Source organism: Rhodnius prolixus, unplaced genomic scaffold (genome assembly GCF_049639745.1).
Source record: "Rhodnius prolixus isolate KJV_2025 unplaced genomic scaffold, Rpr scaffold_7, whole genome shotgun sequence".
NCBI classification, from domain to species: Eukaryota; Metazoa; Arthropoda; class Insecta; order Hemiptera; family Reduviidae; genus Rhodnius; species Rhodnius prolixus.
In genome coordinates this window covers 7,804-79,892 of record NW_027411582.1, presented here as the reverse complement: position 1 = coordinate 79,892, position 72,089 = coordinate 7,804, and the positions used below count along the sequence as shown (strand labels likewise).

General features: G+C 34.0%; 3 protein-coding genes across 6 annotated transcripts; 1 reads left to right on the top strand and 2 right to left on the bottom strand.

The window, feature by feature from the left end:
* Positions 1-3,042: 3,042 nt before the first annotated feature.
* Positions 3,043-3,789, bottom strand: LOC141446534 (conserved oligomeric Golgi complex subunit 1-like). Its single transcript, XM_074113082.1, has 3 exons — positions 3,640-3,789; positions 3,388-3,533; positions 3,043-3,282 (listed from the first exon to the last, which is right to left on the bottom strand). The coding sequence occupies exons 1-3, from the start codon at positions 3,753-3,755 to the stop codon at positions 3,053-3,055; spliced, it is 492 nt and encodes a 163-aa protein (XP_073969183.1). The 5' UTR covers positions 3,756-3,789; the 3' UTR covers positions 3,043-3,052.
* A 23,753-nt stretch (positions 3,790-27,542) lies between these two features.
* On the top strand, positions 27,543-50,681 carry LOC141446608 (uncharacterized). The gene is made up of 2 exons (XM_074113153.1): positions 27,543-32,156; positions 49,426-50,681. Exon 1 carries the CDS (start codon positions 27,684-27,686, stop codon positions 29,715-29,717), a length of 2,034 nt encoding a protein of 677 aa, XP_073969254.1. The 5' UTR covers positions 27,543-27,683; the 3' UTR covers positions 29,718-32,156; positions 49,426-50,681.
* Positions 43,004-45,233, bottom strand: LOC141446609 (uncharacterized). 4 transcript variants are annotated; one of them, XM_074113158.1, is made up of 6 exons: positions 44,712-45,233; positions 44,470-44,628; positions 44,356-44,386; positions 43,938-44,184; positions 43,331-43,804; positions 43,004-43,242 (listed from the first exon to the last, which is right to left on the bottom strand). In XM_074113158.1, the coding sequence occupies exons 4-5, from the start codon at positions 44,160-44,162 to the stop codon at positions 43,673-43,675; spliced, it is 357 nt and encodes a 118-aa protein (XP_073969259.1). In that variant the 5' UTR covers positions 44,163-44,184; positions 44,356-44,386; positions 44,470-44,628; positions 44,712-45,233; the 3' UTR covers positions 43,004-43,242; positions 43,331-43,672. The 4 variants fall into 4 exon arrangements, with proteins under 4 accessions (XP_073969259.1, XP_073969257.1, XP_073969258.1 ...); XM_074113156.1 differs by having other exon boundaries at positions 44,312-44,386; positions 44,712-45,232; XM_074113157.1 differs by having other exon boundaries at positions 44,312-44,386; positions 44,470-44,609; positions 44,712-45,232.
* Positions 50,682-72,089: the final 21,408 nt, after the last annotated feature.

Sequence of the window (72,089 nt, the reverse complement as noted above, 5' to 3'; positions counted from 1 at the left end):
AGTTAAAGTTTTCACTTTCTAGAACGGAAAGAAACTTTAACACTAAATATCTCGTTTTCTGCTCGATAGATTTTTACTAAAATTTACACGATTATAGATAATAGTAGTCTTCATATACAAGTAAAATATTAACAAAATCTATCAAGTAGTTTTCGAGATATTTGAAGTTAAAATTTTCACTTTCAAGAACGGAAAGAAACTTTAACACTAAATATCTCGTTTTCTGCTCGATAGATTTCTACTAAAATTTACACGATTATAGACAACAGTAGTCTCCATATACAAGTAAAATATTAACAAAATCTATCAAGTAGTTTTCGAGATATTTGAAGTTAAAGTTTTCACTTTATAGAACGGAAAGAAACATTAAAACTAAGTATATCGTTTTCTGCTAGATAGAATTTTACTAAAATTTACACGATTATAGATAATAGTAGTCTTCATATACAAGTAAAATATTAACAAAATCTATCAAGTAGTTTTCGAGATATTTGAAGTTAAAGTTTTCACTTTCTAGAACGGAAAGAAACTTTACCACTAAATATTTCGTTTTCTGCTCGATAGATTTTTACTAAAATTTACACGATTATAGATAATAGTAGTCTTCATATACAAGTAAAATATTAACAAAATCTATCAAGTAGTTTTCGAGATATTTGAAGTTAAAGTTTTCACTTTCTAGAACGGAAAGAAACTTTAACACTAAATATCTCGTTTTCTGCTCGATAGATTTCTACTAAAATTTACACGATTATAGACAACAGTAGTCTCCATATACAAATAAATATTAACAAAATCTATCAAGTCGTTTTCGAGATATTTGAAGTTAAAGTTTTCACTTTCTAGAACGGAAAGAAACTTTACCACTAAATATTTCGTTTTCTGCTCGATAGATTTTTACTAAAATTTACACGATTATAGACAATAGTAGTCTCCATATACAAGTAATATAAAAAACAAAATCAATCGAGTAGTTTTCGAGATATTTGAAGTTAAAGTTTTCACTTTCAAGAACGGAAAGAAACTTTAACACTAAATATCTCGTTTTCTGCTCGATAGATTTCTACTAAAATTTACACGATTTTAGATAATAGTAGTCTTCATATACAAGTAGAATATAAACAATATTTATCGAGTAGTTTTCGAGATATTTGAAGTTAAAGTTTTCACTTTATAGAACGGAAAGAAACATTAAAACTAAATATATCGTTTTCTGCTAGATAGAATTTTACTAAAATTTACACGATTATAGATAATAGTAGTCTTCATATACAAGTTAAATATTAACAAAATCTATCAAGTAGTTTTCGAGATATTTGAAGTTAAAGTTTTCACTTTCTAGAACGGAAAGAAACTTTAACACTAAATATCTCGTTTTCTGCTCGATAGATTTCTACTAAAATTTACACGATTATAGACAACAGTAGTCTCCATATACAAGTAAAATACAATATTAACAATATCTATCAAGTAGTTTTCGAGATATTTGAAGTTAAAGTTTTCACTTTCTAGAACGGAAAGAAACTTTACCACTAAATATTTCGTTTTCTGCACGATAGATTTTTACTAAAATTTACACGATTTTTTTTTCCTTCGTTAGCAGTCCGAAGTACACCTTCACTCTATTCTGTTGCTTTGTGCATAAAAACTACGTATTGCTTATGCTAGGCTTGCATTTGCTTTATAGATTAAATTATTTAAAATTAAAATTATAACTAAATTTTGTTACCCGAATTTTAGTCGGTAACTGTATCTTTTACCTTTTTACATCTGTATACAAAATAACTATAGTTTATAATTGAGAAAAACAATGTGTATAAGAGAACTAATTTCCATATCAATACGTGGTTCTCAGTGGGAGATATTGAACGGCCACAATTTAACAGAATTTCATGACCCAAAAAATTTTCTACTCTTTATATCTTCTAAAATAATAGTTCTGTGCACAAAATAACTATAGATTATAATTGAGACAAACAAAGTGTACAATAGAACAAAATTCCATATCAATACGTGGTTCACAGTGGAAGATATAGAACGGCCACGATTTTACACAATTTCATGACCCAAGAAATTTTCAACCCTTTATATCTTCTAAAATTATAGATCTGTGCACAAAATAACTATAGATTATAATTGAGAAAAACAAAGTGTACAATAGAACAAAATTCCATACCAATACGTGGTTCACAGTGGGAGATATAGAACGACCATAATTTTACAGAATTTCATGACCCAAAAAATTTTCAACCCTTTATATCTTCTACCTTTTTAGATCTGTGCACATAATAACTATAGTTTATAATTGAGAAAAACAAAGTGTATGAAAGAAGAAAATTTCATATCAATACGTGGTTCACAGTGGGAGAAATGGAACGGCCACAATTTTACAGAATTTCATGACCTAAAAAATTTTCAACCCTTTATATCTTCTACCTTTTTAGATCTGTGCTCAAAATAACTATAGTTTATAATTGAGAAAAACAAAGTGTATAAGAGAACAAAATTCCATATCAATACGTGGTTCACAGTGGGAGATATAGAATAGCCACAATTTTACAGAATTTCAAGACCCAAAAAATATTCAACCCTTTATATCTTCTTAAATTATAAATCTGTGCACAAAATAACAATAGTTTATAATTGAGACAAACAAAGTGTACAATAGAACAAAATTCCATATCAATACGTGGTTCACAGTGGAAGATATAGAACGGCCACGATTTTACACAATTTCATGACCCAAGAAATTTTCAACCCTTTATATCTTCTAAAATTATAGATCTGTGCACAAAATAACTATAGATTATAATTGAGAAAAACAAAGTGTACAATAGAACAAAATTCCATACCAATACGTGGTTCACAGTGGGAGATATAGAACGACCATAATTTTACAGAATTTCATGACCCAAAAAATTTTCAACCCTTTATATCTTCTACCTTTTTAGATCTGTGCACATAATAACTATAGTTTATAATTGAGAAAAACAAAGTGTATGAAAGAAGAAAATTTCATATCTCCTGCTCCGATTGGCCAGACAATTCACCTTCATACGAATAAGCTCCCATTTGTTAAGAACAATATTTTTTGACTTTTTACAATAAGTAAGAGTAAATTCACTCTGATTAAGATTACCTTCGGGGAAATGTCAATTACTTTCAGCTCTTTTTCTGCAGTTTGAAGTATTATTTCTTTAAAGTGCAATATAGTTGTCCACTGTTGATCTAATATTGGAATGCGATGAGCTACTTCTAGCAAATTTTTCTCAACAGAAAATCCTATACAAAATAGTTACACTATATTAACTTATATTATATGGCCCCGAATATGTAGCATTAACGCCACCTCTTTCAGTTAATATGGTAATTATTAAGTGAAATTACCTGTTTTAATGTGCCTTCCAAAAAGAAATAGTTGTGAAGCACGAATATATTCTTTGGAAGTAACTGCCGCCCAAATCATTTCTGGAAGTTCAATAAGTATAGATAACTGTGCAGCTATTGAATCAGAAACTGAAAGGGTGGTTGTGCTGAAAAATTATATTTTAGTATCATATTAATTCAATTCAAGATCTAATGTTGCAATAAACCAGTTCCAGTTAAAGTTTAACTCTTCATTTTCAGTCTTATAACCACCTTTCTTTTAAATAAAGATTTGATTTGTAGGGCTGCTGTTGTTTCTTTTGGAGCACTGCCATTTCAACTATCATCGCATCTATATCTTGGATTACTTCTTCAGACAAAACTTTCATTTCTGATATAGTATCTGCTGCCTCTATTAGATCTCTGCACAAAATAACTATAGATAGATTCTACCGGGGGATTTGGCTATTCAGCCTATGCCACCGCGACACCCCAAGGATCTATTGTGGCACCCCCCTAGTTGGAGACCCTCCCCCTATCCTGTACTTAACCGAACTGTGGAATTGGGGGGCTCCCAGGTGGTCAATCAGAGCACCTGCCATCAGAGCACCCTCTCGAGTTCTGCTTGCCTTAAAAGCCTTAATAGTTCCGAGAGAGGGCCCTGGCTGAGGCTTGTTGGCACCAGCTTCTCTTTGCCAAAGAGGCGGTACCTTAGCCAGACCAGCCCTTCGCACTGACATACCACATGCAGTGCCGTCTCCTCTTCTTCCTGACAAAACCTACACAGGCTATCCGTTGCCAGGCCCATGCGATGCATGTGCTTATTTAATCTACAATGGCCAGTGAGAATGCCAACTGCTATCCTTATGGCCACCCGGCCTAGTTGGAGTAATTCTGCAGTTAGCTTGGGCGAGTAGCTATGAATAAACTTTTGTACAAGAGCACAAAATTCCATACCAATACGTGGTTCACAGTGAGAGATATAGAACGGCCACAATTTTACAGATTTTCATGACCCAAAAAATTTTGAACCCTTTATATCGTCTACATTTATAGATCTGTGCTCAAAATAACTATAGTTTATAATTGAGAAAAACAAAGTGTATAAGAGAACAAAATTCCATATCAATACGTGGTTCACAGTGAGAGATATAGAACGGCCACAATTTTACAGAATTTCATGACCCAAAAAATTTAAAAGTGGTAAACATGGTTAAATGTGATTGTAAGGTGGTCCTATATAAGTCTAGTGAGTGGTAAACATGGTTAAATGTGAGTGTAAGGTGGTCCTATCTAAGTCTAGTAAGTGGTAAACATGGTTAAATGAGAGTGTAAGATGGTCCTATCTAAGTCTAGTAAGTGGTAAACATGGTTAAATGTGAGTGTAAGGTGGTCCTATCTAAGAATAGTGAGTCGCAAACTAGGTTAAATTTGAGTTTAAGGTGTTCCTATCTAAGTCTAGTGATTCGCAAACTAGGTTATATGTGATTGTAAGGTGGTCCTATATAAGTCTAGTGAGTGGTAAACATGGTTAAATGTGAGTGTAAGGTGGTCCTATCTAAGTCTAGTGAGTGGTAAACATAGTTAAATGTGAGTGTAAGGTGGTCCTGTATAAGTCTAGTGAGTGGTAAACATAGTTAAATGTGAGTGTAAGGTGGTCCTATCTAAGTCTAGTGAGTGGTAAACATAGTTAAATTTGAGTGTAAGGTGGTCCTGTATAAGTCTAGTGAGTGGTAAACATGGTTAAATGTGAGTTTAAGGTGTTCCTATCTAAGTCTAGTGATTCGCAAACTAGGTTAAATGTGATTGTAAGGTGGTCCTATATAAGTCTAGTGAGTGGTAAACATAGTTAAATGTGAGTGTAAAGTGGTCCTATCTAAGTCTAGTGAGTGGTAAACATGGTTAAATGTGAGTTTAAGGTGTGCCTATCTAAGTCTAGTGATTCGCAAACTAGGTTAAATGTGATTGTAAGGTGGTCCTATATAAGTCTAGTGAGTGGTAAACATAGTTAAATGTGAGTGTAAGGTGGTCCTGTATAAGTCTTGAGAGTCACCAACATGGTACAGTTGAGACACCAGACTGGTAGAATGAAGGTGCCAAGTTTGGGAAAGGTGGATAATATTGATAGAGAAGAGGCACCAGCTAGGCGGAATAAAGATGCTTTGGTCCGATTCTGGTTTAACCATTGGCAATGTTTGGTTTTAAAAATTTAATCTCTCATATTTTGATTAAATTAAAAAATTTAATCGTCCAAAGTGATTAAAACTAAATTTGGAATTTAATTCAATCAATTAAAATTCTGATTATTTAATTTTAATTTTAATCGTGATTAAAATTAAATTTCGGTTTAATTCAATTGTTTTTTAATTGATTAAATTTTTGCCCAACTCTGGTTACGAATAATTAATAATAAATAGATTTTTGTTAAAATATATGAATGTATAGAATAAAATATATATAACAAAATTGTAATTGTTATTTCATTCTATTTGTGCGGCTTTTTCTGAATGAAAATGTGGTCACTTTACAATAGAGCATTGTTGGTTTGAGGATAGAATTGAGTATGTAGTTTCTTTCTAGTTTGGTGAAGTGTTGCCGCAGAATTGAAGAAAATAGACTTTACTTTATTGAACGCCAGTTTCTCTGCGTTGGCGAAGTACGAGCACTTTGAGGCGTGTAAATATTTACCATTAGAAGTAATAGGCACACCTAGGTAATGAAAGAGATGAAGAATTTGAATAGTCTTTGCTGAAAAGGTAATATTAGGGAATTTCTTTTTACGAGTGCTGTTTGAAAAATGTATGATTTTAGTTTTACTTGCATTAAGAGTGAGGTGTTTTAAACAAGAGTTCTGTTGGAGTATGAGTAATTTTTCGCCGCCGGCCAAGAATTTTTTTTTTTAAAAAAAAATGTGCGCAGCGCGCCCTGTAAAGGCGCATCCTGCTGCGCGCGGGCCAAAAATTACAGATGTGATAAACTCCAAGTGGCCTAGGCAAGAGTCCAGGGCAGCTAATGTTACTAGCACGTTAGCTAGCCTGAACTCCTGACCACTTAGCACACGAGTCTTGGGCCCGAAGACACGTGTGCCACTGGCCAGCGAGTTTACCACACCTCTGAGATAAAGTCCCAAACTGCCTATAGTCGACTTGGTCTGCCACAGCCTCTAGAAACTAAGCCACACCAAGCAACACACCTCTATTCTTAAAGAACGGAAGACGTGTTTACAGGCCAGCAGGGGACTGTTCTCTGCTATTCCCACTTGTCTGATCAGCAACAAGCAACATATCTGTATAAAACAGATTTGCCCAGATGCAAAACCACACAAGTGGGCTAGCCCCTAACAACTTGAAGGCGTGCTGTGTCACCACAGCTTTGTTGAGGGGGGATTCACCGAGTCCGAAGACCCAGCAACATTTAAAAAATATCACCAGTAACTAGTACTGGGGTGTTACAGATGAGATGGTATTCCCACGTTGCGCCTTCGTCCAGGCGAATTTTAAAGTCCCACGTTGCGCCTTCGTCCAGGCGAATTTTAAAGTCCCACGTTGCGCCTTCGTCCAGGCGAATTTTAAAGTCCCACGTTGCGCCTTCGTCCAGGCGAATTTTAAAGTCCCACGTTGCGCCTTCGTCCAGGCGAATTTTAAAGTCCCACGTTGCGCCTTCGTCCAGGCGAATTTTAAAGTCCCACGTTGCGCCTTCGTCCAGGCGAATTTTAAAATCCCACGTTGCGCCTTCGTCCAGGCGAATTTTATAGTCCCACGCTGCGCCTTCATCCAGGCGAACAATGACCAGCTAGCCTCTTCTCACTTGATACTGCTGGCTTAGCTGTATAATCCCACGTTGGCAGATGTCCTGCATGAGATGTTGATGGTTTAAAAATTCTTGAGTGTCTGACCAGAGCGGTCAACTGGCCGTCTTATATAGGGCTCTATCTCAAATCCTATTGGCTACGTTCGTACAATACTTGTACTGCAGTAAAGTACCCTCCCTTGACGCAGACGACTCCAGCGGCCACAACTGCAATCTCTATTTATTGAAAATTCCATATTTTAATAATTATTTAATAATTCCTTATTCCTTTTATAATAAATATTTTTTCTCTTTACTATTTCACATTGTAACAACATTTGACAATATTTCAAGCCATAAATTTACTTTTTTCAATATTTGCAGAATTGACAAGCTATGAGTTACGAACTCAGCCAATAGAAAGTTTGTCTACGTTATGGTCCGGCTGTTTTCTTATATACAACGGAAAATCTGCCTAAATTTGAAGTTTTCTTTTATTATGTGCACTACTTGCTGCTTCATTTTCCGCGTACAGTGTAGAAACAGTGCTAGAAAGCTTCCCTAGTTTAATGAATATGTGGCCTTTTCAGGGCTTCGTTTTTGTTGGTGCTGTGAAGTGAAGTGATAGACTAGAATCATCGTCATCAACACTCATGTCACTTTTTTCGAAATTGATTAATTACAAAGTTCTTTATGAAACTATTTCATAATAAAAATAATACTTTCAAATGAAAATTTTTAGTACTTTTAATGTAATTATTCATTTTTAACTAGCTTGCTACATTCATTAAAGACTCGTTATGATGCATTTTTGGAATATTATTTAAGTTTTATAAAATAAGAGAATTTAATAGTAATTGTTATAATTTGTATCGGAGTAGAACATTTGTAGGAAATCGATTTTTGTCTTATCTTAAAGTTCTACATCTCATTTTTGAAATTTTCTATTTATTAACATTTTTGCTGTTAATGTGAAGAAATTTACATTAAACAGCTAAGGGAAACCCCACATAGCTGGCATTGTTAAGTAAGCCATTCTTACACCGGATCATACGAGAATCAAACGTATTTAATTATTGTATTTTATGGACTTTATACTTTTTAATTGTTCATTTTTATGTCTATTCAATCTTTTTAACTTAATACCACCTACTGATAATGAATTTAAGTGTTGTTTTCAATTGTACAAATTACTCTACTATTTCACTTTTTACTTTATCTCTTTTATTGATATTGTTAATATTTAATATTTGTTGCATTATTTATTTATTCTGTATTTAAAAAAAACAATAACAATTAAAAGAAAATAGATCAATTATAACTTCTCTTGTTGCATATGTATCGGTATAGGGCCAGGCCATGCTTTCTAGCGGATTTTGGTGGCACTCATTGCTGCAATTATGAGATGTGTATTTCTTTTATTTCTTAATAATAGATCTCCTTAACAAAAACTTACAGTTTAAAATGTTAAGTATAAGGGTTGATTAAACGCCAAAAGGTACACAAATCAGCGAGTACCCAACATTTCATTAATACTTCATTAATAGTTAAGTAATTCTACTGCATTAATTTTCATTAATAAGTTATTTTTTAGAATTTATTAGATGTCACAGACCCTTATGCTGGCCATTTTCGTCTACAAAATATATGTTCAAGTAGCACTGTAGATTGACTGTAATATGTAGTTATTTATAATAATCAAACTATTAATTACAGGTTAAAAAGAAAAACGTTATAAAAAATAAAAAATATGAGGCTAAAAAATTGAAAACTTTTTTTTATAAAAAACTTACATCAATGATTTTGTTTATTTTATTTATTTATTTTTATTTTTAAATAAAAATCGTCGGTTTAAGTTCATTCTTCGATTAAAGCAATTGTTATTTTATGAAGTAGTCAAACGTTTATAATAATAGGTAATAATTATCTGGCTTTATCGCAAATAATATAGTTTTCTTCAATTACATTCTCAATCTAGGTATTCATCCCACAATGTTGTATATATGTAATATAAAGTAAATAAGATATGCATATTTTTAGGACAGCTAATTATTCCAGTATTTTACTATAAGTTAAATTAGGGGGACTAAATTAAATTACAATTGAGAAATGAATAATTGTTGTTGAATAATCTACTTGTTATTAACTGTGTGTTATTTGTGCTCACGAATATTTCGGTAAGACGAATTCAAGACAGTAGCCTACTCTAACTTTGTCTTTTTCTACTTTGACATGCATGTACATATACAGGGTGTCCCAAGCTTTTTCTCGGAAACTAAGATAGCTAGAAAAAAACTAAAAAATACGTGTTCCCTTAGTTTTTTGATAGAAATCCAAATATACTTTGTAAATTTTTTTCAGTGCTTCCAGAAGCGAGGTACAGGCACCAACTTCATTTTTTCAAATGGGAAGGTGCGGTTTTTATTTCAGAAATAGATTCCTCTATTTTTTTAAAGAAAAATTTACTTGAACGGTTTTTTTCTATGAGTGATATTTTAGAAGTTAGGAATGAAAACATGATTCTTATAAGAAATGATAAAATGATAATATTATAACGGTTTTTTGATAGAATAAGAAGAAAAGTACTATTTTATTATAAATTTTACTCCTCATTAATATTACAAATCATGCTCGAAATGACCTCCACCATTAGAGATGCATAGACATGCTCTTTCCTGCCAATTGCCCCTTACTGCCAAAGGAATAGATTCGGCTTTAACCGACTTACAGGTATCTATTATTCTCTGCTTTAGTTCATCTACAGATGCCATCCCGATTCTGATACACCTAGATTTAGAAATGCTTTTAGATAAGCAGTAATAAGGAAAGAAAGAAAAAAGTTATGAATAATCACCTTGTTTTTCAGGTATCCCCAAAGGAAATAGTCCATAGGTGTCAAGCCCGGTGAGAGAGGTGGCTACTGAATCGCCCCCCGTGTCGATATAACACCATCAGGCATGTAAAGAGATATCTCGATAGACAATTTGATGGGCGTGTTATATGGCGATTCAGTAGCCACCTCTCTCACCGGGCTTGACAATTTCCAACTTTGGGAATTTTATCTTTTATAGAAAAATAGAAAAAAATTGTCAAAGTTGGGCGTTTTTCAACGTTACGCTTTTTCGTGCAGTTTTTGACGATCAACCCTTATACAACTGTCCTACCGGACAGTTTTAATTATAATTTATGAATGTATTTATTTCAACAATTGTATTTTTGTTAATTGTTAATTGTATTTCCATAGAAATTAAGATGCATACTCTTTAAACAAGTTTTACATTTAATTATTTATTTTGATACTTATTTATTTCTTCTTTTTTTTTTAATAAGAATAGTTTTGGTACAGATTGTAATTGCTAATTATGCTTTTGAGTAGTTTAAATTTCAATTTTTTCAATTATTGCAGCATTTGACTTTGAGTGATATTGAGGGTTTTTTAATGTTGCATTTTATTCATTTTATACATTTTAATACTTTTTGGAAGTTTTATTTCTCTTTAAAATTATTGCTTTGATTAATTTTTGGGCTCATTAAAACTGTCCGGTAGGACAGTTGTATAAGGGTTGACCATCAAAAACTGCACGAAAAAGTGTAACGTTGAAAAACACCCAACTTTGACAATTTTTTTCTATTTTTCTATAAAAGATAAAATTCCCAAATTTTCTTTAAATCTTACTCCAAATTCTCCTTTATAACTATAATTTTTTTGCAACCACCCAGATCTAATAGGTTTCGAGAAAAAAGTTGCCGAAAATGAGCAAAAACGGCTTTTTCAAAAAATGTTCTTGTTCTTGTTCTTCTTCTTCTTGTTCTTGTTGTTGTTGTTACCTTTTTTGTAAACAACGTAGCGCCTAAACGCGTGAACCGATTTTCATGAATGAGGTGTCATTCGATTCGGAACTTTATGTAGATGTGCCGTTTGGGGGTCTCGGCCCTGTACATTGAATGGGAGAGGAGTTAGCCCCCTTTAAGTAAGGCCCCCTCCAAAATTATTATTACTAATTACTCTGTAAATCTTGGCCCTATTTTGATAAAATTTGGTAGGATGATAGGGTTACGGCTCCCCTACCTAACAATAAAGCGACGATCTGCTCTTACACTTGTTAAGGGGAAGTATAGCAATCGTTTCAAATTATCGACACGTGAACCGATTTTCATGAATGGAGTGTCAATCGAATCGAAATTTTGTACAGATTTGTACTATAAAAGTCTCGACGCTATGCCTCATAAGGAGGGGAGTTTGCCCCACCCAAATAAGGCCCTTTCTAAAACTATTATTACCAATATTTCTACAAAGCTTAACCCGATTTTGATAAAATTTAGCACGAAGAAGTGATTAAAGCTCCTCTACGTGGCTGTGAAGTGCCATCATGCTCTTACACCTACTAAGAGGAAGTACTGCAATCGTTAAAATTATCAATGAGTGAACCGATTTACATCAATGAATTGTCGTTCGATTCAAAATCTTTGCCTTTTAGAAAGAAGTACTGTAATCGCAGTTTATTTTTCTTGCTCCTCTTAAAAGGAAGTACTGAAATCGCAGTTTAATTTTGCTATTTACGTACAAATACCTTCCTATTTTATACAAAAAGGCTTTCTCAAAAAAATTGTTATTGAGGATGGTTTGGGGACCGCAACTATAACCATTCTTTAAAAAGATCTCTCCAGTGGTAGTTACGGTTCCGATTTAACACCTTATCAGGTTATAATGATAGAATAGCTTATTCCAAATTTTAAAAAAATCCAATCTGTAAAGCAGATATGTAACTTTGCTAATAGACAAAAAGGAAAATCTGTCCAAAAGGTACAAAAATCTCCTTAACAAAAACTTACAGTTTAAAAAGTTAAGTATAAGGGTTGATTAAACGCCAAAAGGTACACAAATCAGCAGAGTCGCTGTCGAGCTTTCAAAGAGAGAACATCTCTGTTAGTGAAATTATTTATTAATCTAGTTTAACGCGGAATTTTCTGGTGAAAATTGGTATAGTTATAGTGAACTGTAGCTAGAATATTAGTGGAAATTTTCACGAAATTTTGACGACCCAATTTTACGTAATTAATTGAAATATTGCTTGGATTTTAACAAAATTATCTGTATAAGGTCAAAGTGTGTGTTTAAATACGAGGTAAGCAAAAGTGAAGAGAAAGAGAAGAGAATTATAGTGCATCCGCTCTCTCATTGCTGTCCCACCACGGCAGTCCGCTTCACTACTACTACTACTACTACTACTACTACTAATACAGGTATTAAGTTCGTCTCATCATAAAAATAAACTGTTGTTACTTCTATTTTGTAAATTTAAAAGAAAAAAAAAAAAAAAAAAAAAAAATGTCTACTGATTTAAATGAACTAATTAAGCTTTTGGATAATTTTAAAAAAGAAATTAAAGCAGATATTGAGGATATAATAAAAAGAGAAATAAATAAATCGAATTTAAGTCTTTCTTCAAAACTGGAGGAATATGGAAATAAATGTAAAGACTTGGAAAAAGAAAATCTGGAACTCAAAACTGTAGTTGCTAAACAGCAAAGAACTATTGAGTCTATTAGGAGACAGAATAACATAATATTCTTTGGAATAAACGAGTTTAGTGGAGAAAATTTTGATTCACTAGAAAATAGTATTTTAGATTTATGCAATAAAGTACTGTCTGTACAAGTAACAAAAACAGACTTAAATTATGTGAGGAGAATAGGTAAAACTGGCGACAGACCGAGGCCTGTAGTAGTTTCTTTGATATCCAAGATAAAGAAAAGAGAAATGTTTCAAAATGCTGCTAAGTTGAAAGGTAGTAAGATCTATATAGGTGAAGATCTAGATAAAGATTCTCAAGCTGAACGTAAAGAATTATTGAAAACTCAATCTCAGATTAGGGAATCAGGACAAAGTTGCTTGATGAGAAGAAATGGCCTAATGATAGAAGGTAAATTCTATCATTCTTCTGCTCTAGTGAGAACTGATGGTCAATCTTTTACTACAAGAAAAGGAGGGGTTGCAGTCGAGGAGGACGAAGAGGAAGCAGAGACGTCTACTGAAGCAGCCAGTATCAAGAAGAGAAAGCGAATAAAGAAACGCTTAGTGGGGACAGCTCAGACAGAGGATATTTTTCGTCCCCGTAGCGATTCCGCCTCATCAGCAAAGTCACATAAAATTTAAGCAAAGATTATCAGGTAATAATTCAGATGTTTTTTTTAGTGTTGTTGCTTTTAATATATCAGGTTTAAAGGATAAACTGTATAGCATAGATTTTATTTCTTATTTAGAAAAATATGAAATTTTTTTTTTGTTCGAAACTTTTGTAGTTGAAGAAAAATTTATTTTAACTTTTAAGGAACGTTTTAAAGAATATAATATAAGTTGGGTCCCAGCTGTGAAAAGAAAACATTTTGGTAGAGCTAGTGAAGGCCGTATTATTGGCATTAAAAAAACACTGATTAATAAAAACATTGTTAAAATTAAAACTTTTTTTAATTCCGATACGATTGAGGTGAATTATAAAGATAGTAATTATTATATTATACCAATATACCTCAATTGCAACGATTGGAATAATGATTTTGAAAAATTACGTAATTTAATTAACAATTACTCTGATTTGAAGTTTATTCTAATTGGAGATTTTAATAGCAGAATTGGCAGTCTTCAAATAGTTCCCGAATACTTGTTGGTTAATTCACAGCATATTAAGTTTAATAGGAATTCTAAAGATATAATGGTCAATACGAACGGTAAATTATTGCATTCTTTTTTAGAGGATTTTAACTTTATAATCTTGAACGGACGAACTAAGGGAGATTCTCTGGGAGAATATACTTTCGTAGGTCCTCAGGGCTCCTCTGTAATTGATTTGTGTGTTGTGTCAATGGATTTACTTAACTATGTGTCAGATTTTGAAATCGTATCTGTACCGTTCTCTGACCATTTGCCTATCGCTATTAAATGCCTCACTGTGAAAAGTAACCATAGCGATGTTTTACCATTATTGCCCAAACTAAAATGGCTACCACAATACAGAGTGACATTTCAGAAAGAAGTAGAAGAGATAGTGAACTCAATTTCATTTGAGTCGAAAAATCCTCATGAAAATCTGAAACAACTAACCGATATAATACTGAATTTTGCTACAAATTATAACTTAACAAGTAATTCAAATAAAAATTTTATTAATAAACAGGAGTGGTTTGACAGGGATTGTATGATAATGCGTTCGCGATTATTTAATTTGTTAAATATTTATAGAAAAACAGATTCTGACACTATTAAATTCTTGTATTTAAAAGTTAAAAAGGAATATAAACAATTATGTAGAGTTAAAAGAAAAGAGTTTATTGAAAGAACAATTAATGAATTTAAAAATGTTAGAGATTCGAAAGATTTCTGGAGTCTCGTACGTTCTTTTAAGTCAACGCAATTTCAAATGGATAAAAGTATACTACCAGGAGAGTGGTTTCAATACTTTAAAACTTTATTAAACCCTCCTTTGAACGCAATTAGAATATATTACGCTGAGCCCTATATAGAAAATGATGCTTTGGATGCACCGTTTGAAATGTCTGAATTACTCCAGGTTGTTCAAAATTCTAAAAACAACAAAGCCCCCGGCTTAGACCGGATACCTTATGAATATTTTAAAAATAGCCCAGACAGTTACTTAAATAAAATACTTTATGTATTTAATAAGATCTTTAAAAGTGGAAGTGTACCGGAAACGTTTAAAAAGTCAATTATATTTCCTCTATTTAAGAAAGGTAGCACACAAGAAATAAACAATTATAGGGGTATTTCTTTTGGAAATACAATAGGAAAATTATTTACAGGGCTCCTTCTGAATAGATTGACAAACTGGGTGGAAGATAATCATATAATAGGAGAGTATCAAGCTGGTTTTAGAAAGTCATACTCGACCATTGATAATTTAATGAATTTAATCAGCATAATCAAAATTAGGTTAAGTAGAAAAGGAAATAAGGTTTTTGCATTTTTTATAGACCTGTCTGCCGCATTTGATCACATCGATAGGTATGCTCTTTTCTACAAACTCTCTGTAATAGGTATTTCTACTAAAATAATCAACGTCCTAAGGAGTTTATACACAGGAACAAAAGCTAGTGTATGGTGCAATAATGGTCTGACGGATTCCTTTTATACATCCATGGGTGTAAAGCAAGGCTGTCTGCTAAGTCCTCTTTTATTTTCCCTTTTTATAAATGACATTGAAGACTGCATGGATGGGGGCGTGCAAATTAAAAATACTGTAATAAAAATGTTGGCCTACGCGGACGATTTGGTTTTGTTGGCTACAGATAAAAGTTCATTACAGCTGATGATAAACAGTCTTCACAAATACTGCTCACAGTGGAATCTAGAAATAAATTTAAATAAATCGAAGATAATGGTATTTAAAAATGGTGGAAAACCAGCAAAAAATGAAATATGGTGGTATGGTAACAATAGGATTGAGGTTGTGAATTGCTACAAGTATTTGGGAATTACACTTACGCAGACATTATCCTTGAGAAAACATTTTGATGAAAGGGTTTCAAAAGCTAAGTATGCCCTTAACTCATTCAGCAATTTTGTAATGAATAAAGATATACCATTTGCTTCTAAGTTGCAGGTATATAATGCAGTAAGCAGGGCAATTGTCTGCTACGGAGCACAAGTGTGGGGATGTACCTGGTTTAAGGAAGTAGAGGTTTTGTTAAAGTTTTTTCTTAAAAAAGTATTTTGTCTGCCCATTAATACCCCTGATTTTGTATTGTATTTGGAAACCAAGGTACTGCCCTCATTCTTGTATACCGTCAAAGTGCACATAAAATATATTCAAAGATGTAGGCAGCTTCCGCCATATAGATATCCTGGTATATTGTTAAAAGAAATAATTGAAAAAAAACTGTCTTTCTATACAGAATGGGAGAATCTGTGTACAACCTATGATATTCCTTTATCTGATTTTATAAATAATAAATTAAAAATTCATTCAATTGTGAATATTATTAAAAATGGGTTAATTAATAAGTATAATTTGTCAGCACAAAATAGTCAACGGCACATTTTGTATAAACAATTAGATTCACAACTTAACTTTGTAAATACCATTTTGAATAGTAATTCTATCAGCTGGATAATCAAAGCACGGGGGGAACTACTTTATCTTAACAAATATACCTTTGGTAATGAAATAAAACTTTGCTCTATGTGCAATTTGACAGAAAGAGAGGAAAGTATATTCCACTTTATAGCGGTCTGCCCTATCTTGCGGGAATTTAGGCTGAGGTATTTTGGTAAGGTAATAATGAGTGAGGAAGAATTCATAAATTACTTAAATGGAAAATGTTGGACTAGCTTGGTTAACTACTGTAAAGATGCGTGGAGATATAGGTATGAGCTTATCAGTGAATTTAATTACTGAAATTAAATATAGAAAAGGCAGTTTGTACGAAAATATATAATCTTGTAATTAAGTAAATAAATTATTTATTATATAAAACAAAAAAAATAAATAAAAGCTATTTAAAAAAAAAACAGCGGGACCTTATATTTGATAAGAATCATAGTTTATAAAATAGAAGAAAAAACAGAGAATTATAAATCAGTGTAAATAGATTTGAATTGTGGAGATTGGACGATTAAGTTTTAATTTTTATAATGCCTAAGATTTTATATTTAATGTATTTTTGTTCTCTCTGTTTTGTTTTGTCTTTATAGCCAAAGATGTGGAATTTAAGTTGTCTTTTAATTGTCTGTTATTTTGGCCAATTGATATTTAATTTCTTACTATAGAAACTTAATAAGACTTTCTCAATTTCATTTAGACAGCTTCTCACTCAGACGGTCTTTTGACCATGAGTCAAGTCTGTCAGTTTTTTTCTAATTTGCAAAATTATTGTATATAGTTATTGAAATAAAGACCTTTATTATTATTATTATTATTATTATTATTATTATTACACAAATCAGCAAGTACCCAACATTTCATTAATACTTCATTGATATTATTTAAGTAATTTTACCGCATTAATTTTCATTAATATTTTTTAAGAATTTATTAGATGTCACATACCCTTATGCTGGCCAGTTCATTCATAATAGTTATAATTGTGATAAAATGTACATTATATCTTCGTATAAATAGGTACTTTATTTTAACTCTATTCCAAATTATTCTTCTGATTCTGAAGTTGTCACATATACATGTGTGGCAACACTGTTTGAGAGAGTGTGTACGAGGGACTTACTGTGTGTAATATGGCGGAGAATGTGAAAAAGATATATATTGTGTATTCTGTTGTGTTTTGATTTTACTGTGTGTATAATAAAGGTTGTCGTTCGATCTTTCTTGCGTTTTCCTTTTGTTCCCAGAAAGAAGGAGACAACAAATTTCAGAAGTGGGATAGGGATCTAGATTTATGTAGATTTAGATATAAAGACAAATTGTGTAAAAGGATTGAAAGACTGTGTGTAATTGTGACGCTTAAGTAGAGTTAAGTTTATTTAGAAGTTAAATATAAATTTTAAGTTGTTTTCTTTGTTCGTTTATATCTTTTGTACAATATACTGTAAGTAATTTTTAATAACTTTTATTTCTGTGCTGACGAAATTGTTTCATTTATTTACAAGACAATGGAAAAGATTATTTGGTTGAAAAAAAATATATCAGAATCTTCTACAAAGACGATCAAGATCATTCATAAATTAATTTTTAGTCGAGAGGGAGATAGAGCGAACCGAAAGAGATTAAGGAAATTTGAAGGGTTCAAGTTAGAGCCAGGATCCGAAATGTTTAATAGTAAAATTAGGGAAATTGTCCTGGGATTCGAAGAAAGTGAGTTAATCGCGGTTTGCAAGTTTCTTAGATTAGATATTGGAGGTTCAGTGGAAGAGAAAGCTAGACAGATTTGTTATAGTTTAAATGATTTAGGGTCTTTTTCAGACTCGGGTGATGAAGATGACTCTGATGATGAAAATTCTGAGGAGGAAAAATACGATATCGAAACCCCACTAAATCAAGCGACAGCAGAGGTTGGTGAGAATTCTATTCTTTTAAGAATGCTAGCGCAAAATGAAGCGTTGATCAGAAGTTTAAGCATGAACAAAACAAAAGAATTTAAGATAATTCCAGACTTTAAGAATAATATCACAAAGTTTAATGGTAAAGTTCCACGGCATGAGGCAGAATCATGGTTAGAGGCCTTGAATAGCATCGCTAAACTACACGCATGGCCTGATGAGTTTAAATTGGAGGCGGCGAGAGCAAGTATGGCCGGACCGGCTAAAGACTGGTTTCAATCAAAGAGTGTTCGAACCTGGAATGATTTTCAAAGTAAATTTAAAAGAACTTATGTAGGAGAGATTGATGCGGGAACTAAATGGAGGGGAATGGCAAATAGAGCTCAGGGAAAACAAGAAGATACTGAAGATTACCTGCAGGAAAAGGTAAGATTGTGTAAAGAGTTGAAATTACCCTTTAAGGAGATCAAGTTACAAGTTATTGAAGGACTGTGGTCTAAAGAGCTTAGTGACCATCTATTAAGTATCACACATCACGACGAAGACGAATTAAGGGACTCTATTGAGGAATATGAGAGAGTTAACGAAGCCCGTTTGCAGAGAATTAGAAAGAATTGGGGCACTCAGAGTAGAGAGTCGAAAAATAAAAATAAAGATTCATCGAGTAGAAGTGAAGATGATACTAACGAAGGTAGGGCTAAGAGTGTCAGTAGTAAGAAAACAGAATTCTTCCGACGCACAGAAAACTCAGGAAAAAGTAGCCCACGAGAAAATTTTAATCCTAGATGTTACGCTTGTGGCAAACAGGGACACTTGTCCAGGGAATGTCCAAATTCATCAAGTGAAAGAAAGTGTCGGAAGTGTGGGGACACAACACATGTGGCTAAGGATTGCACAAAGGATAGTCAGATCAATGTGATTAGGGAAGGGATTAGCTATGAGGTTAGCATACTGGACTCCCACGCGGAGGTCCCGGGTTCGAATCCAGCAGCTGACCCTTAGATTTTCTCTTCCTAGGAGCTTCTTACAGCTCACTGTCCGGTGATGGACAGTGTTGTCTGTAACGAGAGAACACTGTCCGGAGGCCGGCAGTGCAATGGAAAAAGCTCCGGGCGCTAATGACCTTAGCTGTTGATGCGCCAAAAAAAAAAAAAAAAAAAAAAAAAAAAAATCAATGTGATTGCTCAGGCACCTAATCCTACTTGTCTGAAATATATAAAACAGGTACAAATTAATGGAGATTCCTTTACTCATTGCCTTGTAGATACTGGGGCATCAGATTGCACTATCAGAGACTCAGTAGCAAAACGTTTTGACTTGAGAAGAATTCCTGGCAAGACAGAGCTAATTGGTTTTGGAGGAAGTCACGAATCTTTAAAGGTAGAAGAATGGACGAATGCTGTACTTAGCGTAGACGGAGTGTTGGGCACGGAAGTGAAGTTATTAATTGTTCCAGGCAAGGCCCAACTATATGAAATGATAATTGGTCGCAGTTGGCTAGACCAACCTCATGTGGCTTATTGTAGTGTTGATGGTATGTTGAAGATTGGTTACCGAGAAGAGGATCCTTTCAAAAACATACAGATAGATTCACCAGCATCAACCAAGTCAGTGATTATGGTACATGAGAATGTTAATCTACCACCAGCTAGCATCAATCTTGTAGAAACAGTTGTTGGGGAAGAAACTTTCTGCACAATGATAAGAAATGAGTCGAATGAAGAAGTGAAGCTTAAGAAAGGGAAGAAAGTTGGACACGGATTTATTCTCAATATAAAGCAAGGACAAGAAGTCACAAGGGATATAGGTCTGAAGAGGAAGATAGACGTTTCGGAAATCAATGTTGGAGAAACAATTACGGAGGAACAAAAATTGGAATTAGTCAACTTACTCAATGAATACCCTATGTGCTTCGCGGAAAATGCTGCGGAAATTGGACTAACAAGAATTGCGGAAATGGAAATATTAGAAGAACCAGGCAGCCGACCGGTTCAAATGAAACCTTATAAAGCAAGTCTAGAAGAGAGAAAGCAAATAGCGGAAATAGTACGGGAACTTAAAGCTGCAGATATCGTGTCCGACACCAAATCGCCGTATGCAAGCCCAGTATTATTGGTGAGAAAGAAGAATGGGGAAGCACGAATGGTAGTGGACTATCGAAGGTTGAACAGACAGACAGTTACGCAGTCTTTCCCAATTCCAGATATTGACTCGCAGCTAGAATCCCTGTCGGGAGCGGAGCTTTTTGTGACACTAGATCTGGCACACGGGTATCTTCAAGTGCCATTGAGTGAAGACGCTAAACAAAAGACAGCTTTTATAACCCCTGACGAGCACGCCCAATTCGATAGGATGGTGTTTGGACTAAAAAACGCCCCCTACGAATTTACTAGAATGATGAGCAAGGCTCTGGGTCAGTTAAAGAATAAAGTAGTACTCTGTTATCTAGATGACTTACTCATTCCGGCTAAGAATTGGAAGGACTTGGTTTCGAAATTGGAAAGCGTTTTAGGGGCATTAAAAGAAGCAATGCTAACTCTAAGACTTAAGAAATGCCACTTCGGAAAGACTGAAGTTGAGTATTTGGGATTTATTGTGTCATTAGATGGTATTAGGCCAGGACCTCGCAAAACGGAGGTGATTTCAAAATATCCTGAACCTAAGAATACTCAGGAGCTGCGGCGTTTCCTAGGACTAGCAAGTTTTTTTAGGCGATTTGTACCCGAATTCGCAAAACGAGCGTCACCTTTGACGATTTTAATGAAGAAAGGTATGCAGTTCAGTTGGGAAGAGAAACAAAGGCTAGCGTTTCAGGATCTGAAAGATGCGTTGACAAAAGAGCCAGTACTACATCTGTACAATCCAAAAGTGCGAACTGAACTACACACTGATGCGAGCATGGACGGATTGGCAGGTATGCTTCTGCAGGAGGGGCAAGATGGGAAGCTACATCTGGTTTATTGCGTTAGTAAGAGAACTTCAGAGCCAGAGAGGAACTACCACTCCAGTAAGTTAGAATTATTAGCCATTGTATGGAGCGTGGAACGATTGCGACAATTCCTGATTAATATACCCTTTACCATTGTAACAGATTGCCAAGCACTCATCTATTTGAATTCGAATCGGACGAAAAATTCGCAAATATGTCGCTGGTTTAATCAACTACAGGAATATGACTTTGAAGTAAAGTATCGGCCAGGCGACAAGATGATGCATGTAGATGCACTTAGCAGAGCCGTGCCAGCAGGACAAGATAATTCAGAGGTACAAATGTTGGGAGAGATATTCACTTTCATATCACGCGAAGAGGAGGTGAAATTGTGGCAATTGACGGACGAAAAACTACAAAGGTTAAGGAATATCTTGGAAAAGAGACCCGAAGACAGGACCGCGGGTGAGCAGCAACAAGCGGGAAACGTGAATCTATCTAATGGGATTCTTTATAAAACATTCGAGGGAAGAGAACTTTTAATGGTCCCCAATAGCTTCAGGAAATCTTTGGCAGTGAAAGCCCATGATCTGATGGGGCACTTTGGGCTAGAACGCTCGCTAGCAAACATCAAACAATTCTACTGGTTTCCAGCCATGAGGAGATATATTAAAAGCCACATCCACTCCTGCATCCAATGCATTTTGAATAAGGTTCCATCCGGAAAGAAAAGAGGAAAACTTCACCCTATCGCACCCGGGAAGAGGCCGTTCGCTATCTTACATGCGGACCACTTGGGACCCTTCGTGAAGAGTGGGAAAGGCAACCAGCACCTTCTGGTCGTCACTGATAATCTCACTCGTTTCGTGAGACTGTACCCCGTAAAGGACGTGAAAACCACGACTACGTTGAAATGCCTGAAGAAGCTAGTGATGGAAAGAGGAATACCGGACATGATCGTATCCGACAGAGGAACAGCTTTCACCAGTCAACAATTCGAGGAGTATTGCCAAGGCTATGGCATAAAACACAACCTGATTTCTGTGAGACACCCAAGGGCCAACGGGATGGTGGAGAGAGTGAATAAAACAGTTTTACCCGTGATTAGATCATTAACCTTAAAGGAAGATGGTACAGATTGGGACAGTAAAATGGAAGAATGTGAGATGGCCCTCAACGTTAATATCAACAGAGCTACCGGAAAATCACCTTTTGAGGCCTTGTACGGTTACCATCCACGATTACCCAGTATAGATTCAGGGTTGAGAGAGTTCCTAAAGACCGAATACAACCGACCCGAAAGATTACAGGATAATATTAGAAGTAAAGTGCTTGATGGTCAGCAATACATGAAGGAGTTATTTGACCTGAGGGCATGTGAAGCGACTTCCTTTGAGATAGGCGATCTGGTGTTTGTCAGGAGAGCGATGGGGCACACTGGAGTGCCCACGAAGACCCAACCACGATATAGAGGACCGATGGTTGTTACTGCTGCACGTGGAGGAGATTCGTACACGGTGACGGACCTAGAAGGTAAAGAGGGACGACAGTTTGCCACCTCAGTCCACGCCAGCGACATGAAAATTTGGAAACCCGGGAGAGACGGACAAGATGATGAGGAAGGCCAAATAAACACAGAAGAGGAAAAAGAAGAAGAAGTGGTCGATGCACAGGAAGAGGGCTTCAGATCATCACCCTTAAATGTGCACAAACGAAAGAGAAGGGCACCCGCTTACTTCCAGGACTACGACTTAAATTGAGGCCAATTTAGAACGTAGGATGGCCGAATATGTGGCAACACTGTTTGAGAGAGTGTGTACGAGGGACTTACTGTGTGTAATATGGCGGAGAATGTGAAAAAGATATTATATATTGTGTATTCTGTTGTGTTTTGATTTTACTGTGTGTATAATAAAGGTTGTCGTTCGATCTTTCTTGCGTTTTCCTTTTGTTCCCAGAAAGAAGGAGACAACAAATTCATGTTAAATTAGAAAAAGACAAATTTAGAGTCGGCTACTGTTTAAATTTGAATCACGGAGGATTTAAAGCAATATTTCAGTCTTGAATTCGTCTTACCGAAATATTCGTGAGGACAAATAACACACAGTTAATAACAAGTAGATTATTCAACATTATTTATTCATTTCTCAATTGTAATTTAATTTAGTTCCCCTAATTTTACTTATGGTAAAATACTGGAATAATTAGCTGTCCTAAAAATATGCATATCTTATTTATTTTATATTACATATACACAACATTGTGGGAAGAACACCTAGATTGAGAATGTAATTGAAGAAAACTATATTATTTGCGATAAAGCCAGATAATTATTGCCTATTATTATAAACGTTTGACTACTTCATACAATAACAATTACTTTAATCGCAGAATGAACTTAAACCGACGATTTTTATTTAAAAATAAAAATAAATAAAATCATTGATGTAAGTTGGTGTAAGCAATTTTTAAAAAAGTTTATGAATTTTTTAGCCTCATATTTTTTTATTTTTTATAACGTTTTCTTTTTCACCAGTGATTAATAGTGTAGGGGACGGAATTGTGGTTGTGGTGAATTGTAATTATATTTTCTTTTAGAATTCAATTGCTATACATAGAGAATGTAGCACGGGGCCGATAAGGTAATCTTAGAATGCATAGTCAGGAATGCATAGAATAGGAGCATTGTGCGCGCTGCCGACGGAATGGTGGGGGCCTAGAGAGTGGTGTGTGTGTGTGTGTGTGTGTGTGTGTGTAGGGTGTGTCAATGTGAGTCTGTGGGAGTGATAGTATGAGAGAAAGGAAGGAAAGAAGAACAGAACAGTGAGTGTGACCGAACTGAGTGGCGGGTGCTGAGTGCGAAAAACCCTGACAACATCAGAGAAGATTTTGGCGAGGAATGGTCAAGCTGCATGTGCTGGCGGCGGGTAAGCCAAATTTGTCTTGAGATGTTTGGGGTCGCCACTCTCTGGTCCCGGTAGGCAGGGCGACGGGCGGTAAGGGGGAACTCCTGTCGTAGTGATTGTTTTTATAATTCTTAGTTAAGGGTTTTTAATTCCTTTGTTCATTTTTGTCACCTTTTTAGTTCATTTACATATTTACAATTTACGCGTATTATTAGTTAAGTTACATATATACAATTTACGGTAATTAGTTAATTATTAGTCAAGGATTTTTATGTAAGATAATAAAGTTTTAAAGTGTCAACCAGGTGTTCTTTTTTCTAATTGAAACCCCTTAAAATCGAGGAGGCTAGTATCATTACATTGGTGTCAGGTGTGTGGGGTTTGCGAAAATAACCCCGAACCCGGAAGTATTCGAAGAGTGTTCTATAATTACGTTATTTAAGCACGAAATGGAGGTTTTCGTAAAGGGTGAAATATCGGTTTATTGTTTAGTAATTTTTAATATCAATATTTAGTAAGAAAAAATAATTAAATAACATAAAATAAATTATAGGAAAAAAAAAAAATTAATAAATAAACTAGTTATCTTGGTATTACTGAATAGAGAGCGATAGTAGTAGTAGTAGTTGCGGGTGACGAGTGGGGCAGCTGACGTGTAGGTAGCGGACGGTCTTGAGTGGAGCCAACTTGGCCGGGCGCTTTTCGGCAGAAGGAACCACATTTCGGTGATTTTAACAAATTTTTAAATATTTATATATTACCTATAATAATACTTAATTGATTATTTTCTTACTTTCCAAATATTTTTATTATAACTTGCACTTTGATGTTTTTGCCTTTTATTTTTCTCTTGCTCCATAATAAAACTCCTTAACAAAAACTTACAGTTTAAAATGTTAAGTATAAGGGTTGATTAAACGCCAAAAGGTACACAAATCAGCAAGTACCCAACATTTCATTAATACTTCATTAATATTTAAGTAATTTTACTGCATTAAATTTCATTAATATTTTTTTGAATTTATTAGAGGTCACAGACCCTTATGCTGGCCATTTTCGTCTACAAAATATTTGTTCAAATAGAACACTATTTCTTAGATTGACTGTAATATCTAATCAACAAACTATTAATCACAGGTTAAAAAAAAAAACTTTATAAAAAAAATATGAGGTTAAAAAATTCAAAAACTTTTTTCAAAAATGCTTGCACCAACATTCATCAATGATTTTGTTTATTTTATTTATTTATTTTTATTTTTAAATAAAAATCTTCGGTTTAAGTTCGTAATTCGATTAAAGCAATTGTTACTTTATTTAGTCAAGCGTTTTTAATAATAGGTAATAATTAATCTGGCTTTATCGCAAATAATATAGTTTTCTTCAATTCTCAATCTAGGTATTCTTACCGCAGTGTTATATATTTGGAATATAAGATATGCATATTTTTATGACAGCTAATTATACCAGTATTTTACCTACTATAAGTAAAATTAGAGGGACTACATTAAATTACAATTGAGAAATGAATAATTATTGTTGAATAATTTACTGGATATTACCTATGCGTTATTTGTACTCACAAATACTTCGGTAAGAAGAATTCTAGACTGAAATATTGTTTTAAATCCGTGATTCAAATTTAAACAGTAGCCGACTCTAACTTTGTCTTTTTCTATTTTAACATGCATGTATATGTGACTACTCAGAATAAAGGGCCTAATAAAGATAAATCAGAAGAATAATTTGGAATAAAGCTATAATAAAGTACCTATTTAATTACGAAGACATAATATACATTTTATCATAATTATAACAAAAAATAAAATATTATGAATGAACTAAGGGAAGGGATTAGCTATGCGGTTAGCGTATTGGATTCCCACGTGGAGGTTCCGGGTTCGAATCCAGCTGCTGTCCCTTAGATTTTCTCTTCCTAAGAGCTTCTTACAGCTCACTGGCCGGTGATGGACAGTGTTGTCTGTAACGAGAGAACACTGTCTGGAGGCCGGCAGTGCACTGAAAAAAACTCCGGGCGCCAATAACCTCAGATGTTGACGCGATTTAAATCAATAAAAAAAAAAATTATGAATGAACTGGCCAGCATAAGGGTCTGTGACCTCTAATAAATTCAAAAAAATATTAATGAAATTTAATGCAGTAAAATTACTTAAATATTAATGAAGTATTAATGAAATGTTGGGTACTTGCTGATTTGTGTACCTTTTGGCGTTTAATCAACCCTTATACTTAACATTTTAAACTGTAAGTTTTTGTTAAGGAGATTTTTGGACTTTTTGGATAGATTTTCCTTTTTGTCTGTTTTGCAAAGTTACATATCTGCTTTACAGATTTTATTAAAATTTGGAATAATAAATTCTACCATTATAACCTAAAAAGGTGTTAAGTCCGAACCGTAACTACCACTGGAGCGATCTTTTTAAAGAATGATTATAGTTGCGGTCCCCCAAACCATCCTCAATAACAATTTTTTAGAGAAAGCGTTTTGAATAAAATAGGAAGGTATTTGTACGTAAATAGCAAAATTAAAAAGCGATTTCAGTACTTCCTTTTAAGAGGAGTAAGAAAAATAAACTGCGATTACAGTACTTCTCCCTTAAAGGCAAATATTTTGAATCGAATTCATTGATGTAAATAGGTTCACTCATTGATAATTTTAACGATTGCAGTACTTCCTCTTAGTAGGTGTAAGAGCATGGTGGCACTTCACAGCCACGTAGAGGAGCTTTAACCACTTCTTCGTGGTAAATTTTATCCAAATCGAACTAAGCGTAATAGAAATATTGGTAATAATAGTATTAGAAAAGGCCTTACTTGGGTGGGGCAAACTCCCCTCCTTATGAGTCATAGCGACGAGACTTTTAAAGTGCAAATCTGTACAAAATTTCGATTCGAATGACACTTTATTCATGAAAATCGGTTCACGTTTCGATAATTTGAAACGATTACCATACTTCCCCCTAATAAGGGTAAGAGCAGAACGTCGTTTAAATGTTACGTAGGAGTGCCCTAAACCTTTCATCCTGCCAAATTTTATTAAAATCGGGTTAACATTTTCAGAGTTATTAGTAATAATAATTTTGAGAAGGGGCCTCACATATATGGGGCTAACTCCTCCCCCATTTGATGTACAGCGTCGAGACCCCCAAAAGGCACATCTACATAAAATTCCGAAACGAATGACACCTTATTCATGAAAATCGGTTCACGCGTTTAGGCGCTACGTTGTTTACAAAAAAGGTAACAACAAGAAGAACAACAACAAGAACAAGACCAATTTTTGAAAATGCCGTTTTTGCTCATTTTCAGTAACTTTTTTCTCTTAATATATTAAATCTGGGTCTTGACAAAAAAATTACAGTTATAAAGGAGGACTTGCCCTATAATTTAAAGAAAATTTGGGAATTTTATCTTTTATAGAAAAAGAGAAAAAAATTGTCAAAGTTGGGTGCTTTTCAACGTTACACTTTTTCGTGCAGTTTTTGATGATCAACCCTTATACAACTGTCCTACCGGACAGTTTTAATATAGCGGCGTGAAAAAGAAACCCTTTGTGTAACGGCTTGTTGGACAGAGCGCCTCTTCTTCTGGTGAAAGGTTATAATTGCCGCTTAGTTGGGGATCCCAAGCCTAGAGAATAAGTGGTTTCCAGTGTTCTTACGACATGGCCGCGCGGGAACTTGAGGATCTTCGGACAGCCAATCGCGACTTAATGGCTTTTAAAATCCGTCAAACGGAAGAAAAGGAAGCTTTGGAAAGGGAATTGGCCCAGTGGAGACAGCTAACGGGCGCTGGGGGTTCCGGTGGTATCGCCTCTCGCCCACGGAAAGACCTATCTTTACAAAACATGTTGCAGCCGTGGGGTGGTGGAGCTAACGAGGTATCCGCTAAAGAGTTCATACAGAACCTCGAGCTTCTGGCCGAGAGTGGCCGATGGGAAGATTCAGACAAGAAGGTTGTTGGCCGCCTGAAGCTGACAGGATTGGCCGCTGCCTGTATGGCAGCTCATCCTGAACTATTAGAACCAACCGCTACCTTCGAACAGTTCAAGGATGTTCTGGTGGAAAGGTTTCGGGATGCCAGGAGCCCAGAACAATACCTGCTCGAGCTAAATGCTCTGCAGCAGGGGTCCGGGGAATCGGTCCTAGAATTTGCAGATAGGTGCCGCCAAGTGGGTGAGAAATGCACACCTACCTTAGCGGGAGCGGAGTTAATTGGGGCTAAGTTACAAATTGAACGAGTTGTGCTAGCCGCCTTTATACACGGTCTAAAAGGGGAACCGGGACTTCAGCTACAATATACACCACCACTAACCTGGGAAGAGGCGACTCGTAGGGCAGTTTTAGTCGAGCAGGCAATAAAAAAATCAGATTTTAGGTGTCGAGAGGTGTTTGCTGTTTCCGAGGTAACGGCGTCGCCAAGGCAAGAGTATCGAAAAACTTTCTCAGAAAAAAGGTGCTTTCGGTGTGACCAACCAGGGCATTTTGCTCGAGAATGTAGGGTCCAGACCGGAAAAACACGATCAGAGGGCCGGGGAATCGGGAACGCGCAATACTGTTACGTATGTGGAAATCCCACTCACATTTCTCGTAACTGTCCAAGACGAATGAAGGGACCCAGGATAGGGAATACTGAGGAGACCCCAAAAGAAACGGAAGCCACTAGTAGCGCCACCAGTGAGCTCCCTTCTCGACTGAGGGCGCAACGTAATGTCTTAATACCTAAGGTTTCGACACCGCGTAAACGAGGGTTATTGTTGAAGCTAGCCTTAGCGGGACAAACACACGAGTTGCTCGTCGACACCGGAGCAGAGGTTTCCATCCTTAGATGCCCTGTAAAGGGGGTACCAATTCGGAAGACCGAGTTAATAGCTAGAGGAGTAACGGGGGCACCACTTCCCGTTGTAGGAGAACAGGACATTGCTTGTATGGTGGGAGAGATCCCGGTAGACCACACTTTTGTGATAGCGGAGATAGATACCCCCAGGGATGGCCTGATGGGATGGGATCTCATGGAGAAGCTGGGAATGACGGTAAATACGAAGACCAAGGCACTTACTATGGAGCCACTATGTGAGGTTCGATATGTGTCCGATGAACGTCCCAGAAAGAAGCCTACAACTCCAAAGAACGCTGGGTATGAGAACGTCACGGGTGATCGGAATTTTCCTCAGGATGGCAATGGCATCGATGCTGCTGGGCGCGCCATTGGAGGAGTGACCAAACATGAACCCTTAAGCTATGAAATCGTGCAAAAAGAACAACAGAGGGACCCTGGGTGCCTACGGATGATTAACTCTAGGGCACAAGAAATATATACTTCCCCCGAGGGGCTCTGGTACCTGAAGCGGGAGGGAGAGAAGAAAAGACTGCTAATTCCGGAAACGCTACGAGGAACTGTGCTCGGCTTGGAGCATGATGTCCCTTGGGCTGGCCATTTGGGGAGACGTCGCACCATTTCCAGAATCAGGGGTCTCTACTACTGGCCTCAGCTAGTACGTGATGTGATAAAGTATGTAAAGAGTTGTCAGATGTGCGCTGAACGCAAGACGCCCTTACAATTGACGGTGCCTTTGGGGCAGCCCTATGAAGCGAAACGAACCAAATACCACGACCAAGGAAAAAAAAGAAAGGGCTTTTTGTGTGGGAGATTCGGTTTATCTACATGTTCCGGCGGCACCAAGCGGACATGCACGTAAGTTCCACCGCCCTTGGAGAGGCCCATTCCGGGTAGTGAAATGTATCCCTCCCGTGAACTATGTCATTGAGCGGGAGGGGGGAGAAGCAGTTACAGTCCACATCAATCGTTTAAAACCAGCCTTCGAGAGAGACACCTTGCCGAAACCACTTCCCGATACTAAGACATCAGGCCCACGGAGTGGACGCTGTCTGACGAGACAAAGGACACCACGCGGAGCAAGGGACATGCCTTCTGGATGGAACCTCCCTAATTGGGCTGCAGATGATAGTGAGGGGGAGGAAGATACAGTAATTCAGTTACGGTATGAGCGCGATGGGGCGGAAATGGCGCAGGGAATATCGCCTGGCTCTACCGGGGAAGCTAGTTCCGGATCTCCGGGGGCGCTAGATAGTTCAATCGGGATGGAGACAAGGCGCGAAGAACTGAATGCAAGTCGAAGTTGGCTTCCGTTACCTCAGCGGGAGGGCGGAATGCGGAGAAGTAAGTCGACGTCAAGGGGCAGCCAAGATAATGGCCGCGAAGAAGGGAAAAATTCCGATAGTTGGCCGGAGGGAGAATGGGAGATCGCTGTCGAGAACCAAGGGAAGCTCGGGGGCTCACCAGGGAGTGCTGCTAGGGATTCGGGAGATTCGGTATCGTTTGAAGAACCAGAGGATCCTAAAGATAGAACGTGGGCTCCCAAATCGCCAGTTAGAGTGAAGGAAGGGAAGCACCCGATGGACCTACGGACCAGGGTACCAAAATCTGGGTCCACTTAAACTTCGGGGATCCTGATAAGGGGACGGGGAACAAAGCTGGAAACGGAAAGGCTAAGAGGGTTCATTAGAGATCTGGTAGGCATGAACACCGCGCATGCTGTCATGGAATCGTAGGGAGCTAGGAAATTCATTAATACCGTCAAAGGAGCCCTGCCTCGGGATTTAGAATTGGTGGCCGGGACAAGCCCCGCAGAGCTGTATGTCTACTATCAACTGGCCGAAGCCCACGCAGTATCTACTAGTGAAGTTATCCGTGTCGTTGTCGATCTGCCATTATCTTCGCAGGGGAGAAGGTTCGAGCTTTTCCATGTGAGAGCTCTACCAGCCAAGGACCGAGCTTCTGGTCTAATCATGAAACTGGAGCCTGATGCAAACTACTACCTAGTCAGCAAGGACAAAGAGTACTATGCGGAGCTGGAGGAGGAGCACCTGAAGGGGTGCCGACAAGGAGCCCTTTGGGTTTGCGCGATAACCTTTCCCCTCTACTCGAGGCACCAAACCTCTTGCCTGAGTGCGTTGCAGAGAGGGGAGACGCCTACCAAGGAGGCGGGTTGTAGACAGGTGGTGCTTACGTCGCAGCCCAGGCCCACTTGGTATTGGAATGCAGCAAAGGATTCTTGGATATTCAGCCTTCAGGAGCCCACAAAAATCATCTCGCAGTGCCGGACCACTTCAGGAGTTGCCGTCACCGAGGAGGTTCTTCATGGAGTGGGCTACATTAAAGCGGGAAAGGGATGCACCTTACAGACACCACAATATCGTCTGCTCCCAAATATTCGAGGCTCTACCAACGCCGCACTGGGGCAACGTGTCACAGTACACTTGCCGTCGCTACCCATGCTGAAGGAAGAGGGACCCTTAGCGGTGTCCATGGATCAAGTTCACGGAGCGCTGGAGCACCTTGAGGAAACGGGAGCTGCCACGAATGGACGCAGTGGGGCGGTGGAGGTGGACCTAGACACCCTGCAAGCTACCCTAACAAGGATGAAAGAGTCCCGCGAAAGACGAACACACTGGTCAGTGGGAACAGGGACGAGTGGCCTAGTGATACTACTACTACTAGGTGGTTGCTGCGGTTGGAGGGTGTGGCGGAAGAGAACAACCCAGCGCCTTGCTCTTGCCAGCCCGGAGGTCCAGCGTTTGTCATCCCAGGAGTTGGCCTACATCAGAAGCAGAGGTCAACCGAGGGCCCAGCCAACCCCGGGCCCAGCAGCCGAAGTAGAGTGAAGTGTAGTGTAGGAAAGTCAGGATAAAGTGGCATACTCTGTGAGTATAGCCACTTTTTCAAAGGAAGGTGTGATGTAGGGGACGGAATTGTGGTTGTGGTGAATTGTAATTATATTTTCTTTTAGAATTCAATTGCTATACATAGAGAATGTAGCACGGGGCCGATAAGGTAATCTTAGAATGCATAGTCAGGAATGCATAGAATAGGAGCATTGTGCGCGCTGCCGACGGAATGGTGGGGGCCTAGAGAGTGGTGTGTGTGTGTGTGTGTGTGTGTGTGTAGGGTGTGTCAATGTGAGTCTGTGGGAGTGATAGTATGAGAGAAAGGAAGGAAAGAAGAACAGAACAGTGAGTGTGACCGAACTGAGTGGCGGGTGCTGAGTGCGAAAAACCCTGACAACATCAGAGAAGATTTTGGCGAGGAATGGTCAAGCTGCATGTGCTGGCGGCGGGTAAGCCAAATTTGTCTTGAGATGTTTGGGGTCGCCACTCTCTGGTCCCGGTAGGCAGGGCGACGGGCGGTAAGGGGGAACTCCTGTCGTAGTGATTGTTTTTATAATTCTTAGTTAAGGGTTTTTAATTCCTTTGTTCATTTTTGTCACCTTTTTAGTTCATTTACATATTTACAATTTACGCGTATTATTAGTTAAGTTACATATATACAATTTACGGTAATTAGTTAATTATTAGTCAAGGATTTTTATGTAAGATAATAAAGTTTTAAAGTGTCAACCAGGTGTTCTTTTTTCTAATTGAAACCCCTTAAAATCGAGGAGGCTAGTATCATTACAATAGTTTGATTATTATAGATATCTCCTTAACAAAAACTTACAGTTTAAAATGTTAAGTATAAGGGTTGATTAAACGCCAAAAGGTACACAAATCAGCAAGTACCCAACATTTCATTCAAGCTTAGTTGATATAATTTAAGTAATTTTGCTGCATTAACTTTTCCTTCACATTTTTTAGAATTTATTAGATGTCACAGACCCTTATGCTGGCCAGTTCGTTCATAATATTATTTGGTTATAATTATGATAAAATGTATATTATATCTTCGTTTTTAAATAGGTACTTTATTTTAACTCTATTCCAAATTATTCTTCTGATTTATCTTTAATATGCCCTTTATTCTGAAGTTGTCACATCTTATACATGCATGTTAAAGTAGAAAAAGACAAAGTTAGAGTCGGCTACTGTTTAAATTTGAATCACGGAGGATTTAAAACAATATTTCAGACTTGAATTCGTCTTACCGAAATATTCGTGAGCACAAATAACACACAGTTAATAACAAGTAGATTATTCAACAACAATTATTCATTTCTCAATTGTAATTTAATTTTACTTACAGTAAAATACTGGAATAATTAGCTGTCCTAAAAGTATGCAATACTTATTTATTTTATTATTACATAACATATATATAACATTGTGAGAAGAACAGCTACATTGAGAGTGTGATTGAAGAAAACTATATTATTTTCTATAATGCCAGATAATTATTACCTATTATTATAAACGTTTGACTACTACATAAAGTAACAATTACTTTAATCGAAGAATGAACTTAAACAGACGATTTTATTAAAAATAAAATAATCGAAATCATTGATGTATGTTGGTGTAAGCATTTTTTTAAAAAAGTTTTTAAATTTGTAGCCACGTAATTTTTTTTATTTTTTATAACGTTTTCTTTTTAACCTGTAATTAATAGTTTGATTATTATAGATTAATAGATATTACAGTCAATCTACAGTGCTACTTGAACAAATTTTTTGTAGATGAAAATGGCCAGCATAAGGGTCTGTGACATCTAATAAATTCTAAAAAATGTGAAGGAAAAGTTAATGCAGCAAAATTACTTAAATTATATCAACTAAGCTTGAATGAAATGTTGGGTACTTGCTGATTTGTGTACCTTTTGGCGTTTAATCAACCCTTATACTTAACATTTTAAACTGTAAGTTTTTGTTAAGGAGATTTTTGTACCTTTTGGATAGATTTTCCTTTTTGTCTATTTTGCAAAGTTACATATCTGCTTTACAGATTTTTTTAAAATTTGGAATAAGCAATTCTATTATTATAACCTGATAAGGTGTTAAGTTGGAACCATAACTACCATTGGAGAGATCTTTTTAAAGAATGATTATAGTTGCCATCCTCAATAACAATTTTTTTGAGAAAACGTTTTGAATAAAATAGGAAGGTATTTGTACGTAAAAAGCAAATTTAAACTGCGATTTCAGACCTTCCTTTTAAGAGGAGTAAGAAAAATAAACGGGCGATTACAGTACTTCTCCCTAAAAGGCAAAGAGGCAAAGATTTTGAATCGAACGACAATTCATTAATGTAAATAGGTTCACCCATTGATAATTTTAACGATTTCAGTACTTCCTCTTAGTAGGTGTAAGAGCATGATGGCACTTCACAGTCATGTAGAGGAGCTTTAATCACTTCTTCGTGCTAAATTTTATCAAAATCGGACAAAGCGTTATAGAAATATTGGTAATAATAGTTTTAGAAACGGCCTTACTTGGGTGGGGCAAACTCCCCTCCATATGAGGCATAGCGACGAGACTTTTAAAGTGCAAATCTGTACAAAATTTCGATTCGAATGACACTTCATTCATGAAAATCTGTTCACTTGTCGATAATTTGAAACGATTGCTATACTTCCCCTTAACTAGCGCAAGAGCAGATCGCCGCTTTAATGTTACGTAGGGGAGCCCTAACTCTATCATCCTACCAAATTTTATCAAAATCGGGCTAAGATTTACAGAGTAATTAGTAATAATAATTTTGAAGGGGGCCTTACATAAAGGGGGCTAACTCCTCTCTAATTCGGTGTACAGCGTCGAGACCCCCAAAAGGCACATCTACATAAAATTCCGAATCGAATGTCACCTCATTCATGAAAATCGGTTCTCGCGTTTAGGCGCTACGTAGTTTACAAAAAAGGTAACAACAACAACAACAACAACAACAACAACAACAACAACAACAACAACAACAACAACAACAAGAAGAAGAACAACAACAATTTCTGAAAATGCCGTTTTTGCTCATTTTCGGCAACTTTTTTCTCGAAATCTATTAGGTCTGGGGGTTGCAAAAAAATTACAGTTATAAAGGAGGGTTTGCCCTATATTTTAAAGAAAATTTGGGAATTTTATCTTTTATAGAAAAAGAGAAAAAAATTGTCAAAGTTGGGTGTTTTTTAACGTTACGCTTTTTCGTGCACTTTTTGACGATCAATCCTTATACAACTGTCCTACCGGACAGTTTTAAAACATTGTGAGAAGAACAGCTACATTGAGTGTGATTGAAGAAAACTATATTATTTGCGATAAAGCCAGATAATTATTACCTATTATTATAAACGTTTGACTACTACATAAAGTAACAATTACTTTAATCGAAGAATAAACTTAAACAGACGATTTTTATTAAAAATAAAATATTCGAAATCATTGATGTATGTTGGTGTAAGCATTTTTTAAAAAAGTTTTTAAATTTTGCAGCTTCGTAATTTTTTTTATTTTTTATAACGTTTTCTTTTTAACCTGTAATTAATAGTTTGATTATTATAGATTAATAGATATTACAGTCAATCTACAGTGCTACTTGAACAAATTTTTTGTAGATGAAAATGGCCAGCATAAGGGTCTGTGACATCTAATAAATTCTAAAAAATGTGAAGGAAAAGTTAATGCAGCAAAATTACTTAAATTATATGAACTAAGCTTGAATGAAATGTTGGGTACTTGCTGATTTGTGTACCTTTTGGCGTTTAATCAACCCTTATACTTAACTTTTTAAACTGTAAGTTTTTGTTAAGGAGATTTTTGTACCTTTTGGATAGATTTTCATTTTTGTCTATTTTGCTAAGTTACATATCTGCTTTACTGTTTTTTTTTAAATTTGGAATAAGCAATTCTATCATTATAACCTGATAAGGTGTTAAGTAGGAACCGTAACTACCACTGGAGAGATCTTTTTAAAGAATGATTATAGTTGCGGTCCCCAAACCATCCTCAATAACAATTTTTTTGAGAAAGCCTTTTTATATAAAATAGGAAGGTATTTGTACGTAAAAAGCAAATTTAAACTGCGATTTCAGACCTTCCTTTTAAGAGGAGTAAGAAAAATAAACGGGCGATTACAGTACTTCTCCCTAAAAGGCAAAGAGGCAAAGATTTTGAATCGAACGACAATTCATTAATGTAAATAGGTTCACCCATTGATAATTTTAACGATTTCAGTACTTCCTCTTAGTAGGTGTAAGAGCATGATGGCACTTCACAGCCATGTAGAGGAGCTTTAATCACTTCTTCGTGCTAAATTTTATCAAAATCGGACAAAGCGTTATAGAAATATTGGTAATAATAGTTTTAGAAACGGCCTTACTTGGGTAGGGCAAACTCCCCTCCATATGAGGCGTAGCGACGAGACTTTTAAAGTGCAAATCTGTACAAAATTTCGATTCGAATGACACTTCATTCATGAAAATCAGTTCACTTGTCGATAATTTGAAACGATTGCTATACTTCCCCTTAACTAGTGTAAGAGCAGATCGCCGCTTTAATGTTACGTAGGGGAGCCCTAACTCTATCATCCTACCAAATTTTATCAAAATCGGGCTAAGATTTACAGAGTAATTATAATTAGTAATAATAATTTTGAAGGGGGCCTTACATAAAGGGGGCTAACTCCTCTCTAATTCGGTGTACAGCGTCGAGACCCTCAAAAGGCACATCTACATAAAATTCCGAATCGAATGTCACCTCATTCATGAAAATCGGTTCTCGCGTTTAGGCGCTACGTAGTTTACAAAAAAGGTAACAACAACAACAAGAAGAAGAAGAAGAAGAACAACAACAATTTCTGAAAATGCCGTTTTTGCTCATTTTCGGCAACTTTTTCCTCGAAATCTATTAGGTCTGGGGGGTTGCAAAAAAATTACAGTTATAAAGGAGGGTTTGCCCTATATTTTAAAGAAAATTTGGGAATTTTATCTTTTATAGAAAAAGAGAAAAAAATTGTCAAAGTTGGGTGTTTTTTAACGTTACGCTTTTTCGTGCACTTTTTGACGATCAATCCTTATACAACTGTCCTACCGGACAGTTTTAATAATAATACGCCTTCATTTACATATTTTACACAAAAATAAATATCCATCGCCATAAGAAATCATCGCCATAATATATATCCATTAAATAAGAAAAAAATAAATAAAATGAAACTTCACTGATATAAATCATTGTTCATTGAACCATTCTGCTATAAATATGCAGAAAACGAGATATATGTGTTTAATTTTATTTCCGTTCTATAAAGTAAAAAGTATAACTTCAAATATCTCGAAAACTACTCGATAGATTTTTACTAAATACGTATATGTGATTTATCATAATTATAACAAAAAAATATTATAAATGAAGTGGCCAGCATAAGGGTCTGTGACATCTAATAAATTCTAAAAAATAACTTATTAATGAAAATTAATGCAGTAGAATTACTCAACTATTAATGAAATGTTGGGTACTCGCTGATTTGTGTACCTTCAAAATTATTATTACTAATTACTCTGTATTACTCTGTAAATCTTGGCCCGATTTTGATAAAATTTGGTAGGATGGTAGGGTTAGGGCTCCCCTACGTAACATTAAAGCGGCGATCAGCTCTTACACTTGTTAAGAGGAAGTATAACAATCGTTTCAAATTATGGACACGTGAACCGATTTTCATTAATGAAGTGTCATTCGAATCGAAATTTTGTACAGATTTGACGCTGTGCCTCATAAGGAGGGGAGTTTGCCCCACCCAAGTAAGGCCCTTTCTAAAACTATTACTACCAATATTTCTATAACGCTTAGTCCGATTTTGATAAAATTCAGCTCAAATAAGTGGTTTAAGCTCCTCTACGTGGCTGTGAAGTGCTATCATGCTCTTGCATCTACTAAGAGGAATTACTGCAATCGTTTAAATTATCAATGAGTGAACCAATTTAAATCAATGAATTGTCGTTCGATTAAAAAATCTTTGCCTCTTTGCTTTTTAGGGAGAAGTACTGCAATCATAGTTTATTTTTCTTCCTCCTCTTAATTAATAGGAAGTACTGAAATGGCAGTTTAATTTTGCTATTTACGTACAAATACCTTCCTATTTTATTCAAAACTTTTTCTCAAAAAAAATTTGTTATTGAGGATGGTTTGGGCACCGCAACTATAATCATTCTTTAAAAAAAATCTCTCCAGTGGTAGTTGCGGTTCCGACTTAACCCCTTATCAGGTTATAATGATAAAATTGCTTATTCCAAATTTTAAAAAAATCTGTAAAGCAGATATGTAACTTTGCAAAATAGACAAAAAGAAAAATCTATCCAAAAGGTACAAAAATCTCCTTAACAAAAACTTACAGTTTAAAATGTTAAGTATAAGGGTTGATTGAACGCCAAAAGGTACACAAATCAGCGAGTACCCAATATTTCATTATTACTACATTAATAGTTGAGTAATTCTACTGTATTAATTTTCATTAATAAGTTATTTTTTAGAATTTATTAGATGTCACAGACCCTTATGCTGGCCACTTCATTTATAATATTTTTTTGTTATAATTATGATATGATAAACGTATTTAGTAAAAATCTATCGAGTAGTTTTCGAGATATTTGAAGTTATAGTTTTTACTTTATAGAACGGAAATAAAATTAAACACATATATCTCGTTTTCTGCTCAATAGATTTTTACTAAATACGTATATGTGATTTATCATAATTATAACAAAAAAATATTATAAATGAAGTGGCCAGCATAAGGGTCTGTGACATCTAATAAATTCTAAAAAATAACTTATTAATGAAAATTAATGCAGTAGAATTACTTAACTATTAATGAAGTTCTAATGAAATGTTGGGTACTCGCTGATTTGTGTACCTTTTGGCGTTCAATCAACCCTTATACTTGCAGTTTTTGTTAAGGAGATCTTAATCCAAATTCAATTATCCTAACCTAATTATCCTAGTCCAAGTAACCTAATCCTGAGTCGGCCGAATATCCTAAGTCACTTAGCATAGTCCTAAGTCATTAATGCTCATGTAATTACCCAAAGTCATTAATAAAAATTGCACTAATCCTAAGTCATTACTAATTGATGCAATTATCCTAATCTAGACTTTGTTATTATTATTATTACCAATATTTCTATAATGCTTAGTCCGATTTTGATAAAATTTAGCAGGAAGAAGTGATTAAAGCTCCTCTACGTGGCCGTGAAGTGCCATCATGCTCTTACGCCTACTAAGAGGAAGTACTGCACTCGTTAAAATTATGAATGAGTGAACCGATTTAAATCAATGAATTGTCGTTCGATTCAAAAATCTTTGCCTCTTTGCCTTTTAGGGAGAACTACTTCAATCGCAGTTTATTTTTCTTACTCCTCTTAAAAGGAAGTACTGAAATGGCAGTTTAATTTTGCTATTTACGCACAAATACCTTCCTATTTTATTAAAAACGCTTTCTCAAAAAAATTGTTATTGAGGATGGCAACTATAATCATTCTTTAAAAAGATCTCTCCAATGGTAGTTATGGTTCCGACTTAACACCTTATCAGATTATAATGATAGAATGGCCAATTCCAAATTTTAAAAAAAATCTGTAAAGCAGATATGTAACTTTGGAAAATACTCAAAAAGAAAAATCTATCCAAAAGGTACAAAAATCTCCTTAACAAAAACTTACAGTCTAAAATGTTAAGTATAAGGGTTGATTAAACGCCAAAAGGTACACAAATCAGCGAGTACCCATCATTTCATTTATACTTCGTTGATATTATTTAAGTAATTTTACTGCATTAACTTTTCCTTCACATTTTTAGAATTTATTAGATGTCACAGACCCTTATGCTGGCCACTACATTTATAATATTTTTTTGTTATAATTATGATAAATCACTTTTATAACATATGTAATATATTTAAATGTTTTGACTGTAATAACTGTTTATTTTGAAAATTCGGGAAATATTGTGGGGTATGTAGACATTAGTTGTACAATGTACATACACTGGGCCAAAAAAGTCTGTGAACACTAACCTAAATTTTATTACTTTTATTATTATCTTATTAGAAACTTCTTTTATTTTCAAATGAAATATACTATTCGATAGAGAGAAACCAGAATTTTTCATTTTATATTCAATCTTTTATTTTTGTTCAACAGGAATATCACAATTAAATGTTTAACAAAACAACACCCCAAACGAATGCAAAAAAAGTCTGTGAACAGCTGTATAAATATGTAAAAACATTAAGATAACAAACAGAAAAACGATTGAATAAAGTTTCAAAGTTCTCTATTGTATTGTAGAAACCACTACAGTCAGTTTTGTGAATAAATAATCTAATTAGTACATATTTAACCACTAATATGGAAGTTCCCAGACCAATTCGAGAACTTATTGTGACGTTGCGAAATGAAAGAAAAAGTATTCGAGAAATAGGGAAGATAGTTCAAAAAAACCCTTCAACGGTGCATAATATAATTAAAAAGTACGGAAATGTGATTAGTAGGCCACGCAGTGGACGGCCACCAAAACTTAATTCCTTTCATAAACTGCAAATTCTGAAGTCTGTTCGAGAAGAACCCAGGACAAGCGCTAAAAAATCAGTCAAGAATTATCAAGTGGTTATGTGTAAGCGTAACACCTCAGACAATTAGAAATAAATTACATGAATACGATTATTGCGGTCGAGTCCCGAGGAAAAAACCTTTAATCAATAAAATAAATAGTAAGCGCCGATTGGATTTCGCGAAAGAATATGTTTCTAAGCTTTCTAGTTTCTGGGAAACCGTAATCTTTTCAGATGAGTCGAAATTCAATGTATGTGGGTCTGATTGACGACAAAAAGTGTGGCGAAAAAGAAATGAAGCTATGAAAATGAAAAATATGAAGCCTACTTTTAAGCATGGGGGAGGCAACATTCTGGTGTGGGGTGCATGAGTGCTAAAGGAGTGGGCAAGTTAGATCTAATTAATGGTATGATGGACCAATATGTGTATGTGGATATATTAAGACGCAATTTAAAAGAAAATTCAAAAAAATTAGGGTTGGAGGGAACGTTTGTCTTCCAACAAGACAATGACCCGAAACATACCGCACTAAAAACTCGGGAATGGCTTTTAAATAATACACTCTGGCGCCTAAACACCCCTCCACAATTGCCAGACCTTAACCCAATAGAACATTTGTGGGATGAAATCAGCCGTATCAGCTAGTACCCAACATTTCATTCATGCTTAGTTGATATAATTTAAGTAATTTTGCTGCATTAACTTTTCCTTCACATTTTTTAGAATTTATTAGATGTCACAGACCCTTATGCTGGCCATTTTCATCTACAAAATATTTGTTCAAGTAGCACTGTAGATTGACTTTAATATCTATTAATCTATAATAATCAAACTATTAATTACAGGTAAAAAAGAAAACGTTATAAAAAATAAAAAAAATTACGAGGCTGCAAAATTTAAAAACTTTTTTAAAAAAATGCTTACACCAACATACATCAATGATTTCGATTATTTTATTTTTAATAAAAATCGTCTGTTTAAGTTTAATCTTCGATTAAAGTAATTGTTATTTTATGTAGGAGTCAAACGTTTATAATAATAGGTAATAATTATCTGGCTTTATCGCAAATAATATAGTTTTCTTCAATCACACTCTCAATGTAGCTGTTCTTCTCACAATGTTATATATATGTTATGTAATATAAAATAATTGCATACTTTTAGGACAGCTAATTATTCCAGTATTTTACTATAAGTAAAATTAAATTACAATTGAGAAATGAATAATTGTTGTTGAATAATCTACTTGTTATTAACTGTGTGTTATTTGTGCTCACGAATATTTCGGTAAGACGAATTCAAGTCTAAAATATTGTTTTAAATCCTCCGTGATTCAAATTTAAACAGTAGCCGACTCTAACTTTGTCTTTTTCTACTTTAACATGCATGTACATATATGTGACTACTCTGAATAAAGGGCATATTAAAGATAAATCCGAAGAATAATTTGGATTAGAGTTAAAATAAAGTACCTATTTAAAAACGAAGATATAATATACATTCTATCATAATTATAACCAAATAATATTATGAACGAACTGGCCAGCATAAGGGTCTGTGACATCTAATAAATTCTAAAAAATGTGAAGGAAAAGTTAATGCAGCAAAATTACTTAAATTATATGAACTAAGCATGAATGAAATGTTGGGTACTAGCTGATTTGTGTACCTTTTGGCGTTTAATCAACTCTTATACTTAACATTTTAAACTGTAAGTTTTTGTTAAGAAGTAATTAATTAGTGTAATCAATTTATCATTATTTGATGCATAAATTTGTGCATCGAATTATATAAATGCTTGATTGTAAGCATTTTCTTTCATGATGCTATTTATTTTTGTTTTAAATTCTGTTAATATATCAGTAGATGAAGAAAGTATAGCGCACCGTATTGGACAGCCCGGAGCACAAAGTTTTTCTTGGAACTCTTTAAGGAGCGCAAAAGCAAATTCCGAGATCCAAAAATTAAAAAAAGGGCTTTGTGGACGGATATTATGCAAGAAATGCATAAAATCGGTTATACGGAAGTAAACGAGGATATTCTTGACCGAAAGTTACGAAATTTAAAGAAAACTTACCGTTCTATTAAAGATAATAATAATAAAAGTTCAACAGGAAGAAAGAGAATAACATGGGAATATTATGACATTTTTGAAGAACTCTTTTCTAACGATCGGACCATAAACTACGGTTCGACAATATCCTCGTTAGTTCCAGCCACAGATAAGCCATCTGCAATAGTGCCAGCACCTAGCAGCATTCTAACAAACTTTTGCAGATGCACACCTTCTCCATCTACTCCATCTCTACAGTCGAGTGCAAGATTTTCGCTATGGCCCAATCTGATTGATGCTGATTCATTTATAGAATCAAATACTGATGTTAATAATTCTAATATTACCTGAGAAAATGAATGTTTAAACGATAGACCGAGATCAGCAGATTCGGTATATTCTGCTTCATTTAAAAAAAAAGAAGAAAAAAAGAGATACAAAGGAGAGCTACAATTTAAGAAAAAAATTAGTTGCAGTTAAAGAGGAACGCATAAAAGCGATAGAACAGTTGAGAAAAAGTGTCTAAGAAAATAATTCGATTCAAAGAGAAAGAAATGAAGTTTTAAAAAAATTTATTGAAAAAATGTAACATTAAGATATTGTAATTATAAAATTGTTTTTATAATACACGTAACTTTTTTGTAGTGATCATCGCTCCGTCAAAGTAGCGATGAAAATATTTTTTTTTCGGTATTTGGTTCGGTTCGGCATTTGTGCTGAAGAAGTGGATTCTGGTCGATCGTTAACTGTCGAAAAAGTGGACTTTTTTTGAATACACGTGCATTGTGCATTCTTCCCGGCATACCAATAAATACATCAATAAAACGTGCGGAATGATCACAAACTCCTGCAAAACAATGTTTTTTATCACTATAAAGTAATAATGATGTTTAATTTTACTTTTAACTTAAAAAATATTAAATGTTTTCCTTTACCTTGTAATATAATCGAATGATATTGTTTTCTGTTATAAAAATCAATAGCATTTCTAACTGGTTGCTCGGGATATGGCATCCATCAATGGCACCAATAACGTTACTTATGCCATAAGAACGTTCTTCAAATACCTAAATTATTAAATGATAAAATTCCTAATTAACAATATGTTTGCATGGTCATGAAAATAAAATATATATTAAACATATAAAATATAAATTCTTGACATAGCTTGTTGTTCGGCATTTGGCCATTATATGTATTGTGGCATTAATTCTGCTAAAGCATTAACGATGCTTTTAAAAATACCATGTCCAGAGCTTGTCGGTATACCGAACCGATCACCAACTGCGAGAAATGACTGGCTTACTCAGCAACCAAATTGTAAATAATATCCTCTTTGAAAGAGTAATATTATAATTTGGTTGTATATCAGCTTTTACAAAATGATTTCCAATTACATTTATCAATGTCTGAAATACATACATTATATAAATTATGAATGTATTTAACATTTTATTATAATTTTACTTACAAAAATATGTATACTAATATGTACGTATTAAGCATATACAATTGAGAGATAATTTAAACCCATGGACATACCTCAAAAGTAATTGGAGACATTCTAAAATGTTCTTTAAATTGTAAATCCGTGTAGGACGGAATAGTGACTTGATAATATTCTGCATTCCGCGATTTTTCAGGCCCACGTTTTCTACCATGCAACATTTCAATTTCTGGCAGCGGTATAATAAGATGGACAATATTTCTAATAATATTTACGTCCAGTCCATCATCAATCATGAATTGATAAATTATATTATTCATTTTTTATAATAATTGATTTTCACTAAACAATTCGAAAAAAGATTTCGTCAATTTCAAAGGACAATTTAATGCGATAATTTTTCAAGGTAAAGGCAAACATTTAATATTTTTTAAGTTAAGGGTAAAATTAAACATATTAATATACGTACATTTTATCATAATTATAACAAAAAAATATTATGAATGAACTTGCCAGCATAAGGGTGTGTAACATGTAATAAATTCTAAAAAATATGAAGGAAAAGTTAGTGCAGTAAAATGACTTAAATGATATGAATAAATTATTAAAGAAATGATGGGTACTTACTGATTTGTATTCTTTTTGGCGTTTAATCAACCCTTACACCTAACTTTTTAAACTGTATTTTTGTTAAGGAGACTATTGATATATTTATTAGTATAATTATAACATAGAAATATTATGAATGAACTGGCCAGCATAAGGGTCTGTAACATGTAATAAATTCTAAAAAATATGAAGGAAAAGTTAGTGCAGTAAAATGACTTAAATGATATGAATAAAGTATTAAAGAAATAATGGGTACTTACAGATTTGTATTCTTTTTGGCGCTTAATCAACCCTTACACCTAACTTTTTAAACTGTATTTTTGTTAAGGAGATTATTGATATATTTATTAGCATGCCGGTACCCGGGAAGAATGCACGATGCGCGTGAGGTTATGTTTAGGTTGTATTAAGTAGCAGAGCGTTCAGAGAAATAAAGCGCTCCCTTTGGTAGCGATCTGGTAGCGCTCTTGTCCGCTGAATGCGACCATTGTTGCGGTATATTGAAGAGAGGTAGCGCGTTTAGACTTGTAAAATTGTATCATATGGGAAGTAAATAGATTAAAGGGAAGAGGAGATAGATAGAAATAAGTTTTGATTTAGAGTTTGTATTAGATAAATTAAAGGATTATTTGAAAGAATTGGGAAGAGTATTAATATTAATGAAATGATTTGAGAGGAGTTTGGGTGTTGGCCAGTAGTGATGGGCTATTTGAGCGGACTCGTTGCAGTGGTACGAGTTGATTCAAATGCCTATTTAAAAAAAAAGTGATTCCGCCCCGCTGCAAAAAATTGAGGTAAATTAAAATGAAAATGAGGCAAGAAGGATTAAACATAAGAAGAAATGTGACGGAATTTAGTAAAATATATGATTAAAAGTTAGGTTTGCCATTTAATAAGAAAAGTATATTTGTTGAAGACACATTAAGTACTATCCCTAATTTGCAATTGCTGTGATAAATATAAAATGAAGAAGGTAAGAGAAAAATAGGCTACTGAAATATAAATTAAAGCAATGCAGTTTTGTGATTATCTAGCTTGACTGGAGTTAACTTGCTTCAATTGAAGAGGATTGAAGATAGAGAAAGGGAAGTATTGGATAGAAATTGTAACTGTTGATAAAATAACGAGGTAACGAGGACTGACTCCTCCTGCATACTAGATCATTCTGTGTTTATATTTTATTTGAAATTGTTGGTATTTTATAAGAGTAATGGAGAAAAAGAAAGAAATTTGAAAAATTAAAATGATGTTAAGAAAGCGTTATAATGTTTTTTGTATTGAAATGAAAGGAATATTTAAGTAAAAAATATTTCCAATCGATGAATGTTTGTGAAATAGATGAAGTGTGGGAGGGATGGTGAAAAGAAGTGTAATAGGGGGGGGGGTCAATTAATATAAAACAAAGTGTTCGACCATTCCAATTTTAATTTAGTTGAAGAAGGATCAGGGGTGGGGGACACCACCAACACTTGAAATACCCTTAGAAAAAATATAATTAATGTTTATTCAACAATTAAGGAATAAATGACAACGTTTACAATGCACTTAACAAAAGGAATAAAGTCTATATTACAATTAAAGAATAAATGACAACTTACAATGCACTTAACAAAATGAATAAATTCTATATTTAATTCTTTCTTAATTACTAGACACGGTATTGGGGATAATTATTCAAGGAACAATTAATATAACGAGAGTTCTGACTCTTTTAGCGCTAATACCAGGCACGGTATTGGAAAGGATAGTTTTGACAATGTATTAAATGTACAGGGCTGTGCACAGGGAATTCTCTAGTTACAAATACCATACAGGTATCCTGACATAAATTATTATTGGAATCATCAGAACCCCATACGGGGGTGGCAAGTAATTTTCTCTTAATAATGAATGTACAAGACTTACATACATGTCAGATACAGAAGGTACAATAAATGATAACAATATGGCCATTAAAGTCCAATTCTTAACAGACAATCTCTCCTCATTAGCACTGGTACATGTTCCTCCGGCGAAAGGACGCCATCAATTTGGCGGACCGACGCACAGCACTCAAAGTCAGTCTGCAGTTCCATCTCTGTTGAGGTGCCCAAGGGCAACTGAACTTCCTTGCACTGGCCACCATCACCACTATGTCCAAACTACCAATGCTGCCAACGGACAATTGACGCTCAAAGAAAATTCTGGTCAAGGGGGGCCGCAACTCCTTGCGAGGATCCAACAGTACATGTAACTTGGTGGTCCTGACAAGGACCAGTTACAAAAATACATCGGCCCACGAATCGCTTATGGCGCTCCCCAGCGGGGAAACCACACAGTTGAGTGGCCCTGAAAAAGGGCGATCTCGATGTTGGGTATGGCCGCTCCGAGAATAGCTTGAAGACAGCGCGAGCCCACAGAATAAGTGAAGTGAGAGGCCCTGAAAAGGGCCGTAAGCTAATACCAGTCAACCGGCTTTGGGAGCCCCGGCAGTGTGGCCAGCACCCCGATAAACCCCGGTACCAATTGGCCTGGTCCTCGCTCGTATCTCACTCTGTGGTAGCGCTGGTGATTCTGCTTGCCTCTGTAGCTGGTGTACTAATGCGGCTCTGAATACTGCACTTTCTTCTTTCTTCAATATATATGCAATAAGTGATGGATATTTTTTTTCTGGTCCGGTACAGAGATCCAGGTGGTTTTTAAAGTAAGGCCCAGTCAGCAACCTTCAAGCTAGTGTAGCCATTGTTGATGTTTCCATGTTTAAAAATTTTCTTTGACTGATGCAGACACGGCCGATTCTGCCCTTTATATAGCAAAGCTGACCGTGCCGTGCGCTGGCGACGCGACTGTTTCGCTATCTCTGAACCGTCCAAAGAACCAAACTGCCATTCCAGAGTGTCGAGAAAGACTTTTAAAATGGGCTATTTGCCTCTTTTTCTATTTTTTTTTTATTTATTAAAAAAAACATAAATACATATAAAAATACATTGCTTATATTTACAAAAATTATGTAGCTGTTCAATTATATAGCAAAGTAAAGTTGGGGTTCCAACAGTGATTAATTGGTTAATGTTTTCGTTAGGGACTGCAGTTAAGAGATGATGGACATATTTGTACATAAATGGTATTTGAAAGGAAAGTTGTTTAAGGCAAGTGTGAAGTATTGTGTGATTATGATGTCCGTTAATATTGGGCTGAGACAAGTTGCGATGGCTACGCGGAAATTTTGTTTGTAGAAATGTTGTTTGTAGGAAAAATAGCCTCGGTGACAAGAATGTTTGAAAAGTTGTAGAAAGTTGTGAAGCGGTATCTGTGTATGGTGTTGCATTTTTTGGGAATTATGTTGAGTACTAATTGTGTACTCTTTAACAAAAACTTACAGTTTAAAATGTTAAGCATAAGGGTTGATTGAACGCCAAAAGGTACACAAATCAGCAAGTACCCAACATTTCATTAACACTTCATTGATATTATAATAGTAATTTTACTGCATTAATTTTCATTAATATTTTTTAGAATTTATTAGATGTCACAGACGCTTATGCTGTCCATTTTCATCTACAAAATATTTGTTCCAAGTAGCACTGTAGATTGATTGTAATATCTATTTATCTATAATAATCAAACTAATAATAACAGGTTAAAAAGAAAAACGTGATAAAAAATAAAAAAAATTATTAGGCTAAAAAATTCAAAAACTTTATTCAAAAAATGCTTACACCAATATACATCAATGATTTTGTTTATTTTATTTATTTATTTTTATTTTTATTTTTAAATAAAAATCGTAGGTTTAAGTTCATTCTTCGATTAAACTAATTGTTACTTTATGTAGTAGTCAAACGTTGATAATTATAGATAATAATTAATCTGACTTTATCATAAATAATATATTTTTCTTCAATTACATTTTCAATCTAGGTTTTCTTCCCACAATGTTGTACATACGTAATATAAAATAAATAAGTTATTCATTTTTTACTAGCTTGCTGCCTTCATCAAAGACTCGTTATGATGCATTTTTGGATTATTATTCAAGTTTTCTAAAATAAGAGAATTTAATAGTAATTGTTATAATTTGTATCATTTTGCTTCAGTAGAACATTTTTATGAAATGTATTTTCTTAAACTTGTACATCTCATTTTTGAAATTTTCTATTTATTTCATTTTTGCTGTTAGTATGAAGAAGTTTACATGAACGGCTAAGGGAAACCCCACCTCCTGCCCACATAGCTATCATGGTTAAGTAAGCCATTCTTACGCCGGATCATACGAGAATCAAACGTATTTCATTATTGTATTTTATGAATTTTATAGTTTTTAATTGTTCATTTTTGGGTCTATTCATTCTCTTTAACTTAATACCACTCATTGATAATGAATGTAAGTGTTGTTTTCAATGGTAAAAATTATTCAACTATTTCACTTTTTACTTGATTTTGATTTACGGAACTTATTATTATTTATTATTTGTTGCATTATTATTCTTTATTTTAAAAAAAGTATTAATAATTGAAAGAAAAAGTAAAAATGATCAATTATAACTTCACTTGTAAATGTACGGGCATAGGGCCAGGTCATGCTTTCTATCGGATTTTGGTGGTACTGCACTGCTGCAATTGTGAGATGTGTATGGGAGCAATGAATAGATTTTTATTTTAAATTATGGTCAATAATGTACATATTTCTATTACTTCTTTCATTTATTTAAGATGTAGTACTAATGGTAGCTGAACAAGAACAAAATAAGAAAAACCAAAACACAATATTTATTTTATCTTTTACAACACAACATAAACATAACATTGATCGCAAGCAATCGCCATAAGACACATAAGACGCCAACTTGACTTTTTCTAGCGCGCACACCAGCGCTCCACATGGCATTATTATTATTTATTACTACATTTTTAAGTATGATTTTTGAAGAAAGTTTATGAGAATAAATGATTAAGTGAGTATTTGAAGAAATAAATAATGTTGAATTGTTTTAGGAAAGAAGAAGGGTGGTGAAGTGAGAAGGAGCAAGTATAAAGCCCGACCCCAGCCCGGTGAAGAGGCATTTGACTAGTAAGGGAGAATACAAGCGGACCGTACGGGAATCAATGTAGATTTAATTGTAATTTTTGAATAGAAATAAATTTGTGATAATTTTTGTTTTGTTTAATAATTTAGTTAAAGTCGATGGGATTGTTTGATGAATGTTTTTATTATGAAAAAAGTAAATGAATGAATTGAATTTTGATATATGTAGATAGAGTGCGTAAGAAAAGTTTACATATTTATGTTTTATCTCGGTGGGAAAGGATATGTGAAGTGGGTTGTTTGATTAATGTTTGGAATGTTAGGATATGAAAATGGTTGATTATTTAATTTAAGTATTAATGTGCGTTGTGACACATGGAATGGTAGAGGAGTTAGCCCCGTTTATGTAAGGCCCGATGGAAAATGATTACTTAGTGATGAAATTAGTGTGTAAATGTTGGGCCGATTATGATAAAATTTGGTAGGGTTAGGGCTCCCCTACGTAAGATGAGAGCGACGTTGTGCTGTTACAGTTTTTAAGTGGAAGTATAGGAATGGTTTTAAATTTGAATGAATGAAGTGTGATTGGAATGTAAATATTGTGGAGATTTGCACTTTTAAAGTGTGGAGGAGGGGAGTTTGGCCGACCGTTTGTAAAACTATGATTAGGAATATTTGTAAAAGGGTTTTTGTGGGATTTTGATAAAATTTAGCAGGAAGTAGTGATTAAAGGTGCTGTAGGTGGCTGTGAAGTGCGATGATGCTGTTACAGGTACTAAGAGGAAGTAGTGAATGAGTGAAGGGATTTACATGAATGAATTGTGGTTGGATTGAAAATGATTGCCTTTTAGGGAGCAGTAGTGTAATTGGAGTTTATTTTTGTTACTGCTTTTAAAAGGAAGTAGTGAAATGGGAGTTTAATTTTGTGTATCTTTTGGCGTTTAATCAACCCTTATAGTTGAGTTTTGAAAGTGTAAGTTTTTGTTGAGGAGATACATATATTTAGTAAGAATAGTTTGAGATTTTGACTGTAATAAGTGTTTATTTTGAAAATTTGTGAAATATTGTGGGGTATGTAGACACTGTATGTATATTATAGAAATTTGTGAATATAGAAATATAGTTGAGAATTTGTATGAATGTATAAAATTGATTGTACATTGATGAAATATGATGAAGAAAGAATTAAAGTATGATGTGTGTAGTGAGTGGTATGTTTTGTGAGGGAAGTAGAAGTGGTTGTGTAGTGTGTGAAGTTTGATTGAAATATTGTTTGAAAAAAATGAATTTGGTTGTTGATTAATGTGTGTATAATTTGAGGAAAGTTTGTTTGTTTGTTGGTTGGTTGGAGTAGTTTATTTGATGCGTGATTATGGCGCGAGTTTGGTGAAATTGTAACCAGATGGAAGGTTTGAGTGAGTGTGTTTTGGTTGTTTAATGTTTTTGAATGTAATGAAATTGGGTATTTTGATTAATATTAGTGTTTAAAGAATAGTACTGTTATGATTAGTTGTTTGTATTGATTATGAATATTGAGAATATACTATGTTTGTTATTTGATTGATATAAAAAAAGAAATGTATATTTTTGTGGATGATACTATGTAAATTTTTGAAGAATGAAATGAATATATTAAAGGAAAATATTAATTTTTTGATTGTGTAAAAATAATGACATTGTTTATAAGAAAGTTTAGGTGTAGAAAGAAATAAGAGGAAGTGTGGCTGTGTGTGGTTGGGAAATGAAGGAAGTAGTGAAAGGTTTTGGAAGTTGGGTGGAAAAATAATGTTTTATAATTTTGTTTGGGTTAGTTAAGTTAAGAGAGATAAGAGTTTTATATGTTGAAAGTTTTGTTTAGTGGAAGGAATAGGGTTAATTTACTTGTAAGATTGTAGGATTTACATGGGTATTAGTGTTGGGTGAGTTGATGTAGGTATGTAGAAGGGAAGGCAATGAATGAAGGGAGGCAGGCGTAGAGAGAGACGGACAGAAATATGGGAATGTGTGAGGAGATGTATTGGCGGAGCAGCGAAAAATCGTGTGAGGCAGTGAAGTAGGCAGAACAGGCAGTTAGCCGGTGCGGGCAGGCATATGTATATGTAGCTAGCTAGTTGTAAAGCGAGGCACACCAGCCAGCCAGTAGAGTGAGAGGGAGAGTGAGGTAGGGAGACTAGCTATGTGATTGGCTAGGAGGATTGTGGTTGAAGGTTGAGATAAATGAAATAATGGTTTTTATGTAAGAGCAGTATAAGTTTGAAAATTGATTGATTAAAAAAATGAAGAAATGCATAGGTAAAGGTTATGTGTAAATTAAAGGGTACTTGTAATGAAATTTTGGGAAAATGGAAATAAAATAAAATATAATAGATTTAAAGAAAGGAAGAGAAATGGAGAATTTTGAATGATTTTGTTGAATTTTATGATTATTATTTATTTAATTGGGAAAAGAAGTGTTTTTTGTATGAAGGAGATAGTTAAGTATTGGAATAGTAATAGCGGAAATGGTAGCTAGCTACGTAGGTAGGGACACTTGAAAAGAGATGTTTTGTTTGGAAATAAGATGAAGGCAGTGACTGGAGCAACTACTGTCCCGCTGGTGGCGCTAGTGTGGATTATCACTTGATTTATTGTTAAGAATGAAAAATAGAATTGAATAGAATTTGATATAGACAATTTATGTGTTTAGTTTATTTGATAGAGGAGGAAAAGAGATGTAAATGAAAGTTGAAATGACTTTTGATTTATTAATTTATTGCTATTAGGGTAACATACGCTTTTGAGGAAGTGAGTGACGCATAAAAGTAGATAAGTAATAATAATAATATTAAGGAGAAAATATAAAAATAAGAATAAAATAGAAATACAAAAGTAAAATAAAATAAGAGTAATAAAAGTTTTTAAAAAAAAATGAAATAAAATGAAAAGAAATAATAATAATAATTATAAGTTGAAATAAGATTTGTAAAAGAGAGATGGTTGGAAATAAAATATAAAGTTGAAAATAAGAAAAAAAGTTATGAGGAGAGAAATGAAGATAAAGTAAAAGAAAAGTTGTAATTGTAAGAGACTGTTTAGAATAATTGTATATGGCATTTACCTGATGTTTAGATTTTATTTTTTTAAAGAGAATTTCTTTTTGAGGATGAAAATTGGTTGTAAAAAATGGAAAGGAAGTAAGATGGATTGGAAAAGAAAATGCATTATTGAATGTAGACAAGAAGAGGAGGAAATGAAGGAAATATGATTGTAGTAAAATGTACAGTGACTGCCATTAATACTACATAGAAAAGTTTGTATTTTTTTTTTTTTAAATAACATTAGCAACATGTGTAGAAATTATATATAAGTATAAATGGATGAAATTGCAAAGTGTTGGGTAGGACTTTTTGAAAAAGTGTAAAATAAGGCTGTGAAAAATATTGGGACACCAGAAGTGGTAGAGTTTAAATGTTGAATATTTAAAATCTGGTACTATTTTGACTTACAACAGCCCTGAAAGGATGAGGCATGGATGAAAGAAGTTTTTGGTTAATTAAGGTGGTGTTTTTTCCCATTCTTGCAGGAAACATGGTTTTAATGAATTTTTGTTAGATATTACTCGTTTGCTTAAAGCACTAGCTAAATATTGGCATAAATGTTGAATGGTATTAAGATGTGGAGACTGCGGAGAGGTTTGTAAAACTTTTGGGCAACTATATAACGGTCAGTGACGTATCACCCAAGCCAACATAATATTTGGGGTGGTTATCTTGGTAGAATTTAAAAGAGCCTAAAATACGCAATTTTTCGTCCCTTTTTTTGAAATTATTTTTTAATATATTACTATAAACCATGAGACTGAAAAAGATAAAATTTTGATTAATCGCTAGAGTATATGATTGCAAAAGTGACTATTTCCATTAAAATATTTTTCGGCAAATTTCACTCTCTTAATAGGATTTATGTTACTGACAAAAGAATCCTTGCAGGCTACCCTACGATGATAGTGGAGTTTTCTTAGCACTCTGCGAACATTTTTTGCTCTGTGAAGAAGTGAAAAATTTGACATTGAAGTTTGGGAGCACTAAGTCGGTGATCTTTTTGAATTCTTTTAATATATAACGCTGCTATATATATTTACAAATTGTATAAATATTGGGGCAAAAGCTTGGACAAACTATGAATTATAATAGTGTGCCAATATTTATGAGAGGTAGAATTTGCACTTATTATTATATATATATTTTTTTTAATCTACGAAAACATTTTTATGTACTTGATAAAATAGTTTTTATTAATTAATAGTAAGTATAAAATGAAATGAATTTATAAAAATTTGAATAAATTCGGTGTCACTTTTAATTTTGGTCAATTTTCAACTTGTGTATGTACTGTCTGTCTGAATATTAATGGGAGTGACTGTATATGAGGATGGGTTGAAATAAAGTTGTGTTTATTTTATTTTATTGTTGATTTTCCAGTGGAACGAGTTGATTGAAATGTGTATTTTTAAAAAAAGTGATTCCGCCCCGCCCGCCCGAAAAAATTGAGGGAAATTAAAATGAAAATAATGAATACTGTAGTGGTTTACACTAAAATAAAAGTGACTTGAGGCTAGTATGTAGAAGTTGACTGACACTAGCAATTTGATTGGTTAAATCGACTGGAATTGGTGGAGTTGAATGAGGAGTGATTTAAATGTTTTTGAAAGCGGACGGACTGGTTGGATTTTTTGGTTGAGTTTGTCTTTAGACAGAAGTTGGGTATTAACTTGGTTAAAATTATGGAAGAAAAGTGTTTAGTTTGAATTAATGGGCGATCTAATTGAGACAGTCCGTGACAGTTTACTTTTTCAAGTTGTGTTGGGTGTTCCGTGATAGATTTGGTTTGGGCAAATGAAAAGTGTATTAATTTTATTGATGATTTTTATGTTAATTAACTGAGAGCATTTGCCTGTTGTTTTGTCCTTAAAGTTACGTGGTAATATAAAACTAGGTAAAAACTATTTGACTTGCTGAAAATTTGTATGGAATTGAAAATGAAGTGAATTGTAGCATGAGAAAATGATTTGTAGTAAACATGTGCAAGTAGATTTTGCTTGGGAAACAGCAGATTGCTTGAATAAAAAGTGAATAAAATCGATTGAGAATCATGCCTGTGAGCTTGGTATGTTTAAACATGTGAAATATGGTGAAAATAATTTGAAAAAAGCATGGTTTGACCCGGAATGCTGTAAGTGTAAAACTTTAGTTGAAAAAAATGATAGAAGCTGGAAATGTAATAAATAACTTGCAAGCGTATATTATTTGTAAAAAAAACTATAGGAATGTTATAAAGTTTAAAAAAGTTGAGTTGTAGGAAGATATTTGTAACAAAGTTTGAGATTGTAGGAAGAGTTGAGACTTTTGGAAAAGAATAAAATATACTAGAAGATACGAGGTTAAAATGCCTTCTCCCATTGCTATGGAAGCTTGGAATACCTATCTATTAAATTGATACCCTCCTAATATTTATTTATTTATTTATACTACATTAAAGCCTGAGGCTTATTGTAGGGAGTTGGGTAAAGTATTTACATAAGTATTTACAAAATTGAAGAACATAAAACAAAAGAAAAAATGAAATTCCATAAAAAAGAAAGAGAAAGTAAGATCTTTATCAGTATAATAACTTAGATAAAATAAAACCAATACTTAGTAATAATAATAATATTACAAGAAAATAATCTAAATGAACCAGCACAGGATACTAAATGAATTTTTGAATATTATAAAATCACACATTTAGGTTTATACATTTTTTTTTTATAATCAATCAGTTAAATTTGTAACTTTAATTTGCTTAAGTTAAGGCTGCTATGAATATAGAAGTAAATATGATTGAGTTGTTGAATAGTTGTTGATGAATATCCAGTATGGTGATCACATTACTACAGTCGTCCACATTCTTTATATATTTACTTAAATATTTAGTTCTAGCTGTAGAATATAAAGGACAGTTTAGCAGAAAGTGAAGAATATCCTCTCTATGTGGAAGTGAGCAACAACGGCATTGTTCTTTGTGGAAAATAAACTTTTCACCTTTAATGTATAGTCTGGTATGGTGCTTGGAGGCTAAACGTAACTGACAGACAGACAGCTCTAATTTTGTTAATATGAGTGTTAAATAATATATATGAGTGATGAAAATTGAAATAACAGAAACTTGTATAATAATTATTATAACTAGAACTGATAACTTTGTCAATATCTTGACTTAACAAATTGTTACTGTACGCAAATACCATATTATGAAATTCACTTTCAATTAACTTGACATCTTGATCATCAGATCTGGCAATAGAGGTTAAACAGTTTCTGAAGTCATGGGTCGAGTTAAAGGGCAAGTGAAAAGTATGGAAGAGTGCAGCTAGTCTGTTGTAGCAGATCTTAGGGGTTCTATCATGTGACATATTAAGCAGACAGACCCACCATTTGAGCATTCTCTTAAATATCTTGAATTGGGTGTGAATACGGCCAGTTTGGGGTTGATATAGCTGCTAATATTGAATACGATTACTGCTTGAAGTTAGATGTTAGTGAGCCTCTCTTAGACAATGCTATTAATGCTAATGAAATGGCAGGTTGTTTAAAAAGATGTAAACTAGGTAAAGCTGGTGGGCAAGATGAAATAAATGATGACTGACTTTTTTATAAATTGACCTGAAAATTGGCTACTTTATTTGGAAGTGTTTTTTAATAAAATAATGGAATGTGAAGATATTGGTGTAAAATAGTGATGTTTATGTTGGATAAAAAAGGGGATAAAATGTGCAGAGATAACTACAGGGGTATTGGTGTGGTTAAGATTTTGACTGAGATAATTTTAAGTAGGAAAATGTAGTTGCAGAGTTTGTGAACTGTATAGCTGAGATAAATTATGGTATTAAAAAGAAAAATGTTGATTGTCTTTTGGTAGACTTGCAAAGAGCATTTGACTGGATTTGTGAGTATTAGAGATAATAATGGATATTGTATAAAGGTGAAGCTGAAGGAAGGAGTAATTGAGGGAGAAATTTTGAGTGCCATTTTTTGTAACCTATTGGTATCGGATTTGGAGGGTTATTTGAGAATTGGAATTGATGAGAAAAAGGATATTATCCTATTGGGTTTTTGGAGATAGCCCCTCCGATTTAAGAAAGAAATGAAAAGTATTAGAGTGCTATTGAAGCTTAAAGAAATTGCAGGTTAATAGAGGGAAAGTTAAAAGTTGTGAAAATGTTTACTTTGGTTGTTCCAGGCTGGAGATGGTTTGGTATTTTAATTATTTGGGCATTACATTTTGTAGATGTTGACTTTTTAAAGAGGCTAAAGATGAAGGAAGCGGTTAGGAAGGCGAACTGTGCAATGGGCTGATTGTTTAATATTTTTGAGAAAAATAATTGAAAATGTTGGGAATGAAGAATGTATCTTTTTAATTGAATAATTAGAAATGCTGTGCTGTATGGTGCTCCCGTGTGGAGCCTTAGATATCTGGATGATTTGGATGCTGTAGAATGTAGATTTATTAAAAGAACCTTTATTTATTTATTTATTTATTTATATATTTATGGGTTCAAATCAAATTATAAAATGTACATATTTACAGGAATAAAGAGGTTTCAGGCGATAGTGCCTATAAACTCAACAGAGCTTAAAAGAAAAATTAATATTAAATACTAAGGAAAAAAGAAGAAAAAAAACTTTAACTACAAATAAAGAGTACTAAAAGAAAATATGTTTTAGTCTCTTATGTTTGTATTTTTTGTATGCAAGAGATGTTAGATCGTAATTAACTATATTGGATACATACAAGTGTGTGCTGGCTTCACACAAGGTGACAAATTTTTCTGAAAGAAGGTACACTTGCGTAGAGACACTGGCCACATCAAGTGTGGCATGCATGTAGTCGATTGGTGTCCAGCGAGGGTAGGACCCAATCAATCTCAAACAAACATTTATTCTGCACGCGTTGTAATTTTTTATAGTTTGTGGGGCAAGTATTAGACCAGACTGGGGCCGCATATAGCAATACAGACCGAATATACAGGTAGTAAATTAACTTTTTATTTAGAAAATTCAAGTTTGAAGTTTTATTGAACAGAGGAAATAAGGTACAGAAAATACCGAGCGATTTGTTGCAAATTGAATTGATGTGTTTTGTAAAGGTCAGCTTTGAGTGCAACACAACACCAAGGTACCTGACCTCTCTTTTCCAAGGGAGATCAACACCATTAACTTTTACAAAATTTATGACTTGGGGCCTCCTACGTGTAAACAAAATTATTTCAGTTTTCGCTTCATTGGGTTTTATTCTGCACTTATTAAAATATTTAAAACTTTTTCCAAGTGCAATAGAAAGATGCCTGGCTATTGTATCCACTCTAAAAGACGACAGAAAAAGTGCAGTGTCGTCAGCGTATAACGAGCATTTTGGTGTGAATAAAAGAAGCTTAAATGTTAACCAATGTACTGTGAAAATGTGTTTTTGAACATTGGTGAAGGTTGACAGTGAAAGGATGAATGATAAATTGAACTGGTACTGACAATTGCGAAGTTTAATTAATAAATTGATTGCATCCTTTGTGTGGCGAAATAATTTGAGTAAATCTGATTTAGACTGTATCGTTGATAGATATAGGGCTTATTTATTTAATGAAGATGTTGCGAGAGCAAGAAATTGTAATTATAGTAAAGATTTGCATGGAATAATTGGTAAAGAAATAGAGGATATTTTTATAGGGAAGCTTTTGATGGCCAGCATAGCATGGAGGGAGAGAGTAGTTACGAATGAGAAGAAAGAAAGCCTTTTCCTGTTGTAGAAATACATGAATTTTTCCCTAAAATTAAGAGAATTTCTATTATTATTTTCTATTTGTTAACCTTATATTTTTTAATATTTTAGTAGTGTATTCATTATTAGTAGTTGTGCGTTTTTTTTGTTATTAAAAATATAATTTAAAAAATAAATAAATAAATATGGTTATTGCAAAATGTATTACTTTTATTTAATTTTTTTGTTTTTTATATTAAGTATTTTATTTGTTAAAGAACGATTTTTAGTTATTCTTTATATGTTTAAGTTAAAAGTGTAGTTTTATTTTATGTTTTTGTTTGTAAACACAATTCCATTGTAACGACTGATAAATGTAAAATGTAATAAGATGTTTTAAAAGGTTGATGGTAAATAAAAATTTCTTTGTTTATGAGTAATTATGATTTTGTTTGAAGGGTTATAATTTTATTTTATGGGAATAATTTGCTAGCCATTTGCAAATCAAGTTACAATAAGGTCAAAACTGGAGTTGCTTTAATTTTTATATTTGACTGGCCTATTTTTGTTAATATTTGGTTAGGTTGTTAATTTTATTAAAACTGTCCGGTAGGACAGTTGTATAAGGGTTGACCATCAAAAACTGCACGAAAAAGTGTAACGTTGAAAAACACCCAACTTTGACAATTTTTTTCTCTTTTTCTATAAAAGATAAAATTCCCAAATTTTCTTTAAATTATAGGGCAAGTCCTCCTTTATAACTGTAATTTTTTTGTCAAGACCCAGATTTAATATATTAAGAGAAAAAAGTTACTGAAAATGAGCAAAAACGGCATTTTCAAAAATTGGTCTTGTTCTTGTTGTTGTTCTTCTTGTTGTTACCTTTTTTGTAAACAACGTAGCGCCTAAACGCGTGAACCGATTTTCATGAATAAGGTGTCATTCGTTTCGGAATTTTATGTAGATGTGCCTTTTGGGGGTCTCGACGCTGTACATCAAATGGGGGAGGAGTTAGCCCCATATATGTGAGGCCCCTTCTCAAAATTATTATTACTAATAACTCTGAAAATGTTAACCCGATTTTAATAAAATTTGGCAGGATGAAAGGTTTAGGGCACTCCTACGTAACATTTAAACGACGTTCTGCTCTTACCCTTATTAGGGGGAAGTATGGTAATCGTTTCAAATTATCGAAACGTGAACCGATTTTCATGAATAAAGTGTCATTCGAATCGAAATTTTGTACAGATTTGCACTTTAAAAGTCTCGTCGCTATGACTCATAAGGAGGGGAGTTTGCCCCACCCAAGTAAGGCCTTTTCTAATACTATTATTACCAATATTTCTATTACGCTTAGTTCGATTTGGATAAAATTTACCACGAAGAAGTGGTTAAAGCTCCTCTACGTGGCTGTGAAGTGCCACCATGCTCTTACACCTACTAAGAGGAAGTACTGCAATCGTTAAAATTATCAATGAGTGAACCTATTTACATCAATGAATTCGATTCAAAATATTTGCCTTTTAGGGAGAAGTACTGTAATCGCAGTTTATTTTTCTTACTCCTCTTAAAAGGAAGTACTGAAATCGCTTTTTAATTTTGCTATTTACGTACAAATATCTTCCTATTTTATTCAAAACGCTTTCTCTAAAAAATTGTTATTGAGGATGGTTTGGGGGACCGCAACTATAATCATTCTTTAAAAAGATCGCTCCAGTGGTAGTTACGGTTCGGACTTAACACCTTTTTAGGTTATAATGGTAGAATTTATTATTCCAAATTTTAATAAAATCTGTAAAGCAGATATGTAACTTTGCAAAACAGACAAAAAGGAAAATCTATCCAAAAAGTCCAAAAATCTCCTTAACAAAAACTTACAGTTTAAAATGTTAAGTATAAGGGTTGATTAAACGCCAAAAGGTACACAAATCAGCAAGTACCCAACATTTCATTAATACTTCATTAATATTTAAGTAATTTTACTGCATTAAATTTCATTTATTTTTTTGAATTTATTAGAGGTCACAGACCCTTATGCTGGCCAGTTCATTCATAATTTTTTTTTTTATTGATTTAAATCGCGTCAACATCTGAGGTTATTGGCGCCCGGAGTTTTTTTCAGTGCACTGCCGGCCTCCAGACAGTGTTCTCTCGTTACAGACAACACTGTCCATCACCGGCCAGTGAGCTGTAAGAAGCTCTTAGGAAGAGAAAATCTAAGGGTCAGCAGCTGGATTCGAACCCGGAACCTCCACGCGGGAATCCAATACGCTAACCGCATAGCTAATCCCTTCCCTTAGTTCATTCATAATATTTTATTTTTTGTTATAATTATGATAAAATGTATATTATGTCTTCGTAATTAAATAGGTACTTTATTATAGCTTTATTCCAAATTATTCTTCTGATTTATCTTTATTAGGCCCTTTATTCTGAGTAGTCACATATACATGCATGTTAAAATAGAAAAAGACAAAGTTAGAGTCGGCTACTGTTTAAATTTGAATCACGGATTTAAAACAATATTTCAGTCTAGAATTCTTCTTACCGAAGTATTTGTGAGTACAAATAACGCATAGGTAATATCCAGTAAATTATTCAACAATAATTATTCATTTCTCAATTGTAATTTAATGTAGTCCCTCTAATTTTACTTATAGTAGGTAAAATACTGGTATAATTAGCTGTCATAAAAATATGCATATCTTATATTCCAAATATATAACACTGCGGTAAGAATACCTAGATTGAGAATTGAAGAAAACTATATTATTTGCGATAAAGCCAGATTAATTATTACCTATTATTAAAAACGCTTGACTACTAAATAAAGTAACAATTGCTTTAATCGAATTACGAACTTAAACCGAAGATTTTTATTTAAAAATAAAAATAAATAAATAAAATAAACAAAATCATTGATGAATGTTGGTGCAAGCATTTTTGAAAAAAGTTTTTGAATTTTTTAACCTCATATTTTTTTTTATAAAGTTTTTTTTTTTAACCTGTGATTAATAGTTTGTTGATTAGATATTACAGTCAATCTAAGAAATAGTGTTCTATTTGAACAAATATTTTGTAGACGAAAATGGCCAGCATAAGGGTCTGTGACCTCTAATAAATTCAAAAAAATAAATGAAATTTAATGCAGTAAAATTACTTAAATATTAATGAAGTATTAATGAAATGTTGGGTACTTGCTGATTTGTGTACCTTTTGGCGTTTAATCAACCCTTATACTTAACATTTTAAACTGTAAGTTTTTGTTAAGGAGATATGTATTTATGAGATGAATTGTAAATTAGGTAACTACTTGATGTGTTGACAGACTGGAATTAATAATAATAATAATAAATTGTTTATTAATCTTTAAATTATTTATTTATTGATAACTGTTTAAATACAATTGTATATAACAGTGAAATTTGACCCAACAAAAGAAATAAAGTAAAAGTGTATAAATTATAAACATAAAGAATAAGTACATAACTTTTATAAATATAATAGAAAATTCCATATAATATTATAATCTCAATTAATCTTTAAATAATAAAATTTACATAATGGAAAAAAATAACCCTTAAAGAGACAAAGTGCATGTACATAAATAGTCCATCTGCAGAGTTGCACTAATTATAAGTCATAAAATCTATTGACTTTCACAAAATACATAATAAAAAATAAAATGTAAAATTAATAGAAATTATAAATTCTGTTTGAAGAAAAATAGTGAAGAAAGAGAATTAAAATAAAAATACTCTTTTCTACATACACATACCCAATTAGTAATTGAATTGTCATTTTTCTATAATTACTAGCTGAAGGAATAAATTGATTTAACAATAGCCAATCATTTCCATTTAATTGATCTATTAGTTGTGCCATGCTTAATTCTACTTTGCCAAAACATCTGACTCTAAATTCCCTGATAATTGGGCAAACCGCTATAAAGTGATTGGAGAAGATTCGGAAGGACTAATTGGTCCTTCCAAGACCCTGACGATCTTTGGGAGAGCAAAAGGAGTAAACTATAATTTGAAGACAGACAATAAAAGGGAAATTAACGTATTATAAATGTTGAGGACTTACATGAACTGGCATTACATGCTTATTACTATGGTCATGACCAAATATGAAATTAAACATGGAATGAACACAAAAAACTATCTTAGTGAGCGGATCACAAACACGAGGTTTTTCACATAACCGGAAGAACGCCGACAGTATATTCCGTTGTTGAAGCCCACAGCATGAAAAAGGAATTGCTTGGTCAAGTGAAGCACAACCACCTGCACTTGGTCACGTACGCAGTCCCTGTCTCCTGCAATGCAGCCAACCTTGCACTGCATCAACCTAAATTTCCCACAAGGGGGCCGCACCTCCTTGCGAGGATCCAACAGTGATAAAGATTCTCCACAGCCCCCAAACTACACATGGAAGAGTAATGCTGTGCCTCTGTACGCGTTATGTTGTAATTTAATTTAAGAAGCTGCCCTCTTGCTTTAAAAATATTACTCATTAGATAAAAATGATTGTCATCAGATATATAATGCTTATCCAAACATAATTTAAGTTGTTTGTACAGAGAGTGAAAGGTTGAATGGAAAGCTTTTTTTAGACATTCTTCTTTAAACTCTTGATTATTTTCTCAAACAATCCATTGAACGAATGGAAATTCAAGGATGGATTTGGTACTTGCAATACTTGTCCATTCACTTTTGCTGGGTTGCTGCAGATAAAGGCACAGTTGGAAATGAGATGGCCGACAAATTAGCGAAGGCTGCCTCCAGGAACATGGATTTGGATTGTACATGTATAAAAATTCCGCGCTCAACTATAATCTGGAATTTAAGATGTGAAAGTATTAGTGAGTGGAATGAATGGTGGCAAGCGAGCGAGAAGGGAAGCACCACTAAACTCTTCTTCCCTACCATCTATGACCGACTGAAAGTGAGCCAGCTTCCGCTCGGCTTTAAGTTAACGCAGGTGCTGAGTGGCGATGGCAAGTTCCGACAATACCTTCATCGCTTGCGCATTATTAGTGATGCCAGCTGCCAGTGTGGAGATTTATCGAGTCAGACGGTCACCCGATATATTATTTTTGATTGCAGGCTGGTTGAAAATTTTCGCCTTGCTTTAGTTGGGGCTATGCTGTTAAATAACTTTGAATTGAATCACTTGTCACTGCTGCACACCGAAATTCTACCGTTATTTGTAAAATTTGTAAATAACATGAATTTTGATAAATTGTAAATTAAGTGAATCGACCCAAAAGTAAATTAACATTTTCATTTTATTATTTAATTAATTTTACTAATTTAATTATTTTATTTAATTATATTAATTTCAATTCTATTTCGGTTGATTCTGTAATTGTTTCAAGTTTCTATATATTTTTGCATTATTTCAATTTAATTTAGCTACTTTTATCATTTCATTATTTTAAGTGCCGTTTTCTAATTTCATTATTTATCTTTGATTATTATGATTTTAATATTCTTTATTTTATTATCATTAAGTATTATCTTCTTATATCATTTAATTTAATATCATTTTGTTAGTATTATCAACTATTATATTCTACTCTAAATTATTATTTGATTATTGATGGTAAATGTTGTATACCAGCATGTATTATACATTGTATGGAGCATGCAGAAATAAAAGTTGAAAAAAAAAAATACTTGTCCAAATTTGTCAAGTCAGTGTCGCACTTTATTAACAGCTAAAAATATTGTTCTTTGATTTTGGGGTTTAGTTCTTTTAAAAAAACATGGGCTCAGCTCAGACTGGAATTAGTGAACGAGTTGTTGGAATGGATTCGAACCCTGGAACTGATTCAAATCCAACGACTCCAAACGCGACTCGTTCTGGCGATGACTAATTGGTTGGGCTGTTGTGTTATGCGTGGGGTGGGTAGGAGTTTTAAGGGAGACAAGTGTGAGTTGGTGGAGGGGATGAGAGTGGGGATGAATGGAGTGGGGGTTGCGCAGTGCGCATGCGCGAATCCCCTCTATATAAGACGGTGTACTGTGCGGAGCAGCTCATTCATTCAAGAACAATCGAAGGAGTAACATCACAGGAAGAAGAAGGAACACCTTTAGCTAGCAGTATCAAGTGAGAAGAGGCAAGGCTTGGAAGCAGATAGAAAAAGGATGCACTGCTGGCTAGCAGACTCGAAGAAGAAGAAGAAGAAGAAGCAAGCTGAGAGGCTGAAGAGGAGATATTGTCAGCCTAGCAAGTAGCTACGTTAACCAGCCGATAAGATCAGTAACTACCAGCTAGGACAACAAAGGGTCCTTTTCAGGGCCAAGAATCCTTGCTGCGAAGTGGTGGGGTGATCAAATCATCCTAGTAAAGTGAAGTCAGAGTCGAACTTACTGTCCTTCACATCAAATTCGTCAACTTAGAGTCGCACTTAGCGAAAAGATTGTAAAAATATTAGTTCTTTTTAAATAGAGACCGCGAAAAAAAGTTGAATTTGAAAAAGCGCGGGAAATTATCAACTCAGAGTCGCACTTAGTACAAATGAAAAATTTCTTTAAGTTGGGTTGTTTTAAAAAAAAGGCGCCAAAAGGAAATAATTTCAAAAAGCGCGGGAAACTTCTGTTTCAATAACAAGCAAAAAAAATTTTTCTTGGCCGGCGGCAAAGCCGCCGGCCAAGATTTATCATATAAATTAATAAAAAAATGTGCGCAACGCGCCCTGTAAAGGCGCATCCTGCTGCGCGGGCAAGGGAAAAAATAACTACAGATGGGAAAACTCCAAGTGGCCAAGGCGGAAAAGCTGGGCAGCTAATGTTAGTAGCTGGCCTGAACTTCTCACCACTTAGCACACGAGTCTTGGGCCCGAAGACAAGTGTGCCACTGGCCAGCGGGGAGTTTACCCCACCTCTAAGGCAAAGTTCCAAACTGCCTGTAGTTGATTTGGTCTGCCACAGCCTCTAGAAACTGTGCCACACCGAACAACACAAGTCTCTGTTCATAAAGAACGGAAGACGTGTTTACAGGCCAGCAGGGAACTGCTCTCTGCTATTCTCACTTGTCTGGTCAGCAACAAGCAACATATCTGTATAAAACAGACAGAAGCCCACATGCAAAACCACACAAGCGGGCTAGCCCCTAACTCGAAGGCGTGCTGTGTCACCACAGCTTTGTGAGTGGGGTTCGCCGAGTCCGAAGACCCAGCGAACATTTCAAAAATATCACCAGTAACTAGTACTGGGGTGTTTCAGATGAGATGGTATTCCCACGCTGCGCCTACATCCAGGCGAATTTTATAGTCCCACGCTGCGCCTACATCCAGGCGAATTTTATAGTCCCACGCTGCGCCTACATCCAGGCGAATTTTATAGTCCCACGTTGCGCCTTCATCCAGGCGAATTTTATAGTCCCACGTTGCGCCTTCATCCAGGCGAACAATGGCCAGCTAGCCTCTTCTCACTTGATACTGCTGGCTAAGCTGTAAAATCCCACGTTGGCAGCTATTCTCCTTGAGATGTTGATGGTTTAAAAATTCTTGAGTGACTGACCAGAGCGTTCAACTGGCCGTCTTATATAGGGCTCTATCTCAATTCCTATTGGCTACGTTCGTACAATACTTGAACTGCAGTAAAGTACCCCCCTTTGACGCAGACGACTCCAGCGGCCACAACTGCAATCTCTATTTATTGAAAATTCCATATTTTAATTATTATTCAATAATTTCTTAGTCCTTTTGTAATAAATGTTTTTTCTCTTTACTATTTCATATTGTAAAAACATTTGACAATATTTCAAGCCATAAATTTACTTATTTCAATATTTGCAAAATTGACGAGCTATGAGTTACGAACTCAGCCAATAGAAAGTGTGTCTACGTTATGGTCCGGCTGTCTTGCAATACACATTGCAAAATTAATTATTATTCAATAATTTCTTATCCTTTTTGTAATAAATGTTTTTTCTCTTTACTATTTCACATTCTAACAACATTTGACAATATTTCAAGCCACAAATTTACTTTTTTCAATATTTGCAAAATTGACAAGCTATGAGTTACGAACTCAGCCAATAGAAAGTTTGTCTACGTTATGGTCCGGCCGTTTTCTAATATACATTGGAAAATCTGCCTAAATTTGAAGTGTTCTTTTATTACGTGCGCTACTTGTTACTTCATTTACCGCGTACAGTGTTTCTAGTTTCCCTAGTTTAATGAACAAGTGGCCTTTTCAAGACCACCTTCGTTTTGTTGGTATTGTGCAGTGATAGTGTAGAATCATCAACACAGGTGTCTCTTTTAGCACCCTTAGCAGAGAAAGGAAGCCCGCTAAATTTCCACTTTTATTTAATAGCGCGGGAGAAAATTGGCGTCTTACCAAGTGAGTTGATTTTAATTATTACGCTGTTTTGACTTGATTTTAGTAGTTTCACATTATTTGAAATATCAATTTTCATGTCTTTAATGATTTTAGACGACATAATCATTGAAATATTTCTTTTTTTTTTTGCTATTTACGTGAAATTAGTAATTATTACAATCAATAAAGATGAAGATTATTTATCAATAATGAATCATCTACCAATTTATATGATACTATTTAAAAGACTTAGATCTACAAAAAGTGATATTACTTCTGTTTGTTAAATAATTAGTACTTATTGCAAGTAATAAATGTTGTTATTTATTATTATATTCAAGCTTAATGTGTTTCTATTATCAATACACTAGCTTTTCTACCATTTTAATACATTATTAAACAAGTAAAGGTTCAACAAGTGTTTGAATATGTGGAGAAACGCGCCAAACTAGTAACTTGTGATTACGTCATTTCCCCCTAGGAGTTTCCAAACTAGTTAACCATACACTTCCGATTGTATTACCCCTGTTTACTTTCCACAAAGAGCTTAAGCTCAAGCTATGTGTGTCTGTGTGAGTAGGGCTACTCGGCTAGTTTCCAGAATATCGATATGTATCTTCGATTTATTATTTACCTTCACATGTAACCTAACCTTTTCTTCTTCTTTATTTATTCTTTTATTTATTCCTTATTTTCAAGCTAAATATTTGACTGTTATTATTTGTAATGGCGAATATTATTGCTAAATTCTTAAAGAGCTTGCTGCATTAATTAAAGACTCGTTATGATGCATTTTTGGAATATTATTTAAGTTTTATAAATTAAGAGAATTTAATAGTAATTGTTATAATTTGTATCAGAGTAGAACATTTGTAGGAAATCAATTTTTGTCTTTTTCTTAAAGTTCTACATCTCATTTTTGAAATTTTCTATTTATTTCATTTTTGCTGTGAATACGAAAAAGTTTACATGAACAGCTAAGGGAAACCCCACCGCCCGCCTACATAGCTGGCGTTGTTAAGTAAGCCATTCTTACACCGGATCATACGAGAATCAAACGTATTTAATTATTGTATTTTATGGATTTTATACTTTTTAATGCTTCATTTTTATGTTTATTAATTATTTTTAACTTAATACCACTCATTGATAACGAATTTAAGTGTTCTTTTCAATTGAAAAAAATTATTCAACTATTTCACTTTTTACTTGATTTTGATTTACCAAAGTTATTATTATTTATTATTTGTTGCATTATCTATTTATTCTTTATTTTAAAAAAAGTATTAATAATTGAAAGAAAAAGTAAAAATGATCAATTATAACTTCACTTGTTGTACATGTATGGGCATAGGGCCAGGTCATGCTTTCTATCGGATTTTGCTGGTACTGCACTGCTGCAATTGTGAGATGTGTATGGGAGCAATGAATAGATTTTTATTTTAAATTAAGATCAGTAATGTATTTCTATTACTTCTTTCATTTCTCAATAATAAATTATAAGTTATGAATGTATTTATTTCAACAATTGTACTTTTGTTAATTCTTAATTGTATGTATTTCCATAGAAATGAAGATGCATACTCTTTAAACAAGTTTTACATTTAATTATTTATTTTGATACTTATTTCTTCTTTCTTCCTTATAATAAGAACAGTTTTATTATTAGTGCCGATGCTTTTGAGTAGTTTAAATTTCAATATTTGAAATCATTGCAGAACTCCACTTTGATTCATATTGAGGCTTTTTTAAAGTTGCATTTTATTCATTTTATACATTTTAATACTTTTTGCAAGTTTTATTTCTCTTTAAAATTATTGCTTTGATTGATTTTTGTGCTAATTCCATAGTATTACTTGATCAATTTAACTGTTTTACGTTTTCATTAAGAAACTATTTCATTCCTCATTCCAATTGGTAATTGCGACTTGGTAATATTTATTAGTTATTTTGTATACAATAATTGGTTGACTTGAATAAGGAAAAAAGGGAAAAATTAATAATTACATATCTTTTACTAGCAATCGAGCATGCGAATGCATTCTAGCGGAGTTTATTGGCACTTACTTTACATGTTAACATCCCACCATTTACTGAATATTCAATACATTTTGATTTCAGTAGAGTATTTCTAGATTGTTCTAGTTGGACTTGAATTTTCTATTATTATTACTTTCACTATTTATTTTTATTACAGTGAAATGAAGAAGAAAAATGATAGGAATTTATGACATTAACTATTTGCACTAGTGCTACAGGATCTGTAGCTGGCAACCTCTTCAGAAATTCCGTTTAACTGTATTTTTTTTTGAGGAATGTTGCTTTGTATTTTTCAATTCACACTTGTTTTAGCTTTGCTTCTTTGTTATTTCTCTTTTACGCTTTTTAACAGTTACGGTAATGCATCATGTACTTTGACACTTGGTGCTTTGTACTTCAACGATCTTGGGGGTGTGGGGGCCCACATGAAATGAGAATAATTAAGAATGATTTGTTAAATGTAACTAAGTTTTTTTCGATATGCTTGTTATGAAAAGGTGTAGTTTTCTTTAAATACGATTATTTTAGAGTATAATTTTGATTCTTACTCCTTTTCATGCACTCAATTACTCTCTCTCTTTCTCTCGAATTGAATCCCTAATTCTACATGTTCATTCTAATTTCTAATCCACAAATCTGCAGTTCCTACAATAATAATACGCCTTTATTTACATATGAAACTACACTGATATAAATCATTGTTGATTGAACCATTCTGCTGGAAATATGTAGGCGAGCTTTACTCATCCAGTTGACTGACTCCCTCTTCTTTTTTCACTTCGTCCGTCTCACCATCTTTTGCCTTCTAAACGTAACAACTCCGTAACCATTCTTGTCCATCTTTCACCACCGAGCGGCGTCTCTCACTTATAATTTGGCTTCTCTTTATGCTTAGCATACTCCATACTCAACGCTTCTTTCTCAAATTTCTATTCTCTTCTCTACTGTTTACTTTAAGTTTATTGAACAACACTTTAGGTAACCTATCGTCAGACATTTCCATTAATTTACCAACATAATTAAAAATTTTGTCAATGTACACTTGTTTTAGCTTTTCTTCTTTGTTATTTCTCTTTTACGCTTTTTAACCATTGGAGTGACACTGATAATGATATTGATTTACATATTCCAAATTTATTTGATTGAGTGAAAGAGGTTTCAGTTTTTTCACTTTAAAACTTCTCCGAAAAACCATTACTTTAGATTTATCGGCATTCACTTGTAAAGAATTTATATGGCAATATTCAGAAACAATTTGCAATAAAGAGAATAAACAATTTAGTTATATCAATCTCCCAGTTCGATAAAACATTATTCACTGATAATTTAAATGAGGCATTTTTGTATAATTTACTAAATAATCTAATAAATTTACCACTCACTCCAAGAGAATCTAATTTAGCCCATAGTTTATTATGATCGACTGAATCGAACGCTTTTCTAAAATCAATAAAAATACCAAATAGATACTTTTTTTTAATTTCAGATTGAATGCTTGCCACTGAAGACAAAATAAACAAATTAACCACACAGGAGCGCCCATGTCTGAATCCAGATTGTATAATACCGTTTAGCTCTACCCAAGTCACTAGTCTTGTACGTAGTATTGAAGTGAATAATTTCGTTATTGTGTTCAAAAGTCCAATACTGCGATAACAGTTCGGGTCATGAGCATCTCCTTTTTTACATAACAGAACAGATACTACTCTTACCCAGTCTTGAGGTATATTTTCTGTTTCAAACACAACATTAAATAGATTTAATAAATAATGTTTCCATGAAAAACTTCATACGGGATCCCATCTAGTCCTGTGGACTTTTTATTTCGGGACTTACCTATCGCATACTGGAGTTCTGACAAGGTTATATTACCATCAAGAGAAGGATTTGAATTATTGCATAAAACAGAGAGTGAGGGGGACGAAGTAGTAAAATGTTCACAAAAAAAGTTATACCATTACCAACTACTGCCAAATTCTTTTTTATTTCCTCATAATATTGTTTTTTAACTAACTTTAAATGTTTTCTATAAGTATTTCTCAATGTTATATAATTTGTCAATTCTGAATTAGAAAAACATGATTTTTTCCATTTACGATAGGCTACACGCATTTCTCTTTTAAGAATTTTACACAAGTTGTACCATCGGTTCCTATCATTTGAACAATCCGCAACAGTTTCATTTTTTATCGGTAATCCAGAGGAACAAACAGTATTAACGAAATTACAGTATAACTCATAACTATCGACACTATTAAAATAAATATTGCAACTATTTTGTAAATTTTCATGAAATATTTTAATTAATGAGTTATCCTCAACACAATAATTTTCTTAGTTTTTAATACTTTGCACTTGCCCTTTATACCTGATTGAAAGTATACACGCATTATGTTCATAAAAAGGAGATAAATTTTTAAGTTTCAAGTTAGCAATTTCATGAAGCAAATTATAACTACACCATACCAAATCGATCGTACTGCTATTGCCTGAAAATGATATAAACGTAAATTTAGAAGGTGTGTCAGATTTTGTCCGACCGTTGCAAACAGCTAAACCTAAAGATTCCATGGTAGATTCTTCTGTTTCATCTAAATCACCGATGCGACAGTTAAAATCACCGGCAATAACATATTTAGTGTCAATTGGAAATTTTTCATAGGGTCTATGTATGTATTCTGTTAGTGATTGAGTACAAAATATAATATCACAACTAGGGGGCCAATAGTTAATTCCTATTACATATGAATTATTATTCAAATTGATTTTAACAAATAGCCATAACACACATTTATCTAGCACTTCCAGAGTATAACCTAAATTAGATTTATAGAATAACATTATGCCACCACTTGCTCTACCACGAGATTTATCTTTTACAGCGCTACTATAGCAATATTTATATTCTTTTAGAAAAGATGGTAAACAAAAGCGATCCTCTAATACCCAAGTTTCAATAATGCAGAGCAAATCGTGTTTACAAAAATAATTAATTTGAGGTTGATCTAGATTATTTAAGTTATGCAAATATTCCATATTAATACATTAACAGTGGGTAAGGGCTGAGAATTAGTTGCTTGAATTGAAGACAAACTTTGAAGAGGAGACTGCGAGGCGTGTAGTGAGATCAGAGCAGTACCTATTACAGATGTCTGTTCTTGTTCACTAACACATTCATTATATATTATTTCTGAAGTTCCAGAGCCTGGGAACGAGGTTTTAAAAAATTGTCTAGAGATCCCCTTTGGCTGGTAAAATGTTTTTGATCGCGTCTTCTCTTCTTGCTACTAGGACCAGATCATCTGCAAACTTACAAGTTATTGAGATATTTTCCATTTATATTTATCCATCCCAATATCATCCCATTCTAAGCTTTTAAAAAAATGTTATAAAAAGAGTCGGGGATAATATTTTCTCTTCCTAGGAGCTCCTTACAGGTCCCTTTCCGGTTATAGGAGTGCACCAAAAAAAAAAACCTCCGGGCG

Coding starts and splice junctions, on each gene's coding strand:
- LOC141446534 (XM_074113082.1), bottom strand. CDS start 3,755: ATGAAAGTTTTGTCTGAAGAAGTAATCCAAGATATAGATGCGATGATA. Junction 3,534..3,639: donor AATCTTTATTTAAAAGAAAG/GTGGTTATAAGA, acceptor ATAATTTTTCAG/CACAACCACCCTTTCAGTTT. Junction 3,283..3,387: donor TGGAAGGCACATTAAAACAG/GTAATTTCACTT, acceptor TATTTTGTATAG/GATTTTCTGTTGAGAAAAAT.
- LOC141446609 (XM_074113158.1), bottom strand. CDS start 44,162: ATGAATAATATAATTTATCAATTCATGATTGATGATGGACTGGACGTA. Junction 43,805..43,937: donor TGTCTCCAATTACTTTTGAG/GTATGTCCATGG, acceptor TATGTATTTCAG/ACATTGATAAATGTAATTGG.
- LOC141446608 (XM_074113153.1), top strand. CDS start 27,684: ATGGCCGCGCGGGAACTTGAGGATCTTCGGACAGCCAATCGCGACTTA.